Here is a 60,948-nt window from a genome sequence, read left to right as displayed (position 1 = left end):
TATATATATATATATATATATATATATATATATATATATATATATATATAGATGTTCTAGATGTTTTGTGCATATATATATATATATATGCACAAAACATATATATATATATATATATATACATATATATATTTAAACCTGAGACTCCATGTTTTTATGACTGCATCATTCAGTTAAATGGACATTTCATCAGAATTCAGCCTGACATATTTGGTATGTTTGGAAACTTTGGGATCTCCACGAGAATTCAACATCAAGTTCTGTAAGTTTAGGCAAAGTCTGGCTGCACAGCAGGGGTTTTTACTGACTGACTCATTGGTGGGTCACTGAGGTTGAAGACTTTAACCCTCTTAAGTAATTTTTCAGTCTGGCACTCAGACAAGACAGCTCACAAAGAATTTCTGTGTACAGTGGAGTTTTTACTCTGCACATGACAATACAGTCCCCTCAAATACAAATATTCTAGATGTTTTGTGCATCATTTTATACACAATTCAGAAAACCTTGCAAACTTGACAAGAATTTGAAAGTTCTGAACAGTGCTTGGCTGCGCAACATTTTTTTTTTATCAATAAACCCACTGCTGGGTTCGACAGGGTCAAAAAGGTTAACAGACAGAAAATATTGGAATGCTGCAGAAGAACCCAGGTGCAGGAACCCACCTCACTGTGTTTGTTCTCTGAGGACCTACTGTTTGGCTGGCTGAGTGGAAGGAACTGTAGGGTCAATCCCTGCCTCCGGCTTACCACAGGATCCATCTGACAGATTTAGCTAGTTTGCAGCTCTCTCCATACCTCAGAGATTAAAAGGTAAAAGGCTGAACCTCCGCAGATGACAGGTTGTCACTATGTGTTTGTAATGTATGTATGAGTGTGCGTGGCATGCATGTACGTGGGCGGTGAGTTGGAGAGTTGCAGAGTTCAGATCAGGGGAAAACCAGTAAACACATAAACAACCATCATTGCTTTCAATAACAACAAAAGGGCTCAGCAAACCAGAAGTACAAGTGTCCAGAGAGGGGGGCTTTGTTTACTGGCAGGTCTGGCTACTGTTCTGGAGGTTTGGCCAATGGTTTGCAAAGAGGTGAAGATTATATGTCATGAAATTTAATTTACACCTATTTTGAAAGGAGATGTTTTTCACACTGAAGTTTGTTCCACAGCCAGTGTCTATATTCACACCACGCCTGTTCAATCCGGTTCACACATATCCTGCAAAAACCACAAAGTTTTGTATCATAACCTCTAAAAGTGACAGCACACTTTTTCAAAACCAACCATGAATTTCTGTTTTTGTCAAATAGCAACAACATTGCAACCACACTATTTAAAGTGCACTAATCAATATTTTTGTATGAACAATGAATCACATGTCATATTTAAGTTGAAAGAAGTTGCTCATAGTTGCCAACTCTGCAGTTTCCCTCTACAGAGCTTTTTAGCTTTAATCAGCTGAATTTAGTGAACATTGGACTTGATTAATCAGGTGGACAAAAATACATGTGCAGATGAATGCAAATGTTTCTCTGTGTCTGCTTTATGTGTAAATAGCAGAATGTTTGCTAACACGTTCACTTTAACAACTTTATAAAGTTATAATATGTCAGATCTTGTGTTTACAGCCTGTTCTGCTGCCCACTAGTGGCCAAAAATCAATTAATGCAGCTTTAAGTTTTAGTTCAGATTTTTTGTGAGTTAAGTTATGTTAAATTCTGTTATGGTGATTTATTTTTGTGAAATTTAGGTTTCACTGATTACATAATTATCCTGGTACGTAGTACATAGTGACACGCAGAGGTTTTTAATCTCGTACAAAAAAAGACAAATTTCCTATGAGATCTGGTTCTGTCAAAATTGGATGATTCCCTGAGGAGAAAAGCCAAAGTTCCATTTCCGATAATTTTATTTTTTTCATTGCGGAAAAACCCGCAAAACAATATTTAGACAAGAGCGTTATGTGACAGTAAAACTCACCATGGAAACGAACAGGTTAAAACATTTTTTTGTCAACAGCTTCTCCACATCAGCACAGGATATCCTTAAAGACTCAGTTGACAGAGGCAGAAATCTCAGTGACAGAAGCCTCACACCTGGACAAATCAAAGCAAAACTATTAGCAGGGCTTGATACCACTAGAGCTAAATAAGAAAATATGTTTCTTTGTAATCTGTGTGATCTGACCTTTAAACTTTTACCATTAAATTAAGGTTCTATAAATTTAGAAAGCACATTTCTCCACATTGTATTACACACACTATCTGCTCTTCATTTAAGATATATGATGTTTGCACATGTCTGAACCATCTAAGTAATATTTCATGTTCTAGATGTCTTGTGCATAATTTTATATACATTTACCCCAAAATTCAACCTGATATATTGTTTCTTTGGAAATTGAGACTAGAATCTTAAATCTTCTGTTGGTTTGAGTAGAGATGAAGCCATCAGTGTATAAAGAGTTTGTATAAAAAGCAAAAATAAATGACTAAATGCAATACATAAAGGCCTACTTGTCTAGCAGTCTAATCCTAGTCACAGCAGCACCTCCAGCGTTGTGAGTGCAGTCAGTAAATTTAGACCTATGTCTGACTCTCCTTCTTAGTCCAGTAAACAGAGGCTTACAGTCTGCCAGATCTGGAGGCTGTTTACATGGGAAGTGGACCTGGATCTAACTAAGCCGCTTGTCCTGAAGTCTAAACAGGTGAAATCCTTTAAGACGGCCCAATCATTGGGTGACAGTTCCCTGTCTGTCATCGCTTAGGCTCTGGCTGGAGATGAGCGGAGTAAACAAACAGGAGTGAATGGGGTGTGAGAGATGAGTCATCAGTTCTGGGCTGGCTGTGCTTCTGTGCGGCTCTGCGTGCCTCAGTCTGCTCAACATCCGCTCCCCTGAAGGCCCTCGTCACCGCAGGCATACTTCAGCAATTACCTTCTCGCCCACACGCTGTCAGTCACATGGGTGGTAATAACAGGCTGTCGCACTGTACCACTCAAAACTCACTCGCCAGCACTCTCCAGCTCAGAACCCCCCCCCCCCCCCCCGAGACACACACACACACACACACACACATACACATACACAGTGTCTGCTGTGCACATACTGAATCTGATTATGGGAGCAACATGCAGCAATATTAGGTTTTTATTTCATTTAACAAACTTAAGTCGGGCTGTGTCTTCCTCTACTGACAATGTAGTTTTTTTTCTATTCTGTTATACTGTTTTTTTCCTTCCTTTGTAATAAATCATTATTTGAAAATGAAATATTTAAAGGACGAGTGTGTAAGATTAAGGGGGATTTATTGGCAGAAATAGAATATAATATTCATAAGTATGTTTTAATTAGTTTATAGTCACCTAAAAAATAAGAATCGTTGTGTTTTCGTTACCTTAGAATGAGCCCTTTATATCTACATAGGGAGCAGGCTCTCTTCCACGAGCCCGCCATGTTGCACCGCCATGTTTCTACAGTAGCCTAGAATGGACAAAGCAAACACTGGCTCTAGAGAGGACCTTTCACATTTTTGTGAGTTACGCAGCCACCATAGATTCTCCTACACACCTGGAAGAGGAACTGGAGGGGCATTCAGTTGGTTGCAATCTGCAACCTCACCACTAGATGACACTAAATCCTACACACTGGTCCTTTAAAGCTGCAATCATCAAAACATGTATATAAACAAAGGATCAAAGGACTTTGTGTAATGTGCTGCTTGTAGTGATGAATTTGCCAAGAATTGTCACCAACTCTGCAGTTCCCTCAGCTTTATGGAGCGTTTTTGCACATCGTATTTGTTTTTCAGGTGAGCAAACCCAGGCTAGCAGCTCTTTTCAGTGAGACTCTCATAAATCCACTGTACTTCACTTTAGCAGTAAACAGCAGACAGACAAAGTTAGAGACTAGCTGGTGAACACAGTGGAGCATTTAGCAGTTAAAGAGTCAGAGATTTTTCTCAGGAGATGGTGGAGACCAAACCAGTGCTAAAAGAAAGTGAATATTGGACCATGCCAGTGTTGTGTTTTTAGCCATTTCTGCTGCTCCGAAGTGGCAAAAATCAATTCACTGAGCTTTAAAGCAGTGAGTTTGACTCTGTATCACTCTGTAATGATACAGTAGCATTAAATAAGTAACCTGACTGCTTGAAGTGACTTCCAGAATCCTCAGACTCTTCTGTCCATCTGGATCAAAAAATAAATCTGCACTATAAAAATCTGTTTCCCAAGTTGTGATTCTTCCCGAACCAAGATGGTAGCCAGAAATGACATATCTCCTTGCTATGTACAACATGAGCCACCATTTAAAAAGCTATTATCAGTAATATTTTGTCTTTATTAATCTTTTTCTCTCATGGAACAGACAGAATATTTTTCATTTCATTTCATCAAGATGGGAAAAAGAGAATTCTGGGAATACTTTCAACATTGAATGATGTGTCAAAGGAGTGTTAAGTGATGTTAAAGGACCTTCTGGGTTTTTTAGACATCAGGTCAGAAAAGTGGCTGCTTAGCTCTGTGACTGAATGTAATGATGTAATGATACATGAATACATCAGAGGCACAAACTGGCTATTTTCACACTGCAAGTGAATCAGCTCACATCTGACATGTTTCCCATATAAGTGACAAAGTTTTTCTTAACTGAATGACAATGAGAACAGAAAACCCATCACACCAACTGGCATTTTCAGTTCTGACTGAGCTACTTTCATATGCTGTTCAATCTGATATAGCGTGTGACTGATTTGTGGGATTGAAACTTTGGTTTGAACAGTCATCAAAATTCACTTTTTGAACTTTTACTTGACTCTAACCAAAGTCAACATTTGTCAACATTATGTTTATTTGTATCCTGTACATTAGCATTATCGTGGGTGGCAGGTTTTTCATGTGTTGAATTGTCAACTCACAATGCCTACACACAAAAAATATCTAAATAAAATCTGATGCATAATGACATTGAATTTGCAGTGTGAATGTGGCCTGTTTTTATCAGCCTCCACTCTAATTTGCAAACTGAATGTACAACTTACACCTCCAAACTTGCAGACCTCAAACCAAAGCTGCCCTCTTGACATTTGACTGTTTATTTGTGCTTTTCCTAGACCTTTGCTTGTGGAAAACTGTGCGGGTTGATACAGGCTTTGTGTTTACATGGTAAAGAAACTGAATTGTTTTCCACAGACATTTTTATCTGCTGCTACAAAGATGCTGTGGTAGAACTTTAAACCCTTCAAGAATGTCTTCAGTTCAGGCGTCAGTGGAGAATGTTGGTAATATCACAGCATCAGTACTGCTTCAGAGGCTGTCCCTCCCTGAATAAAAACACAGTGACAAACACCTCACATATTGCTTGTAAAATGTCAAATTTTGTCAACCAATTGTGTTCAGCAGACAAAAATGTGGTGACATGAGGAGTAAGCTGATGCTGCACGACAGACATTTTCTTTTCTTTTATATGCCCTGCTCTCATCACTTCCCACTCATTCAGTCCCGAACCTGAGGGCATCTGGGAAGAGTATGTTCATCTTACCGTAACACACAGATGCCTCACCTCTTACTCATGCAGTGCTTTCCAGCATGAAGCAGCAGCATGCTGTCTGCTGCGGTCAGCTGTTCAATATTCAACACGTCACATGCAGGTGTTCCATTGACCGGCGGTCATAAATACAATATTACAACTCATCTGGAGCAGCACACTCTTATTTACTTTGTCATTATCATTATTCTGGATGCTTTTTTGCCCTTTAAGCTTGCACATGCTTTCATACAGAAACTGGAAAATGCTCAGCCTCAATAGGAATAATGTGCTCCCTCGAGCTAACGTTTGTATAATGGAAGTGTATGAGCAGAGTGTTCAGTTTTATGCTTACTTGGACTTGAATTGTTCTTGAATTTGTTTTTTTTATAGGTGTGTATTACGCTGGTCAGTGTACTTCAACTTTGGTTGCAATGTGTGTGAAGCAATACTGTGGATTATATTTTAAACAAGTACTGTACAGTGCTTTATTTTACTTAATGACCTCTTTTATGTACGTGTATGTATTTATGCATGTATGTGCATACTGTATGTATGATGCTGTAGTAATTTTTCTTCCTGTAGTTGCAAAGTAGTTGTTGTGCTGGTGAGAGCTAACGAGGATCAAAATAAATAAACAATAAATGAACTGACACTTCAACTCCTTTCATCATTCATTTCAATGCCTGTACTTCCACCGCCCATTCATGTACTTTCAGTACATTCACCTCATCCGCTTTCAGTGCTTATATTTCCACTGGCCCTTCAACTCCTTTCAGCACTTTCACTTCAACTGACACTTCAATTTCCAACAGTGATTAAAGAACAACTTAAGATTGTTCCAGCTGTTTTAGTTCTCATCCACCTTGTTGCAGTGATGTACAAGTGTACTCTAGGGTGTGCCAGTACACTGTGACATCACTGTTGGGCGTGGTGACAGGTGCAACAGACTTGGAACTTTCAACAAGAGAGATCAGTGAAACACTGTTTTTAAGCCTTTCAGTGCTTCTGTTTCAACTCAGTTTCTTTCAAGTGCTTCAACTTCAGCTTTCTCTCCCATACAAATCTATTAAAAAGCTCCACAGAATCAACATTTTAAGACATTTAATTTTCCCCAGCCATTTGTAGTTCTGACATACACTCAGGGGAGCTGGTTTTGAGTCTGTGTCTTGGTAAATGGGTGGGTGGGTGTGTGACCCCTTGTCACCCTCCACAGTGTGTGGAGTGGAAAGTGTACTTGTGTCTTCCAGCAGGTTGCACAGAGAGCTTTGACCTTTTCTCACTCTGCCAATATAAATGCCAAGAGCCTCAACCTCTCTTCTATGACTCATAAAATCAAACAAACATAACCACACTGCTGATCTGTCAAGTTGATAAAAATGAAAAAAAAAAAAAGAAAAATACATTTGTAAAAGTGTTTGCTCCCAATTTTCCATCAAAAAAGGAGCAGCTTCTCACACTCTCCCTCCTCTCACCCTCATTAGTGCCCCTCTAAATAGACCCGTGGTGAAATTATGAATGGAGAATGACGGAGTTGAGTGCTGTTCCAAATAACAAATTAATTCATGATCCCAATTAGCATACTTACGCTGTTACCGTATCTAAAATGCAATGTGTAATTACATAATGCATGAAGTGGAGTCAACAAAGACTTTGGCGGTAGAGCGTGAGGCTTGTTCCTCCTCTAACATCTTTTGACTCTGCAGAGGAGACCTTATCGAGTCCTTAAATAATCGCCTGCAGCCACTTTGAAGACCGACCAGGGATTCATGCAGATTAATGGAGTCCTAACTGGCACACGGTGCAATTTATAGACCAACATGCAAGATTATGACCCAAATTCTGTCCATTATTAAAAACTGCAACATCTCTCTCTGCCACAGCTAGCCTATTTATGTCATCCAGTTTCCATGGCTACCATGCCATAGATAAAATCTAAAGCACACACAGGTTTTCAAGTGCAACATCAACTTTCCTTCACAAAGAGGGAAGAGGGATGACAATACTGCCTTATATTCATTGATACAATTGAAGAAAGGCAGATGAGGATGTTATTGTGTATTATCTTATCATAAGCATGAAGATTAGAACAAGAAAAACTGTGTTCATATTTTTCTAGAGATCAAACACACTAAAGCAGGTACTGGTGCTGATGCACTAAGGCTGAGTATCAAACCTCAACCACATATCAGAAACTGTCCATCTGAATCCTGTCCTTGAATATTTCATCATATTCATAATATTGTTCACCTGTTCTTTAATCAGATAGTTCCTGATTTCATTACATATTTTTTTCCCAGATTTAAAGATTAAAGTTCTTGTATAGCTTGTTGTGTTTAGGCAACATTTGACATTTGAGAAATAGCTTCTGAAACCAGTTTCCATGCGAAACCTCAGGTATTGTATCAGCACTCGTTTTGGAAAATTCAAATGATTATCCAGCCCTCTACACATAAGCATATAAGAAGCAAGTCCTGCACAGTCCTAGCAAACACACTTGCACTAAGGCTGGGTATTGAACATCAAATTACTTTTGGTGCTGATCAAAATGTGTCTGTAGCACTGAGCATCGAAAACTGTCCAGTACCAGAAACTGACCATGAATGCTTTGTCATATTTGTAACTTTTATTTATATTATATTATATTTATATTCAGGCGAAGTTCTGGTACAGAATGTGTTAAGACTTTAGCTTCTGAAATTGGCTTCCGTAGAACAGGAATCATACCTTTATTAGAATCAAAAAAATTGAAGGATTACGCAGTGTTACTCTGCACACAGACATTTAAGAAGTCCTGAGCAATCCTTGCAAACACATTAAACCAGGTTTTGGAGGTGCTGCACAAAGGTTGGGTATCAAACCTCAATACTTTTTTGCTGACAAAACGGCTCCATAAAACCAAGTATCGAAAACTGTCAAGTGTCGAAAACGGACCTAGAATGCTTTGTCAGATCTGTAACCTTGTTTAAGTATTCTTTGAACAGATACATCCAGATTTAATTAACATTTATATTAGATTGAATTCTATTTAGACAGCAGCTTCATGATGTCACTGTTTAAAACTTTTAAGTTGAGGACTTTGGCTCTTGAAACTGTACTGTACTGTACTGGCAGTGGTTTCAAGAAATTCAAAGGATTATACACGCATATTGAAGGAAGCAAGTCCTAAGTAGTCTTGGAAATATGTCATTGGGGTGTTCTTGTGAAAATAAAAGCTTACATACACAATCAAACCTCCACACACAAGCCACATGGACACTATCCTTCCTCTCTAGAAGACACACACACACACACACACACACACACATACATACACATACACACACACAGACCATCGCCCCTGATTTCCTACCAGCTTACAGAGGGCCAAACACTACATGTCCTTCTGAGAACAAAAGAGCACAGGACAAAGCTGGCAACAATACGCTGTCTTCCTTATTTCCACCAGTTCAGTGAGGCCAGGCAGGAGCATGCACACACACACACACGCACACACACACACACACAATACCTGGCTGGAGAAGGAAGATGACATCATTTCTCCACAATGAAATGACTCACTGTTCTCCATTTAGCTGTCAACTTCAAACACAGACAGTAAAAAAAAACTAAACAAAAACAAACAAAAAAACCCCAAAAGCCTCTGTCAGCAGAATGCGAAGATAATTTCAACCTGGAACGTAAATCAGAAACCAGGGCTCCTCAGTGTGAACACTCCAACGGGTCATATTCAGGGTCCTCACTATCAAAGGCCAGACGCGGCTTATGTAACTGAATCTATGTCTATATTAGATAAATCAGCTCCATTCAAAAGATGTTCACACAATCAATAAAGTAGGTCTGGCTGAGCCTTGTATAGCATGACCTAATAAGGACCCACTTTGATCCCGGCCATTAATACACTGGAAGATGTATGGTTCTTTGTCTGTGAAAAACAGCTTCACGGCTCTGTGTCAAAGATGATGACTGGATGTTTAGCACCACCTGCTGGCTGAGTGAACACACTGTTTGTACTGTACTGTGCTACCTGTCTGAGTAAAGCTCTGTCTCTTCCGAGAGGTAGAGCACGGAGCATTATCAAATGACTGTTTACAACAGGAAAGAGAAAGTATTGAAGACCTTTGGTCAAGACCTTTTTTGGAGAACTGAATTCAATGCTTTTAAAGACTTCAAGTCCTTTGAGTCCTGTTGACGTACAAAAGAAAAGCAGCAAATCTTCACATTTGAAAAGCTGGAACCAATTAAAGCAGTTTTGCTTGATACATGACTTGAATGATTAATTGATTATAAAAATTATTAGAAGTAATTTGTCAGTCAACTAACTGGTTGATCGATTGATCTAATTGCTTCAGCGCTGTTCCACACCAGACTGGGAACGACGTTTCTTTATGAACCTGGTTTTGTATACAGGGACATTTACATGTTGAAACAGGGAGGGGAGTCTAGCTTCAAACAAGGAAAAACAGACCCTCTTATAGTTGACTTGAAATGACTGGAACCATGACCCCCAAAACTTGTGGCTAACGCTACAAACACGTTAAGTTTGAGGAATTCATGGTGAAGTCTTGAAATACAGCATAAGTGAACCATACACTGACATTCTACCACGCTGCTGCCTTATAGACATTTTTCTCAGCAAACATTTTGACATGTCACAGTAAGATAAACACAGGTGTACTCAATAACATCCATAACAACTGCATTATTACTAGTAGTATTTACATTAGCCAGTTCCAGCACCCTGCTAGTGTGCACTGATGGTTCACTGATGACTTTCTGGGACACTTAATGGAACTGACCACCACCATTAATGTTATGAATTCCACATGTGCTTTTCCTGACAAGTCAAAATATCCAAACTCAAGAAAGTGAAACAGGCGTCTGTCATGACAGATAATATAAAACAGTCATGTCTCTCTAGGGGACAGAAAGAAAACAATCTGGAGAACTTTTAGAGTCAAAAATAAGCCCTTTTCTATCATTTTGTCCCCAGACTACATGTGTATACCTTTGTATTGTTGTTCCCCAGCAACACCCCAACCTGAACAACTGGGCTATCTCCATGACAACTGAACAAACTATCTGCTGAGGAGGACAGCAGAGATATGCTTGAAAGCTTGAGCTTAAGGTCGATTTACTCCCTAGAAAAGTGAGTAAGAGGATGCTGAAAGTGTTTTAAAGAGTTTGACAACATAAACTTTACTCAAGGCCCACTTTCTAGCTTTTTCTGGAGCTTTCAACTCAATTTGATGGTCCTTATCTGCAAATGGAGCTGGCTCAATTGTCATCATGTGACATACTGGAATTTAAGCCACATAATAGCGGGTGATCACATGCTGTATGGGAGGGAGACAGTACCCTTTCAAAAATGATCTCTGCTGTTAGGTGTGAGTGTCCTCTGAGTCTGAACTGTTTTGGTGATGTAGAGTGCCCCACAGCTGTTACATGTGGTGTCATGATGATGTCATACGCCATTCCAGTCTTCCTCTCAGGGGAGGTCCGGTCTTTAGGACTGAGTAACTCAGTTACAACAGAGTCATCTCCATGACAACTGACAAATCCATGACCGAACTCCAACACCCCTCCTGCACCACCCTGTCAGGGTTCATTTCACAATAATGACCCGCTCGCTGTACATTATCCCTTACATAAAGACCATGAGATGTGGTTGAAAGCTCTGCCACAAGCCTTTAAGTAGACCTTGACTTAAGACCGTTTGGTTAATATTACTTTTTCCCAGGGACTTTGTTGTAAAGGAGCTCTGCAGTTAGCAAGAATCACAATAAACCCCACAAAAATAACAATTAAAAAAATAAATGTGTGTTCCCTCATCAACCTAACAGGTTAATGATGAGCCTACAGCAAACAGGGCCACACCTTTAATGTGTGACTTAATGTATTTTATGCCGCAGTCACAATCCGTACTGGCAGATCTATCGGGGCTCAAGGGAAAAATTAAATTTAATTGGCTTTTTATCAGACACTATTGAAAAGAACCCTCAAAGTGGTGAAGAAATGCTATAATGCCATTCCTGAAGAACATACAGCATGTACTGACAATGATTGTTATATTTCTAGACAATGCTGATTTAATTGCTTGAAAATGGATCTTAGTTGCTTCACAAATATTCATAATATCTGCTAGTTTATATAAATCTTACATTTTCATTTCCTGACCCAGTGTCTTCAGCAGAGAAACTGTACTGAACTGTAATGGGAACTGTCATAAATTACATGGCTTTACAGAAAGTGTTTGGTTAGGCAGAAATAAAAAAATAAAGTCCATGTAGTCCATGTATCCAACACAAACATTTACGCACGAACAACTTCATCTTTCACCATTCAGTTTATTCATAATGCCTTGCTCACTGTCTTCTACTGTACCTCATTTCCCAATAGCTTAGGAAACACTCAAACAGTGTGGTGAGTTTGGTAAATGAATTCTTAGTGAACAAAAACTCAGGAGGGGAACCGCTGAACATTCAACTCCTGTACAGTAACACATTTAAAAGTTTGACTCATCATGTCTTCCACTTTTAAAAACAGAATTGCTTAAATGAGATAAAATTTGTACATGACCAGACAAAACAAAGTGATTGTGCAAAAATACTTGAGGGATATGAGATCAAGAAAAAAAAAAAAAAAAAAAAAAAAACACACATCACATCCAATCCTTCTTTTTGTCATTGTTTTGGATGTAAAGCTTGAGGGAAACATTTACATGATCAGCTTACCGACATACATCCTTCTCACTCCCAACTGGAAAGAAGAATTCAAATTCATTCAATGTCTGTTACAATAAAAATATCTTTTTTTTTTTTGTTGTTTTTTTTAAGCCTTTATCCCCGCTAAATGTCACATAAAACAAGTCAAGCACTTAAAATGCAGGCAACTTCTAAGGCAACATGTGAACTAAAAACAAACTACATACTGTATAGAGAGGTATAGGCTCCTCTATTTCATCTGCACGGGCATTCCCATACCAGAGAAAATATGTCCTAATGCAAAATGACACAAACAGCTATCATACAAAGTGAACTACTGAATAGAAAAGACAAAAACATCTACACGCAAAACAATACTGAAGTCAAAATAAAAAGTTTCTTATAGGGAATCCTCTGCTCCCGTTATTTGCTCTGGAAACTAGTTGTGTGTGTGTTTTTTTTAAGAGCATGAGGAGCAGATCATTAACGCTGCATCCGGGTTTACACAAACCCCCGAGCGATTCCTTTCACTGTGATGGAGGATCAAGGGTATATCCCTCTCTCAACTGAATACATCAAACACCTTGAGGAAGTAAACAGGTGCGGTCTCATGCTCGTGTTTAGAAAAAGGGGGAGGTTAGAGATAAATACATGAATTTATGGGTGTGTGTGTGTTTTGCATAACAGGGATTCCACACGCGCTGTAGTTCCAAACATCCTCTCAAAATTCTGCATATGATTCACACTTTTTGCTCAAGAGCCGTCATGTTTTTGTTTTGTTTTTTTTTTTCACATTCTGGAGGCCGGTGTGGCCGCTGAGAGGGTGAAGCGGTCCAACCGGAGGACGCTGAGGAGTGGACATGCACTGACCAGGCAGCCCAGAGGCCCTGAGAGCAACATGTAGAAACACACGACCCACCCTCACCGGCCTGCCATCGCACTCCGCCCACACACACCGCTGAAGTCTGCAGAAGGAAAGGTCCGTCCTGAAGCACGGCAGCAGGGTCTGGGGGTAGGGGGCAGTGATTGTTTGGTCTGCGGTCACAGAATACTCTGTGAAGATGTGCAAATATATCTACAGAGGACGTCATGGGGTCTACAATGCAACATGCAGGACACAGTAGAATGCAGGTCTCTTTACAAAGCTGGACTGTGTGTGTGTGTGTGTGTGTGTGTGTGTGTGTGTGTGTATTGGGGTGGGGAGGGGGAGATGGAGCAGAGCTTGAGAGTGGGTAGTGTTATAGTGCAGGTGTGAGGTGGGGGAGAGGAGGGGATGGTAGCAGTTCATGTGTCTGTGATGGGGAGTCTCATCACGACGTGCCCTGTCTCTTCTGTTGCTGGACCCGGATCAGCTCCAGCTGTTTTTTGCACTTCTGGTAGTACGTGGACAGACTCTTGTTCTCCTCCAGGAGCTTTTTGTGCTCCTGCACCAGACGGGACGTATTCTGCTGGTCCTTCTCGTCTTGGTCCAGTTCAGCGATGAGCTCCTTCCTGCGCAGATGGGACATGGAGTGAGATTAACTCTTTGAACTCTGATGTTGCTGTTTTCATTTTTTAATAATTTAGCAGCCAGTATGGACGGGAGGAACACTTACACCGTGTCTACACTGAAAGTGCCTCAGCCGCATTTTTCAGTCGGGCAGAATGTTTTTAAGTTGTCACTACTCTCTGGTGGACAAACTCTACTAAACTTATAGTTAATACTGTATAAAATGAGGGTGTGGTGGGATACATCTGAGTCCTGTTTTTTAACCCACAAGTTAAATAGTGTTACATAAATATTACATTTTAGATGTACAGATAATCAGCTGGATTACTTTTGATACTGACGAAACATGATTATCAGGCATTCCCTGAAATTATGATTTATTCTTGAATCTATTCACAAATGTCCTCAGCTCGAATGCGACAGATAAACTGGCGACAGGTGCAGCTAGACTTACTTTCTCTGGATCAGCAGGGCGATCTCTGTTTGCACTTTCAGGTATTCTTGGGCCATTTTGCAGTGCTGCTCAAACACGGCCATGGACTCTTTGGAGTTTGGACAAGGAGCGAGGGGCTGGAAATAAACATGCACGTAGCTGTTAATTGACTTTAAATGATCTGCCCATGCATCACACAGTATAACCTGAGCAGACAAATATCTCATTGACGCTGCATGTGTAAAAGGCATCCTGTTTTCAGGAATAATCCTGTCATTATTAAGTTGATACTGTAAAGTTCCAATGTCCGTCCATTCATCTGTGTGAGGGAAGAGCAACACCACCAAAACAGAGTTAAAGCTGATTCAATGCAGCTGATATCTGACTATATTTAAATTAAACATACAGTGCTTTGTGTGCTGGCAGCTGATTGGATGATGTACCTGTAGCTGGTGATCCAGGGTCAGATAAGCCATGGGAATGGAGTTGTCTGAGCCGTTGGTGTCTGAGAACAGAGAAAGCAGGAGCTGTTTGGTTTTTTTCATGACTGCACAGGAACACTATCAGTTATGTCCTCAGGTTTCAACATGAATTACCACAGGTCTTTCTTCAGAAAAGACCCCTGACCCCCTCCTTAGCAACGTAAATCATCTACAGTGCAGCCTGACAGATTTACAACATCTGGCAACAATGACACTGATGTTTTTATAGCCACTGTGTTTAAACGGTGACTGATAGCAGTGGCCCATTTCAATCAATCATTCCAGCAGTAAAACACAACCTTCACTTATTTATCTTAACCACGACAACTACAGGCCGCAGCAACAATACCTTTACTATCATATATGTTGTTAACTGTTCTAAACAAAGTATATGCTGGTAAGGTTCTTTAATGCCTAACCTGTTTGGTGTGGTTCAAACACACACGCTTTTAGTTTGCTTCATTCAGTCTGCTGTAAGCTCAATCAAATTCCGCGGCAAACTAATCAACTGAACCAGACGGCTGGTGTCAGTCTGCTTCCATCCTGACTTGTGTGGTTTGTTTGTGGTGGACAAAGTACAGGACTTTATGACAGTATATCTGTGATTTCAGCAGGAATTTAAATGTGAAAGAATATTAGCTTTTGATTTACTGACTGTGAACTGTCAAGAAATCTAAGTTTTTATAAGCCATCTATATAATTCTCCACGGTGTTTTCCCTACAGTCATTCTACAGCGGCGCACCACCGCTGCAAAATTTCACATGATCATGAATATCAATAGGCTGCTAATGATTTTCACTTGCATACTGTGCAAGCACGACAACACCCTACGTTATCATAAAATTGTTCTGAGTCACCCTCCCTCTCCTCATTCTTCAAAAGGACATCTGTAGCGTAGCTCTGTTAAGGAATAGGCCAGTGTTTAATGTGTTTGTGTAGCAAGTGTGTGGTTGAGCAAGTGGAGAGAGTGAGCCGCAGAAAAGTGACGGTGAAGCAAGGGGAGCAGAGCAAAAGGTTAGCAGCTTCTCAAGACCAAGAAAGGTCTTCTCTGTTATTTCCCCAACTGCTGGAAAAGTGAAGGGAGTTAGCCCAGAAGTCAGCAACAATAGGTTAGCCTAATCTGACCAGGCTCACTTAAGGTGGACTGAGCTTTAAGGTGGACCAGCTATTCTCATTTTAGTGTCAATCTCAGCCACTCTTAAACAGAGAATGGAGAAATGTCTGGCTTCAGTTTTTCTCTGAGGGTCCATGTTGCATTGATGATGCAAGATGACATCACCAAAACTATTCAATGAAAAAGTTACCATATGACTTCATGTTTACTGCTCTTGGTGTGTTTGAAACAAGTCAGTAAGAACACGAAATGGACTGAACTAGAAAGCAACATGTTCTTCCTTGTGTGGACCAGCTAACTCAACTCCACCCATCCTACATTTCCTGCTGCTCATCTGGGTTGTGTTGTGTTGGCATCAGACTGAGTAAGGAAACCCAGACATCCTTCACCCTGGCAACGCCCTCCAGCTCCTCCTAGGGGATCCCAATGGGTTTCCCAGGCCAGAAAAGATATGTAGTCCCTCCAGCATGTTATGGGTCTGCCCCGGGGTCTCCTACCAGTTGGACATGCCTGAACACCTCCAGAGAGAGGCGTCCAGGAGGCATCCTAACCAGATGCCCAAACCACCTCAGTTGGCTCCTTTTGATGCCGAGGAGAACAAGTCTGACTTACTGCCGAGAATGTGAACACAACTCTAACTGCAATTATATAAGGACCGAATGGCTTGCAGCAACAGCCTGGTATCCCCATACTCCCGCAGCACTGCCCACAAGGTCCTCCGAGGGACACGGTTGTAAGCCTTTTCCAAATCCGCAAAGCACATGATGTGTGAACTCCCATAACCCCTCAAGTATCCTTGCAAGGGTGAAGAGCTGGTCCACTGTTCCACTGCCAGGATGGAATCCACATTGTTCCTCCTGAATCCAAGGATCGACAATCAGCTGGAGCCTCCTCTCCAGAACCCTGGCATAAGCTTTCCCTGGGAGGCTGAGTAGCGTGATCCCCGATAGTTGGAGCACACCTTCTAGTCCCCTTTTTTGAAAATGGGACCACCACCCTGGTCTGCCAGTCCACAGGCAGTCCCCAATCCATGCGACACTTTAGAGGCGTGCCAGCCATGACAGCAACACAATGTCTAGCACCTTCATCATCTCAGGGTGAATCTCATCTACACCCAGCAACTTGCCACTGAGGAGCTTTCTGTCTACGTCAGAGACCTCTGCCAGGGATATGAACTAAGTAAACTACAGGAGTGAAAGTGCTCAAATTAATAGAATAGATTTAATGGTGTAAAAAACAAAAAACAAACAAAAAAAAACCCCCAACTACTTCTACAGCTAAGTACACTGAAACACTTATATGCTTAGCATCCTCTTAGAAAAGTTTATCAACTCTAAGTGATGTCATAACACTGTTGTTAACACAGCAGTACTATGGCTAAATGTAGTCAGTGTAATTCAGTGCTTTTGCTATACGAACTAGGTGAAAATCTAAAGATGTTAGAGATGTTACAAACCCTGCAAAGTTATATGAAATCTTCTGTTAATATTACCACCACTTCAGTGGAAATATCATGAGTACCTGAGGGGTCATCAGGGAAGTAGCTTCTACTGCTTGTCTTATCAGGTGGCATCATCCTCACACTAGGACTGGAGGACCGGCTGCTGTTCCTGCTCCCCTGCAAGAACAAACAAACACCGTCAATCACGTGGGAAGCCAATCACATGGGTGCTGTGTGATTTTGTCAGCTTGCAATTGTTGATGAAGAGTTGGGGCAAATGACATAATTCTAGTGGAGAAAGTGAGGACTTTTGAATTCATGTGTGAAGCCTACAGGTTTGAGGGAGAGCTGTAGAGCGAAGCTTAAGGCCAAAATGTGGCAAACCACCCCTTCATTATCCATTACAATCTTGGAAAATACAGCTTGTTGGATATTGTCCCTTACATGCTTTACAATGAATTTCAGTTGGCCAAATTTAATACAATGAAAATAAAAAATATGAGGAAAGCAAAATATCCAGTTAAATTAATGAGAAACCAAACCATGAACAACAATATTATTATTTTGTATGCAGTGGTATAACAACACATTATCAACATGCAATGTTTCAGTGTCTCCCTAGATCCTGGTATGTGAATCAAAATGCTGTAACAAAGCAAACTAACAGAAACTAAAAGCTCAACAATCAATCAACTGTCACACTGCTGAGAATCTGGAGAGCAGGTTGATCCCACCGCCAGCACAGCACAAACTATTTTCTTTAGCAAAAGTATTTTTGTACAAAGTCTTTATGCTGAACTCTACATGAACTTTTGACTGCAGAGAGCTGTGGGTTTCCTACTAAACAAATGAAGACAAATGTTTGGGAAAGCAGGAGAAATGCTCTGAGCCAAGAAGCTTATTTGAAGCTGTGCGTGTTTGAGGAGAGGGCGGTTTCCTCACTTATGTCTTCATCTTCCTGGAGCTGACACATCAAACACATGTCATATTCCATGACATTTTCTCCCCAAGGATTTTTCTCTTGACAAGGACTATATCTAATCCTTTTGAAAGACGACATCAATAAAAACATCCATCATGCTTTGCATGAAAAAAGGAATGATGAAAGTGGCAAACAAAAACATAAAGTAGATTAGGAGAGCAGAAATAAACCCGTCTGGTAGAGCTCAACTTTTTATTTACAATTTTGAAAACACAAAGTGACGTCTAATTGATTATCTGAAGGCAATGTAGGCTACAGTAAGTATTGTATGTTAACAACAGGTAGCTTCAGATCAAGGCTATTTATTAGCTTCCATGTTAACTGGAATCAAAGTCCAACTGACATCACCAGTCAAATACTTCTGCAGTCAAAAATAATTGCCAAAGTCATTTTCTAATTTATTTCCTTTTTTAAATAATTGAAAGGAAGAAAAATGTCTTTGGAAATACATCAGAAACACTCCTTAGCCTTTAAGGCTCTGAGTGGGCAGCTGTCTTTTATTGATTACAGCAAGAAATACATGTTTCAATGTTCATTTGGGCTCCTGACTGTTGTTTTAACACAGACTTGAAAAATTGTGAACCGGTCCTTTAAGTCTATTTTCTTACAACTACACTGACTGTGTATTGAGCTGAAAGAGATGATACAACACTGTTGAGTACACAACAGTACCTTAAGATCTGAAAAATTGTGACCATATCCTTTAATTAGCTGTGTAGCCTGCAACATTATGCTAGCGGCGCACTTCTCCCACAGTGAATGTTTGGTAGCTTGTTCAGCAAGCCAAGGTGCGACACAAGACGTGGTCATGCTTGCAGATGATATGGAGACATTAGCTAGTAAGCTAATGTGTGCTGTGAATCAAAGTGTGAGGCTCTTTTTGTGTTGTGCCATCATTATTTTCTGGCTGTTAAACTGGATTTATACTTGGCACAAGGGGATACCAGCAGTCCCATTGTGATATCTACAGTGTAGATTTTGATTTTAAGTTCAGCGTTGCTCGTTACTAATAAACATAACATAAATATATATATATATATATATATATATATATATATATATATATATATATATATATATATATATATATATATATATATATATGTATGTATGTACATATATAAAACATAAAAAAGAGCACAAGACATATAATTTATAGAGCAGCTGTGCTGTAATTGGAGAAAAACAAAAACAAAAAAGCCCCACACAATGAAATTTCAATTATACTTCAAGATGTAACAGCAGTTCCTGTCCTAACACATGAAGCCGCATAGATCCTCTGCCATTCATATCTGGTTTATGACTGTGACTTACCTGGCTGGACTCTGTGCCAATGCCCGGCAGATCCTGCACAGACCGACGTCTCTGAGGCTCACATGTGGCTGTGGACAGGATGGAGGGACAAGGACAGACAGAAGAAAGAATAAGCCAAAAGAGTTTGTGGGTAGTAATGGTGGGGGATTGGAGCCCGTGTTTACTTGTGGCTAAAGGGACATCCAGACCCAAAGAGCCACACAGGGACAGCTGCACTGATTCAACCCTCTACGTCCTGGCCTGTCAACATGTGCTGTGGCACGGCTGTAACGTGACCGCAGCGCTGCAAGAACCGGGCCCCACTAACAGTGCACAACAAACATAGACACACATCACTGCAGACCAAACCTATCCACATCAACAGCTGAGCCAGCTTATGTGACGGGTTTGCACTGACTTGGTTTGGGTTAGGAGCGGGTGGGGATGCTGGGAAATGTTTAGGGGTCTATGACAAGGACCATGGGAACTGGCAGGTACTGTCCTTCCTAGTCATCACTCATTCATCTGCTGCCCAGGTACACACCAGGTTCAAACTATTGCTGCTTGGGATATAACCAGGTCTATCTGCTTCAAAAAGAACTTGAAATACAAGGCATGACAGCTGTTGTGAATACAGCCTTGCAGTCCTTATTTCATCTAGTTTTTACTTTTTACCATTTAGCTCACACACTAACACAAAAGCATATGAATGAGTGTATCTGTAAGGAATAATTCTATGAATACGTGGGAAGTAAATCTATACATCATCCAAGCAGAATCAATAGTTTCCTGTATTTTGAAATGATTACATTTCAAATGTCATGTGTGCATTTTCTAGACCCGTATGTCACAGGATTTGAAGATTTTGAATTGTCTTCAATATGAAGCACACTGATTGTGGCTTGTTAGTATGACTGTTGACAACACTATAAGCTCACAATAGAGACACAACACACAAACACACACTCCAAAGAGAACACATCTTCACTTTCTCTATCTGTTACAATACACTGAGTGGAATACTCTACTCCAACCATGAACTGAACTGAATTTGAATGTTTTTTACTAAATGCTTTTACTATGGGATACATGCACTTTTAATAAAGTTACAAATTAATTAAAGTGTTTGGAGCCACAATTCTGGACTGGCAGCCACCATTTTTCAACCATTTTGACGATTGCAGGGATGTAACGGTACATGATTTCATTGTGAACCATTTACCAGAGGATGTTTTGTTTGGTATGCAGCGTTCTTCAGTTTGGTGCACTGAATTAACCTGTTGAATTGCCTTAGGTACATTCTACTTTAGTCTATGGTTTTTAAGTGCAAAATCAACCAAGAAAGGTTTGGCAGTGGGACAGTATTTGTCTGCTTAACTATCCAAGTCTGATGATCTCACAGATGTGACAGTATACACTCACTATACTGATATACAGTGAGTGCTGTCAGTATGATGAACGCAGACGAAACACCAGAGCAGGAGTCTTCAGTGTCATTTACATCTATAAATTGGGAGCTTTATGGTTTCCCAATAAGTCAAAGTAACAATGGAGCAGAGTAGGAAGTAGTGGAACAGACTAAAACTGTGTGCTGGCATTGTTGAACCAAACTTGGATATGTATCTGGTTTGTTATGTACAAGCATCGACTGTATATAAATATGGATGTCATGACACTCCCCAAAAGTGAAGCCAAAACATCTCCATCAGACCCTGGTGGCTGGCTGCAGTATAGGTCATAAGTCCCGCCCCCTCCATGTTAGTGGATGGGACAAGAGCCAAACTAAAAAAGTACACATCAAATAAATTTTTCCCAAAGATGGTTTCTGTCATTTTAGGTAGTTCTTATCACACTGATGTATGTTCAAGTGCTCATTTCTCTGAAAAGTTTGTTTTTAAAGGGGTCTGACATCATGATTGACAGCTGTGACAGCCGCTCTCAAACCTCCGTCAGATGGCAGGATGGCTGAGGGGGCGTGTCCTGTGGGCCATTATCCCGTCTCCCAACTCTACACCACAGACTCTGGCTCCAAATGACGTCACACAAGCAAGATGGCTGCTCCCAGAGAGGAGATATTTTGGCTTCACTTTTGCATAGCGGTAGAAGTGGAGACATGTTGTCCATATTTATATACAGTCAATGTGTACAAGCTGCAGTCATCCAGGAATTATCCACTGTTCCAGCAGCTCTCACCACCTATGATTGGACATGCAGGACTACAGAGAGCTATGCAACTGTAACCTGATAGACTAAATTGCTATTTTGTTTCAGTTAAATATTTGAATTGCTGCAAAAAGTTGAAGATTTTGTCAGTCATTCATGGAATTGTAAGAAAAATCCAAAACAGAGTGAGTTCTGACTGAGAATGAACATAACTGTTGAACTGAATGAGAAAGAATTAAACTGCTGGTTCTAAAGATCGTTTTAAGTTAATGATAGACATGTTGCACTTGTCTAAATGGACAATTTCATTTCATATTCGAGGAAATGCAAATATAAAGACAAACACTCCAAAGAGAATGCAATATATTTGAGTCTTTAGTAATAATGATGGCGCATTAGTGACATATTGACCCTTGGCTTTTTTTTGCCAATATTTAAGTGCTGTAATTTTTAATTTAAGGTTCATGGCAGATGAGCCACTATTAATGTTTACATTTTTCAAAATAGAAGTCAGAAAATGTTGTCTTCGGTGTTTTTTTTGTTGTCCCTGCTGTACTAAAACCATATTGTGCCAGAAATACGAACCAGGGATTTTTTATACTGTTACACCCCTACTCGATGGCCACCAGGGATTTGTGTGCTTGGGGAAACTACTGATGTGCAGGTGTGCACATGCATTGACAAGTGCCCTACCTTTAATAACATGCAGCAGATGACTCCCTTAGTCACTGGATTAAATTAGCCACTCATTCAATGTGTCTCACAAGGCTCCAAAATAGAAGCCTTTTCTGACATCCAGAGCTGTCCCCATTCCTTTCATCCGTATCTCTGCTTGTAATAATAGCTCTGACCCTCAATGTGAGAGAAATTAATCAAAATGACTTTTTCAAAGTTAATGGATGTAAAGAGAGCAAGAGGGGGGGAAAAATTAGCCATGCTTTCTCGATGTCCTCTATGCATGAAAGGCAAGGACGAGCTGAAATGCAGAGCACTGATGCACTGATTTACTCCTGCTACCCATGATCTGCTGCAGCCAAGCCAGAGAGATGACAGAGAGGACAGGGCCATGAGTTAGGAATCTTAGCTCATCTGTGTCGACTGATTGGGTTTCCACAAGTCAGCAAAAAAATGTCTTGTCATTGACACCGCTGATGGAAAGTCTTCATCAATCTCTGAGGAAGATTGATTAGTTAGAACTATTTTTTTGGGTGTAAAACCTGACTGCAGATGAGACAGTGCTGACTCATGTTCTGTTTCTGTCAAGTAAACAAATCACAAAAGACAAAGAGACATGAGGCAACTCTGATGTGTGTGACTCCAGGACCAGCTCAATTACATCTTTTAGATCTTTCTACTACAGAGACTGCCCCTTTGAGAGAATTTAGCATGAATGAACATCATGTGAATTGGTATCGTATGGAGTAACACACAGGAGAAGGCCATGTCAGAGCAGAGCAACCCACAGCCTCAGCCAAGCCAGCTCTACCCGGTCACCAGGAAGCCCAGTGGTCCAGTGGTCCAGTGATACCTGTGACGACGATCTTGGGAACATCCAGAATGGTGCCGAATGATGCTGTTTTACGGTGGCCTCGTTTATACTGGGGGCGTGCTGCGAAAACACATATACACACACATACAGCTGCGTACACAACAAGCATGCAGACTACAGACTCGGGGCCCACTGCTGGACTGGAAATGTAGGCCACACACATGCAGAGCATACAATGTGCTACGTGCAAGGGCAGCATGCACCCCGTCCATTCCAGACACTGTGGAGTGGTACCATGTTGACTGCTGGCAGCCACTGCATGACATTTCTCAGCACAAACAACAGCAGGCATTCAGCAGAATGCTGTCTGGATAAAAAAGTTCAACAAGGCAATCTAACAGAGGGTGCTGATGCTTGAATTACAGGAACTCTACTCATTAAAGTTACATTCAAGTATAAAAACTTAAAAGTGCAACAACAAAAACACCTGACATACAGTCTGTGCTCAAATCAAATTCAAACATAATAATATTTCTATTCAAATCTAAACTACATGTGGGAGCTCCTCAGGGTTCAATGTTGACATGGCAGCGCTGGTGAGTATGCTGCTCTCTGTCAGAGCCTCTGAAGGAGGGGAGATGGTTGACAGCCTCGGTGTTCCACATGGTTATGCTTGTATGAAGAATCAATCCGCCTCAAAGTGATGAAAGCACATGAAAAAGATCCTGACTCTGGTGGCAGGAGAGCAGCTCCTCGTGGACTCAGAAAGGCCTCATTCCAAAAACACTCACCTCGATGACTGACAATAACACTGCATGCCTTTCTTGTGTGCAATTGTTTTCTCAAAACATAAATAAATAAATTAAATTAAAATGAAAAATATGAAAATTCAGTAAATCATAAAATCATGCCAATGTGCTTCGATCCTCTTCCTGCTTTCCATGATTTGCTTTGTGCTGTACAATGTTTGACATTACCTGTAGGTGCAAATGGCATCTTGGGCTCCAGCTCTGACAGGTCAGCGCTCATTCTTTTGCTGTCTGAAGATGCCAGGCACTGTGTTCGTGCAGGCAGACTCTCAACGCTGCCCCCTCTGGACAGAGGCAGAGTCCTTAACGGGTCTCCCTGAAAGAACACACACACACACACACACACACACACACACACACACACACACACACAAAAAGACTTTCACTACTTTCTCCTGTAACTTCATCTACATCTATTATTTCAGACAATGTTTGAATGGTTTTCATCAAAATATTTAAAGTGGGTTTACCTTTGGCTTGAAGTGAGGTGCAAACTGAGGCGTAATCTTGATAGTGTCGTTGCTCCCTTGAGAATCACTGTGCTCCATGTTTGCATCACTTTTGTTGCTTGTGCTGGTGCCAGTGTAGTCCACATATGAACCTGTTATTCCCCAGGACACAGAACAGAAGACAAGTTTTGAAGTTGTTATACTTTGTCAACTGTGGTGCAGTATCTTAACATTATGTCTGTGGCATGTTTGCCTTTATTTGACACCACACCATAAAAAAGTAAACTTTAGAAGGATAAATGCCGTGGAAATTTGGATTGGTAAGTGTAGACAGCAGTATAAGTTCAATGGTGCCAGTCCTTCACCTTTACTAAACAACAAGCACATATTGTAAATAGAGGTCAACCGATGAATTGGTCCGGCTGATTAACTGGCACCGATAGGACGCTTTATAAACTACAGGCAGGACTGTCGGCAGGACTTGACTACAATAGTGGCTGTGCAGCCTGGTCACAAGGGGACAACATCACTGTTCAGGGTAATCAGGGTTTCCCCTATCATCATAACACTTTAGTGCAGCGCTTTAGTGTTTTTTCACAGTGCCAAATGAAAACAATAAAACTATGCTGAGAGTTTTTGCTGTCATTATAGTCACGCTGCTTCTCTGTCCTCTCCTCTGTGTTTCACCGAGGGCAGGGCACAGCTCCTCACACACATACACACACACACACACACACACAGAGCGAACAGCAGAGGAGAAAGGCCACGGTGGACACAGTGACCTTAAGATAACTTGCAGATTACTTGAGTTGATGAAAACTTAGTTTGTTTAGTTAAGTGCAATAAAAGCTTCGCCAGTAAAAAAGACAATAAGTACTTTATCGAACCACCTGGTTCAACAAGCATAAACATGTAGAAAAATCAATATTTCCACCTGCTCTGTCCACAGTCTCTCAGGATGTTTCACACAACCGCAATGTTCTTGTTAAACCAATAGCCAATTGTTACAAACAAGTTAAAATATCATAAATAGACGTTAAAATAGACATCAGCAGCAGAGGGAGGAGGACAGAGGACGGGAAGAATGACTGATAACGCCTGATGTCTGTGTTCTTCCATTTTCTCCAAACGTCACTCAGTATTTTGAGTACCTGTACTTGTTGCAGAATTGCTCTGTCCCTCATCTGAATACTGGTATGGATATTGCAGGGGTTCATCAAATCCTGGGAAGTACTGGAAACAGAGATCAGAAGGAAGGATTAAGTAAGGCTGCATTTAACAAATATAGCTTCATTATGCATTTGACTCTCAAAGAAACACAAAGTGGGGTTCATTCCATATGATAACTAACAATAACTTCAGTTACACTGACATGTCCTGGACAAGAATGCATCAGAAATAAAGTTCAAACACTGGCAGGTAGCTTGACAGAGCAGTCATGAGAGCAATCTTCTCAACCATCTATAGAAGTTGTCTATTGTGTATAATAATCCAAGGTCATTCAGTCATTAGTTTATTTGTGTGTGTGTTGTGTATTTTATCAGTTCCATATTAAGAACTAAGTGAAACATGGCAACCACACACTATTTATCCGAGCCCTTATATTTCTGACAAATGAGGTCTTGTTACAGTTTGGACAAATAATACTCCATGTAGTGTTGATGATGGAGGATGACAGTTGTGCAAACTGTCCGATGAGTAACCTGTCAGTCCAAGTGCCTTTATGTTTATTCCTCTGGGCTCATTTGTTGTAAGTCAATGTGAACACAAAACAAAGCAGAACTGAAGGCAACAGTTCATCTTTCTTTGAAGATGAACAAAGCGTGCTCGGTTGATTTGCAGTCTGCCATGCCTCGGTCTACGTTGTAAAGCGAAGCCATGTGGAGCCAGGCTGACATCTGTAACATGTGTATGTAATGATGCAACTCGTGTACAACAAACATTCCTACAGAGCTGCTCCAGCGACTGTCACGTTACATTGTGCTCTCTATGAGTTAACTATTTCGCAAGGTTTATTGATTCATTCGCTCCGGTTTAATAAAAGCTTTGTAGAGATGGTGAGCGTGTGTGTGTGAGGACAGATTACCCTCATTAGATGAGTCATGATCTTCACTATCTCCTCCATGGAAGGCCGCTGAGAGGGGTCTTTAGACCAGCAGCGAGTCATCAGGCTCTCAATGGGCTTGGGTAAATTTTTGATTAAAGGTGGCCTTGTACCTGAACATAACAAAAAAGAAATAAAGTGATTGTTCACACACAGTCAACGCAACAAATAACTTTTTGGCATCACACCAGACAAGCTATGAGATATTGCAAATTTATGCTAAAATCCCACTTCGCCTGCTGCTCTAGCCGGTAATGACTCAGGCAGGCAGATTCAGGGTTGAAAAACATTAAACTTGTCTCCAGGTATTATTAACGGCACACATTTGTATTCTCCTCCATCTGCCTCTGCATTAGAATAAACTGCAGGGAGTGCTGCACAGGTGAACATGTCTTTTAGCTGCTCTCTTCTTTAAATTTCAGTCTCCCAGCAGACCTGGATGTGCAGGCACGTCTACGGACTCACAGTGGCTGACAGCTGGACACGTTGCATCCCTGAACCCCCCCCCCCCCCGTGACTCACCATTGTGCACAGCCCACATAATGCGGAAAGCTGGTCCTCCAATTTCATCAAAGGGCTTCCTGCGCGTGATCACCTCCCAGAGAATGATCCCCCAGCTGAACACATCACACTTCTCGCTGTAATTGCTGCCTGCGAGTACAGAGGAACGCACAGCAACACTTAGGTCCTTTTCAAACACAGAAAAAAAGGCTTCGTTTGACATCGCTGGCTGACTGATAAAAGTAAGTCCCTGTGGCGCATTTGAGATGAGAGCGAGGATGTGCCTGGGAAAGCACAGGAGCTTTTATCTCATCTGTGCTTTCAGAGGGGAGGAGGATGAAAATAAGGGAGCAATTTTACCAAGGAAAAGCTCCTGTGTTGCTTAATTACTGGACCTATTATTGTAGAATGAAAGTGCACATCACAAAGCTATTTCAAAGTTGCTGCGCTGAGGTGTTCTGACCATATTTCACACTGATGCTAATTAGTTGTAAAGAGTTCATCGAGAGGGCAAAAGTGAGTTGTTGCACATGAGTCTTGTAACTTGCCTCCAAAAACAAGATAATGACTACGGCTTAATTCATCTTTCCTCTTGACCCCCCCCTCGCCAAGAACATGTCTGATCATGTAGAAATACATTAGGTTGCTGGCTAAATTCTACACCGTAGTCTCCCGCGGGAAATAAAGCCACTACTTCTCACTATGCTTGGGAGACAGTGTCATCAATAAAGCAGGGAAGTAAGGCAGCTGACGATGAATCAAGAATTAATGCCTCAATGCTTGGAGCGCTAAGCTGAAATTAAGGTGAGAGGTGACAAAGCAAAGTTGGGTGCAAGAAAGAGCAGATACAAACGGGTGAGAAGTTTCACTGCTTTGTGATGATTGTGTGAGAGTGTAAAGAAATAAAACAGTGTCTGGATACATATCACAGCTTTTTAGTTAAAAACAACTGACAGGGCAGGTTATCTAAAGCGTTTCAAATAGTTGGAATGCCACTCATACTTGCCTTCGAATACCTCCGGGGCCATCCATGCTGCACTTCCTTTGTTGTTGGTCATGTGGGTCTGAATGTCACATGCTGTTCCAAAGTCACATATCTTGAGCACGGTGCCGCCTGCCACTAGAAGTAGACTGAAACAAAGAAAGCAAACCCCATTAGAAGCCAAACACTTTCAACATGAAAGGATGAATAAAAAAGTAGAAGCTTTCTAAATTGTTTGTGGAATAAAAGACAGTATTGTTAACAGTTACAGGTACACAGTGGTTCCACATGTGGACATGAACTGTCAACAGTTCAGCCAAAAAGTTAATCAATGATTTTTAGAGGCAAAAAAAAACCCATGAAAATATTGATCATGTCACAAAAAAGGAAAGCTTTCAAAAATACTACTACTACTAACAGAGATGTGTACGAAATTTAAGTGACATTTCAGAAACAAAAGTTGCTAATATATCTGTGCATATGTGCTTTAAATGGAACAATATATCAAGAGAAACTCTGGGAAGGAACACTAAATAAAGTATATAAATACATTCATGTCCGATAACCCAGAGTTGACAATTTGTCACAATGCATGACCTACTTATTCCTAGAAACTCCACAACAGTTCTCTAGGAAACACACCAGCTGATCATTCCCAGAGAGTCCTGCCAGGAGCTTTCTTTCCACCACAGTCTGGCAAACAACCTCTGGGGTCTAAACGTCCATCAGTAATACTGTGTAACTGGGTGAAGCAATTAAATACCATACAGGAGGGCCAATTTCAGTAATAGAGCCATGATTTTACAATACTATGTTTATAAGTTTGGAATACTATGAGGAAGGATTTTTACAACTGTAGAAAGTTATCAGAGTAATAACTATTTCTTCCTCCATCATAGCAGTGTTGAATTACTACACTCAGGTTCAAAAGTAATGTACTTGAAATGCATGCTTTTATGTACTTTGTTCAAAAAGTTGTCAACTTTTTTTGCCAGATAACCCTGTGTTGAATCATTTATTGAATGCAAATGTTTTTTCCTGCAGTGAAAACGCTGGTCTGAAACCAGCTTAAAAACTCATTTGACAATATGAAGCACAGAAAAATGAAAAATGAGTCTCACTCTAGAAAAACTGGTTTGTGGAGCAGGATGGAAACTGCTCTTTTGAGACTTTAAAAGCATGTTTGTCTGATGAGTTTTGTGTCTGATCTACTGAACCTCTTTACATCATCTACTGTCCCCAGTTGTTCATGGTTTTGCATGTTCTTTTAGCATGCTACTGAGAAATGTATTAATACAATAGTAGCAGCAGAAGTATTATTTTGAATTGCTAAAGTAATCATTTATTAAAGTGATAGTTTGAATGAAGAAAGAAGACAGTACTGTGATATTACCTAAACCCCTAAAACACAGGAAAAGACACTTGGGATTTACATGTAAACATGCTTTTAACATCAGAAGACACACAATTTTAACATGTTAAGAAGCAATAACTTGCTATTCATGATAACACACTTTTTGCAATACTCTGCTGGACTTAGAGCAACCTCTACACTTCAGATAGCCTGACCAGTTTAAGTGTATGTGTTTTTTGGACAAGAACTGAATTAAACAAACATAAAAAAGGAAGCCACAAGGCACTTTGGCTCAGTGAAACAGGAGACAAGAGAGTGTGAGGTGAGGAGGAGCATACTTGGGTGGCTTGAGGTCCCTGTGAATGAGAGCCTTTGGTTTCATGCCATGGAGATAGGCCACGCCCTGGGAACACTGTAAACACCAGCTCATGGCATGGGAAGCAGTGTAATAGGGGAGGGGTTCAGCACCATGCAGCACTGTGGACAAGAGAGCACAGTCACAACCACGACCACAGACAATAACCCTCCAGAAGGAACCGAGCAGGCAGCTGGGCCCTGCGGTGTTTTAACACATCGTCATACACACACACACACAAACACACACATACATACATACACACATACATACACGGGTCTGACTGCCTACTTGCTATAGCTCCTTAACAAGTTAATTCCAGGAGGGAAAGGTGACAGTACACCTTTCAAAAACAGTATTCACGACTAAACTGAATAACATTAAAGTTCTGGTACCATACTGTAACTCTCATGAGCAACTTTGATAAAGATTCAGTGACTAGAGAGGAGAGGTGGGAAGTCTGAAGCACAGCAGGAAGTCCCTTATTATGGGATTCACATCCCATTAAAACTAAAAGTTGCCAATCATAACAACATGAGAACAGGAGCTGTTTGAATCAGATTTATTATAACACAAGGCTTATTTGAAGTGTGAAACACTCAGGTATATATTAAATACCTGCATTGTTTCTTTTACAGTTAAACGGCCTCTAATTGCATGTGTGAAAGACAACATTTAAAAGGAGAACTGCAATCAATAACACATCAGTTCACAGTTTAGCTCATCATTTCTATCTGTTATGATAACAATGTACTGTAAGTAAACCATTCTTTCTGATGTGGAGACTAGCCGATCTAACAGTCTGTATTTCAAGACCGTTTTATTTGGTTGACATCTTACTGTTACTTGTTTTATGACTTTATTGTCCATCTTATGTATTTATTTTTAAGAATTTTAGTCTTTAGCATATCTGATTCTACATGATTTGAAATGGTGCAACGGCTGCTGTCATTTTACATTATCCTTCTCATCACTTCTGTTTGACACTTGATTGTTCATATTTCATGTATCTGAACATTCATTTGTAGTCTATACTTTTTATTGTAACTTGTGTGTTTTATATTCTACATGCTGCTGTTGTCTTGGACAGGACGCTTCTGTAAAAGAGATTCTTAATCTCAGTGAGCCACTTCTCCTGGTTAAATGACTAAAAGTAATTGCTGAGATCTGGCAACACAGCAATATAGCTAAAACAAAGCGTGACAGCTCAAAAAAACACAAGCAGTCAGATGATCAGACAAGTTGTAAACAAGACAATAGTTTATCCAGATTATCTAAACCACTTTATTTGAAGGTAAAATTGAAAGTCAACACTCCCAAAATGTCAATATTCATCCCTCATTTCACATACTAAATACAACAGGACAAATTTGAAGTTGTAACTGTGATGGATGGACTACAGACAGTCTGGCTAATCATTTTAATGTTCGCCTTTATTTTCTCTTCCAAAAAGGTTTGGCTAGCTTTGGAATTTGTTTGCATCCTGTCTGACTGTCTGCTTGGGTTTCTTGCCCCATCTTGCTGCATTCCCAGATGTCAGCGATTGACTTGGTGAGTTCAATCTCATCATTGCAGATAAAAATGATGATGAAAACTACAAAATAAGATCCAAGTTGCAAAAAACAAACAAACAAAACAAAAAAACCAAAATGATCCTTTAACTGAAAACACAAGTGCCGACTATATTTTTTAAAAACTGTAAGTTATAAAGATGCTAAATTTTTGGCAAGTGTTCAACTTCATCTTACTATTGCATGACAGAGTAAATTACCAGATTATTAAGTGCACCTGTACAACCTGCTGCAAGCCTCCATTATAGCCCTGCAATAAATCTGACTGTTATGAAGGTTACCATCATCAGTTTTTGATGTCCAAGAGATATTCTCTCAACTATCTAGCATGTTTGAGACTATACCTCTTATATGCAACTGGTCAAAGGGAGTCTTCTCCCCACAAGTCACTGTTTCTACTACTTATAGACCATAAGTTGCGAGGTGATGCTATACTAGCCTACAAAGTGCAGGTTTCTGACACATATCCTTAATAAGACATTACAGAACTGCTGCATGATGTTGTTTCTAACACATCAGTATTTATCAGGTCCATTTGGATATCAGATGCAGGGAAAAACAAGGCTGCACTGCATGTCACTGTGCAAAGTCTTACAGCTAAAATACACCAGGCACGGACACGGCGCGTCACGCACGTCTACCTGCTACACCAACTCTGACTCTGTCGCTGCATGCATATTGAGTTTTGCAAAGTGATAACGCAGTTGGTTATGCAGGATTTGGAAGCGTAGACTATATATTTACGGGTACTGAATTAATAAACTACATCGTTTTAACTGCATGATCATGGATACACACTGACTTGATTAATTTATTTTAATGTGCAATGTTGCATCTCTATGTAGTTTTTACCTGTTGGATCGCTGCGTAGCCACGAATAAAGAGAGAAAAAAAAAACCAGCCGCGCGATGCCTGTGCGGATACGCGCAGCTACCGGGGTCAGTGTAACAGCTGTGGCCATAATGCGACAGACGTGTCACGCCGCGTCGGTGCCAAGTGTGTTTTGGCTGTTAGGGTTATAAAGGAACTACACAAATGACAGAACATGCAAACAGTGGGAGGGTGGGTCAACTGAACAGGGCTGCTTCTCATGTCTGTCCAAGGCTGTGTCCATTTCACAACTAGCAAAGTGGAACAAATGCTCTTTCTGGTCATCATAGAATTGTTCTCTAGTTCAACATGTAGACTTACCGTTGTACAATGACCCTCCTTCAGCATATTCCATCACAAGGCAGACCTGAGTGGGAAAGAAAATCATTAGAAACTCACAGACTGAACCAGGCAGACAGTATAAACCTACTAGTGCGGGCTATACTGAGCTCATCAATGGGGCTTTGTGCTTAGTATAGAGAATTGTTGTGGTGATAACACAGTGATAACACTGCAATTAACTTACTGGATTATTGCAAGAGCCATACAATTTCACAATGTTGGGGTGATTCACACGTGAAAGCTGCCGGAGCTGAAAACAATGAGGAAATATTACTCATAATTCCATCTCCATTCATGCTGTTCAACACCTTAGGTATACAACCATTTATGACCTCGTCTGTCATTGCAGGTACTGATAATTAAGCATTGAAAAGAGGTGAAATAAGTGAATTTGTAATATAAAGTCTTGTCTGAACACGTCAACAAAAAATGCTGTCGCAATGAGATAAACTAACACTCCATTTATGGCAATAACAACAATACCTCAACAATAAAGGCTTTCCTTTCTGATTCACTCTCAATGGTCTTGATTGCAACATCTTTGCCTTTCCACTTGGCTTTGCAAACCACCCCAAAAGCTCCTCTCCCCACCACCTGAAAATGGGACAGTTGAGAAGAGGTGTAAGCTTCTGAACCTGTTTTGAACTGTGGTATACAGCATTCATTAAGACTTGTCAGTGCCAGCTGATATAAGCTGACTACAAAAATAAACACACCTACCTCCTCAACTTCAATATCCTCATAGTTTATTTCTTCAAATGGATATCCAGGAGGTGTTTCAAGCATTTCGGCGGATGGTAACGTCAGAGACATTACTGGCCCAAGTCAGCTAGTAACTTACTGAAGGCAAAACATGCAAATTGCAGACAAAAAAGAAATCTGTTAAATACAGCTTCACGACAGCTATCATAATGGCACAACTGTATAACTAACGTGTCATTAACCAGTGGTATGGCTAAGCAACATGAGAAATATGTTGGCTCCTTAAAAAATAGCAGCACAAGCTGTCAAACACAGCAGAATGACATAACGTTAGCCTCCTGTCGGCTACTATGATGCATTGGCTAACCGCGTAGCTTGACTAGCAGAGCTAACTGTAGCTGCCCAAAAACTGTCACAGAAAGTCAAGAGTGCTAAAAGACAGCTTGAGGCATACGACAAGCAAGGCTACAAACCTACAGTAACATCACCATATCACAGCCGCAAGTAAAAACAAGCTACTCGTGGCCTACGGTATATTAGCTGGCCTGGATGCTAATGCTAGCTACCGGGACTTAATAGCTTCAACAACTCAACCCTTCGCAGTTGACTTGTCACCAGCGCCGGCTCTCTGGACATGGGGATATCTTCTGTTATTCATGTGCGAAAAAATCGAATAATAACGTCCATTATTAAAACTAGTCTTTCTCTATCCACCTGACAGACCAAACATAACTTTTTCACAACTCGTCTAGCAGGCTTGCTAGGAGAGTATTTTTATTCTTCGCAGGAGCAGCTCCATCAGGAAGTGTGTGCGCACTGCAATTCTGTCCGCTACACACTGAACAGGAGCTTTTCCAACCTTTTCCACAAAGGAAAGGCTCCATTTGTTTTCCTTTAGTTTGATTTAACTATGTTAGAGCTGAACCGAGAAGTCGATTAATCGCGAGGTCGATCGACAGAAAAATAATCTGCATGTATTTGGATAAATAATTAATCAATTCAGTCATTTTGCAGCAAAAAATGTGAAGAAATGCCACATCATTAACAGAATATCGATGGTTGGTATGTAGACATCACCAGGCTTGGGCTGTGGGAAGTTGCAATGGGCAGTTTTTCCCTCTTATTTTGTGACATTGCATAAACCAAATGATTGATCAATTGATTGAAAAATAATTGTCAGATTAATCTATACTGAAAGTAATCATTAGTATCCCTTGCAACTGTATTTTATAAATGTCAACTCAACTTTTCTTTTCTTATTCGGTTTTACAAGAGTCACACATACCAGGGGACCCATCTTGGAGGGCAGAACAAGCAACTCTCCTTCTAATATTAATTATTAATTAGGAATTAATTACTCATTAGGCAATTCTCCTCTTTTCTTTCCCTTTTTTTCTTGTCTTTTAATGTTTTGAATTTTGCTGAGTGTACGTACAGTAGTTTGCTGAAATGACAAATATACAGTACACTGGACTTGTTGAGCTAAAGTTTCTTAACTCAAGGTCAACTTGCTAGCTTTTTCCCGGAGCTTTCAACCACAATCTCAACAAATGAAGTTTGCTTAGAAGCTGAGCAAAGTCCATCCATGGATGTATTACAAGGTCTTATTATACATCACAAATCCATCTCTGGAAAACCATGACATGCAGGTGAAAACTGAAAAAAGCTTGTAAGTGGTTCTTGGGTTATGAACATTTTTGTCAAACAAACTTTTTTGAGTGCCTTGAAAAGTGCTCTATAAATATAATGTATTGTTATTGTAATAATTTGGTTTGATTACAGTGTGGCTGTCTCATAAGGAATTGTTGCATGTGCTATGTTGTGTTAAATACAACTTGTTGGGTCGGATCATCTTTGCCAGTGTTTCTCCATGGACTTCTGAGTTCAATGGAAGTTCTTTGAGGTATCAATTTAGCCTAGCAAGTGAGACCCTCCCTGATCAGGCAAGAAATACTTATGTAATGTCAAAATTACATTTGTGAGGAGGGATGTTATATAAACACAGCACTTGATGAATGCTAATTACATGCTCCACTCACAGGGAGTAATAAACCAAGTTCCCAATGGATGCTTTCCAAACCACAAGGCAAGCACAACTCATACTAATGAGCATGAACTAATTTGTTGTGATATTGAACAGAGGGTTGTTAATAGCAGGCGCCATCCCTCTCCCCTGAAATAATTATTGTAATCGCTCATTTCAAAGGTGATTAAAATGCTCTAACCTAGCAGTTTTTGCTGGGACTACCTGCGCTGGCATATGGTTTGGGACCTGAGGTCAACAGGAAGTTGCATGTTTATTTATTCTCTCAGCTGCTTGAATCTTTTCAAGAGTCAGACCTGGTGACATACTCTCCTTCTAGATAGGTGACTTTCACTATTTGCAAAGGAAGTATGCTTGTGTGGCATCACCATTGCAGCAATGTGACGGAAGTGATGAAGTTGTGTAATATCCTGCAATACCAAAGTGACATTTAGTGGCTGGAAATTGAATTTAATGTGATCTTTGAGAGGACAAAATACAGCTGTCATTAGGGCTTTATGATTGCATTCAGGAGCTCCTGACACTGAACGCACAAGAATGATACTTGTAGGCCTATTTTCAAGCTGCCTCACTATGGAAACAAAATAGTGTCTACAGTATTGTAGCTGTGTATCACCGTATCTGGACGTGTCAAAATATTTTGTATGAATACATACAAATATGTGAATGTGTAAAAACATTTTGGTCAAATTAATTCAATTGTTTGAATGCGTAAAAAACATCTGAACAATTTAATTTTTGAATCCGTATGGAGATCTGTAGCTGTGCATGACATTTTGTGAACAAGTGAAAAAGATTTGCACCAATAATTTCCAATGTGTGAGTGCATGAGGAAGATTTGCACAAAGGTTTGCAGTTACACATCTATCTGTTTGTGGAAAAAGAACTCAACTGTATGTGTGAATCCCAAGCCTACAGCTATGAATCAAATCTACGAGTACAAATCCAACCTATGAGTACAAATATTTTTGTCCCACATTTGACACTTCATCTTGAATAGTCAATGGGGATGCTCAGAAAACAGTGGCGGCTGGTGACTAAAAAAATTGGGGAGGATCATACTATATCACCGTCCCCCACCTGATGAAATTGGAGGGGTGGGGGGCAATTTTATATGCCAATAAAACAATTTGCTTTAAAAAACAAAAACCCCTGAGTGGTAAAAAGGCTGCTTATTTAAAGACATTTATACATATTATTTCTAAACAAAGAAGTGCTCATTTTAGCCGTGGAGTGGTTCAGAATGTGTCATTTTACCAACAAAGTGAAATTCAGATTTATAGTATTGTTTTATTGAGACAACAAATTTATGTTCTCATCAAATATAAACAACATATCACATGATTTACACGTGTTTCCTATGTATTTTCTTAATAAACAGAAATATATAAAGTACCACAAAGCTTATAATGTGATACAGGTTCAGATCAGTGCTGAATACAAGAAAGACCGAACACTAAAAACATTCACAGATCTAAAAGTGTAGGTTCACAAAAAGTATTACTGCATGTATCAAATACATGACTTACACACTCTTATCTATGTGCACGACATACAAAATATAGTCTACAAAGCTGACATGTTAACACTTGTTATTCTAGCTACTTTAAGCTTATTACTCAATATATGACTCAGCTTAAAAAAAAACTGAAGAAATTGTCACAACATGCAGCCAGACCTCCTGCACACTGATTCACTAACCACACAACATCAACAGGTGACTGAACAACCACTCAGTTAAAAACTGGATCAATTCCAAATGAATGAGTGAGTCCAGACAGCTCACTGTAACTTCAACAAGCAAACTACCTACAACACATTATATGATCTCTGCTGCATTCTTGTTAAGGAGATAAATTCACACAACAGCCACACAGAGAGACAGTTAACCATCAGAGATGAAATTAGCGACCAAAGAGACAGAGAGAGAGAATCTGTATCTGACTCACGTTATCTGACATCTTCTTTCTATCATGGAGATGAAGTATTCATGTCATAATGTCCATTTGTGACTGTTGGTCATCTTCTTTGTTAGTTAACAGAACTTTGTGGCTGCTCGTTAACCAGTCTGATATCATTAGCAACAATGACAAACAAACTAACTCTCCTGGTTGTTTCTCCGGTTGCTTCTCTCTCCAGCCTCCTTGGTGGTGTCCTGCCGCTGCTTCGCTACACAGTCCAGATCCATTCTCCCATTAGCTTAACAACAGTCCTTAACAGTCCTTCCATGGATGTATAAAGAGTCCTTCAGGCTGCCACAAGAAGCTAACTGTTGCATTGGCCAACGCAAGGAGCTATTTACTGCTCTTATCCACTGCTGCTACTCTGCCTTACAGTGGAGAGAATTGAAGATGAAATCTGGAAACTATCATTGGACCAACTCGATGTCAATATTGCATTCTGGTTGTTGATTGGTTAGGGAGGACATCCTCCCTTGGAGCGTCATTTTACGTTTCTTGGCCAATCATAGATTAGCATGAAAAAAAATGAAGTACATTAAATTGATGTAAGAGATCCCGCCCCATGATGCTAGCAAAAAATACATGGACAGTGTGTGCAGTTCACTGAACAAAAGACATGCATGAAATGTACCTTCATTCATGTAGTCTAATGTGATGGTTTGGTACCCTAATTTGATGATTTATTGTCAACATAAAGAATCACAAGGACAGCAATACAGCCGGCAATATGGAGTAGAAAGGCAGTGAAAGCAATATAACGAAGGATATCCAGGCATAATGCTAAATACCAGTGTAACTGAACCGTCTTTTTTCCCCTCTTCTTTAGGGCCTTACAGATTCAGATGTTGACCGGGAGGGTGCAGTGATGACCCTTGACAATTCAGACAGTGAAGTTCTAGTCCCCGAATTTGAGTCACCATTCTCTTGCTTCGGTCTGTGGTCAACTCCCTTTCACCTTCAGGTTCACATGGCCACGATCTGTGCTTCCAGATGCTGGAATATCAGCAGATAATATAAATTGTTTTCTACACAATACATGGAAAGAGAACATGTTCTGTAATACCACTCATGATATCATTTGTGCCCAAATTTCCCAAATGTCAAGTATATAATGTACTATGTTTACATGCACAGATAATAAGAAACACAGATGACATAAATATAATAATAATCCAGGTACTGTAAATATTTTGGTTATTCTGGTTAAGCTCTTTACATGTACATTCAATACCTTGAGTTTCGCTGTTTTCTGCAAACAAATTAGCAGAATCTTCCTTTTGACCTGTGGTATCCTGCCCACAGATAGAATGATACAACTGCAAAAATGTATAAAAAGGTGCAACCAGCAGCTACCCTCTCCCTCTTTGACTGAGCAATATTAGCTTACTTTTAATAAGTTTGAAAGAAATTATTATTCATCTCTCCAGAAATGAGGATTTACATCGCTCAGTCTTTTTGACATGTGGGTTTCAAGTACTGTAATTCTTAAGTAATTCCCAGGGGAACAATCATTCACATTTGGCCTCATGTGACAACTCCAATGACTGTCATTTACACTTGGCCTTAGGTGACTCTCACGACTCTAACGACTGTCATTACAACAGTTAGGAGCACTAATGAACCAAGTGGTATCAATGAACTTGTTAATGTCACCACAGAGGTTAAATACCTGGGACTCCCCACCAACTAGAACTGAAGAAGCCCCTTGGATAAGAGGCAAAACGTCTTCAAGTATCCACAACCAAGTCCAGTTGCCCTCGATTCAGCCCTCCTTGAACTTAATGCAGGAGTTCCCAAATCTTTCAGGCATATGACGCCATATTGAATTCATAAACTTCCAGTAAACCCAGTTTTTAAAAAATGCACAGAAACTGTATTCATATTTTAAGTGCATGAACTTTTTTGCTTCCTTGCAATCAAACTGCATGTTTACTGGTTTATAGTGCCTTGGTATGCATGCAGGTAGTGTGAATATTTGTGCTTTCAATAAATCATTTATGTAGGAAACTGTCAAGTCAATTTTATTTATAAAGCGCCAATCACAACAGAAGTTATCTCAGGGCTCTTTTCCCATAGAGTAGGTCTAGACCATACTCTTTCATTTACAGAGACCCAACATTCCCTCATGAGCAGCACATGGTGACAGTGGCAAGGAAAAAACTATGTGCTTGTAAAGGCTAACCCATGTTAGCTTACCCATCTCCGTGCAGTTACCCTCATTGCCCACAGTATAATGGTTTAATGTACGATTGACAATTTTTGCACAAAACCTGAATGCACATCTGCTATGTACATTTTACTTTTTTCACACAGTGTATAGAACTTCATTCATGTCCCTGTATATAAGTACATAATGACTGTACCCTGTATATACATACTGTTACGTTCCTTACCTGTATAGGCAGATACCTGACCAGGGGTTCATGTTTATTTTTACATTTATTTTATCATTATGTTTTATATTATTCATTTTTATTTGTTTTTTTTTACCTCATCAATGTTAAGCTGTTCTTTTACCCCTAAACACATTGTGCTGTAACAAGGTAATGTCCCCACAGGGACATAACAGTCTGACATTAAACAAGAAATTGCATCAACACTCAAGAATGTCTTTAAGTTCATTTTACATATACCCTAAATTTTCCCTCTGCCTTTAACCCAGCCTAACTTTTTGGGTAGTCAATTTCTGTTGTCTTCCGGCTTTTATCGTGTTTGGTTAGCATGGTTACTGTCAGGAGGTGGATTTATACTTTACTCCCAAAAAATAAAATGTACTCTACAACCAAAACAATCATGGAAGCGGTCAATTTAAACCCCCATGGAGACAATACGCCTTTCAAGTTTAAGTAGATTAACTATTTACTTTTATCTGTTTATCACAAATGGTGTAACACGTAACTGCTGCATATTGCTACCGTTGACACTAATAATATGCAATGTGATTTTCTTCCATGACATGGTGCAGGACAAAAACATAACTTCCCTACTGCACAGTGGGAGCTGATTTTTCACCTACTGGGCAACCTACTGAACAGTGGGTTCTAAAAGTATAGAGCTTGGATGGTAGGGTTAGTAGCTTTTGTCTGATCATAGGAAGCTTCAGCAGAGAAACATGGTAGACAAAAACAATTTGCAACAGCAGACATAATGGTTTTAGAACTGCTTTTTTGCATCTCAAACATGGAAAACACGACCATAGTCTAGACAGTCTTTGATAGTACCTCCAACGAAGTACTCTGACATCACCAAATGGGATAGGCAGTGTGTGCAACTGCCCATTGTGAAAATATCAACCACTATGGCAGCAAAATGGCCATGTGTTTAATGACTCTTTAAAAAAACACTTAAACTTTCATAAACTTAGATGAACTTTGATAAACTTTGAAACTTGCAGTCACTCCTGTCCATGGTTCTGTCTGTCTGACTGAATTAAATACATCCAAATCACATTTCATTGATGCTGATGGAAATTTGGAGGGCATCTTCAAACCACTGGTATGTGGAGAAATGACGAGGCAGCTGGACAAACTGGAAGCACGTTTGGGATCGACAACCACCTCCCAGCCCGTCCAAAACTTCATCAGGTTTTTTCAATTTTGATGCTTGAAAAAGTACATTTAAAAAGTACACAAATAAGAGTTAATTTAAAGGAATAGTTCTGATTTGGAACACTAGCCCTACTATTTGCCAATGATGATGTTGATTGGTAGAGTCCTTTCTCAGCAAAATCCATGCTGTTTCTCACACTAGTTAGCCAAACCAATGCAAAGTCAATGGGGTGGAGCTCCTGTCTGTACAAGCTGACTGAGGCTCATGGAAATCTACTTTGTGTGCACTGTGGAGTAAATTTCAGTGAGCCAGTGAGATGTATCTGTTAACTAGAGTTAGCTCCTTGAGACCCACCATTGACCCATTTTTGTCATTTTTGGCAGAGGGAGACAGGAGATATTTAGAGAGAGATAAAAGGTCAACAGTAGATGTCACATAGAAGTGGTATACATCATCTGAAAGCTGGGAAGCTGAAGATTACTTTGAGATGCAGCTTAGCAGTTGTTTCTCAATTTTTCCTAGTCATAAAACTGTCAAACGCGTTCTGTTTAGGTGCATAATCAAATTTTGTATGTTTAGAGTGTCTAAGGACTTAAAACATTATGAATGAAGCATATAATGGCCATTCTCAACCTCAGTTATGTGTAAGATTGCTTCAGCAATGTTTTGACTCAATACCAAAGATTTGGTGCAAAACCGAACCATTTTTGACCACTCCAAAAATAAATAAATAAAAATAAATGAGGTCAAAAATCCCTCCAAAATACCACAGTAAGACAAGATCAAAGACACCAACATTCAAAGATGAGTTGCATTTGTCTGCTTTGTGAAAAGTAATGTGGCCTACTGCTTCCAGGTAGCACAGAGCCCAATTACAAAAGTACTGCGTTGCGGGAGTGTCACAAATTGCACTGAATGGGGTTCATCTCCTGCCAACCTTTTACTGACTAATATACTTTTGTACAGTAAAACTGAAGTGTTATCTCTCTCCCCCTCACTCTATATGTGTCTCTATCTCTCCCACCCCTTCTCTCCCTCTCTGTGTGTGTCTCTCTCCCCTCTCTGTCACTCTTGTGTTCTCCCACCTGTAAAAGTGTGTGTGTATGTGTCTCTGTAGCCTCTCTCTCCCCCTCTCCCTCTGTATGTGTCTCACTTCATCTCTCCCCCATCTCTCTCCCTGTGTGTGTGTGTGTGTGTGTGTGTGTGTGTGTGTGTGTGCGTCCTTTGTTTGTCTCTCCCTCCTGGGGGAAAGAGAATATAAAGCTGCAATTATGGAGTTTGTGCTGATCAGGCTCTGTATGTAGCCTACTATATTATTCTATTTCTATGGTTATGGACTTTACCACAGTTGTTTTGGGCTTTACTACATCAATGGACTTTGGGCTGATGGGCTGTCTGTAGCCCAGGCTACTACAGGGACAATAGAGGCATTTGAATTGCCAGGGGAAATCCTTCATGACAATAATAATACACTGCTTGCAATTTTGCTATATATATCAATAGGTAGGATTGCCATGGTAATACTAATAAATTTCAGTACATGATCATGCTTTTTCATAGTTGTAAATTGCCTATTTAATAGTAGCCTGATGTTGGTTTAGTGAATGGGGTGTTTTTGTAATGTGGCTCTTTCAACAAATATTTTTTGTCATGTGGCCCCTGACTTGGCCAAGTCTGAGTACCACTGGTGCATTTTAAATAGCCTGCTTTATAACCCCTCCCCCCAATGCTCTGGCCCCCAACATACAATAGATTTGTCGATGTGGCCCACCTGCGATGAATGGCATTTGGTAAAAGGTGGGGAAAAAATAAATCAGGGTATTTTTGCATATACCACATGCAGGATGCAGAGATCTGTCCAAAGGTGACCACATATCTGTCTGAATGAACTTCATTATTCAGCATCTCATCTCGATGGGATATTCCTCATCATCATTCTCAGCAGTTTCGCTGTCTGGCCATATGATATGCTGCATGATGACCTAATAATCAAATAGACTGTGAGCTCTAGCAGTGGACGGGGTAAATCCAGACCTGCCAACAATGGATTAATTTTTTGAGTACCACTTTGGTGACCTAGATGTGTCAGATGTGAATCACTGCTGTTTTCACAATGAATTATTGTATATTGCATACATAAACATTTTAGTACATCATTTGCATATATGCAGCAGTCAAACTAAGAAACAAAGTGAGGGATGCACTGATATGAAAGTTCTTGATACCAGTAACAGATTGTTTACAAAAAAATATCTGCAGATTTGAATAGTAATAATATAATTTCAGGATGAAGGCTTATACCTATGACACATGTCACTATTCCTCATACATCCTAAGGCCCCCCACCTCCCCACTCTTTCGCAACACCTGAATTCCTCCACTCATCTGTTTCTACTCTCTAGAAAACCCCACCCACCCTCCCCCCTTCCAAGATCATAGGTCCCTCATCCCAGCCAAATCAATTCAGGGCTATCCATTTTTTTCTGCTTCCCTCTGAGAGGAGCAGTCCAGTGCTCGTGTAGCGCAGTGCTGGACTGCACTTGGCTTCCTCAAACACACGCTCTCACAGCTGCAGGCCACTGTAGCGCTGGCTAGAGGCTAGCTGCCTTGTGGCTCTGTGTTTGCTCTCCCCTAACACACCTCTCTCCTTTCTGTCACATCTGAAGGCCACTCTAGTGCTAGGTAGAGGCTAACTGCCTCGCAGCATGTGTAGCATTCTCCCCCAGTCCTTCTTTCCCCATGTTCTCACATCTGCGGGCCACCCTAGTACTGGCTGAGGGCCAGCTGCCTAGCAGTATGTGTTTGCGCCTGTTACAAAAGCCACATTGCTAAGAGCACCCTCTATAGGAGCTGCACATGCTCCCCCCGGCCAATGGCTGGGTGAGCGCACTACAAGTGCATTTATGTCGAACTGCCAGTTTGGCATGTCTCTTCTCTGCTCTCTTCAATTAATATTGTAAACTTACGATGTGTCTTGCAATGTCACTTGCATAAGCCTGAGCTAGTGAAACCAGTACTGTAAGTTGGTCATTTATGGCTATGTTTGTCCATTTGTCTTTCACTTGCCTAAACATAGCTTACCAAGGAACACAATTTCACTTAGGCTACACACTAGCCTATAACTACTGCTGCATTTATATTGTTTACACATCCATAATTGAAAATATGATTTTGAGCTCATTTGAAAAGATGATGACAGTGTAGTTGTAAAACCCTAACCATAGCCTAAGAAGACTATTTTGTGGTTATGGTGAAATAAATATTTTAGGGCTGGGTAATAAAACTGTTCTCATTCAAGGTATTACTTAATGATATGATGACCGGATAACAATACAAGCTGAATATGAACATGGTTGTTGAAACTGTCCGTAATCCATAATATCCCAGACACTTTCATTTCGGAGATAGAATAAGTTAACATTTGTTTAATTTGCAGTGTGGTTCTACCCAGGACTGCTGAAACAACATTTCAAAGAGCTAAATCAATTTCATTCTCCATAACTAGACAAATAAATGCACTTGATAGAGTGCAGATCTCCACCAGGTGGCTTGCCAGGGCCATGTAGGCATAGCTTATGTGGCCAACCTATACTAGTGTGATGTTGGGAGAAAAGGCCAGAGAAAAAAAAGGATGTAGGCTTTACTGGTCAGTAGGGATGGGTACAGAGACCCGGTGCCAATTGCCAATTTGTCACCAGTTCCTGATTGCTCAAAACCTTGCTCTGCTCAGAATTTGAAAAGAATCCTACCTGTGCCATTCCAGCCTCTTGGCGAAGATCGCATAGGTGGGATAGATTTGATCACATGCTCCAGCCTGCTCCCTTGAGGTTTGAGGGTGCCCTGTAGCAAACTTGACCTGCATCATTTATGGATTGGACCAACAGTTTGTGATGTGAGGAATCAATATCCGTTTCGATGGGCATTCCCAGAGGGGCAAGGAGCTATTCCAAAACCTCAATAGTTCCAAAATTGTCCCATTAGACCGAAAGCCCATAGTCTGATGGCCCATTATCTCAAAAACAAACGCCCATTGCTCTGAAGGCCCGTTGCTCCGAAAATACACACTCTGGAGTTGGAGTTCAATGACTGCCGGTCTGGCCTTACTACTTTCCATACTCTGTTAACATATTGCTCAATTTAACAGATATTGTAAATCATAATGTATGACTTTGTATGACTCCTAAAGAAAAGACAGAAAAGTATAGTAAGATGTGTAACGTTACTGTTTGACATTTCGAAACATCGCCAGTCAGCACATCCACGTTTTATAACATGTGATTTCATTAAATCAAGAGTGCTTTGTGAAACATAACGCCAAATTTATCAGAAGGACTGGGTGAATTGTGAAAAGTCTGTCTGATAAATTAATTTACATTTTAATGATGATGCTAACGATGAGGCAGCAACACAAACATGCCGGTTTTTACTGTAGTTTGGCCTACAGTCACCTGTGTGCTAACAATTGATTGGAAAAAGTATTTTATTTCTTTTGTGACATTAATAGTGTCATGTTGTCAAATAACTTTATTAAAGTAAAAGTCCTTCATTCAAAACGTATGTAGAATACCTCTTTAAAATTGTTATGAATTATAACACAAAAAGCAGGTAGGGTTCTTGTTACCATGATTGTGAGGGACAAAGTCAATTTTGTAACAGCATTTGAAAAACTGGAAAACCCCTCTACTAGCTTTCTTAGTAGAAAAGCAGCTAACGGGTACAGTAGATGCGGTCTCCCAAGTCAGTTCATGCCCCCAGCAACAGCACCGGGTTTTGAAGAAATTTGACATAGTGACCAAATCGTATAATTACATCGTTAGGTTGGGCACATAAAGACTTTTTCCCATAGACTTACATTGTGAAAGAGACATCCATAAATCAGCGAATACATTTTTTTGAGCATCATAATCCCCGCAAAATGAATCATTTGAATTTGATCCATTCAGTCTGATCACATTTTGAAAGCCTAGAAGAGCTGCATGATTGAATCATTTTATCCCCATTCAAGTTAACTAGAGGGCTGAATCAGAAATTAGTGGTCTTGGCCGCCGGAAGTCTCTACTGAGCATGCCCCATGGACGCACTGGGCCAATAGAGTATGCAAAGTATGTTAACATATGGATGTTTCTTTACAGCAGGAAGTGTTTTTTTTGGCTTCATGCACCACTGAGCAGCTTTCATAGGAGTGAAACGGCCCAGCCTCCAACTCTGTATCCGGTTCTCTTAATACATCCATGAGTCAGTCCCATAAGAGCACTGCATGGGCCCACAAACTGCATACTGGCACAAAACTGGACTCATTGTAAATTCAAAGCATTGTCAGACCTGTGGCTGAGCAGCATGAGCTTTCACAATGAGCTAACTGGTTAAACTAACTAGCTAGAAAGCTTTGTGCCAGTCCACAACAATTGTAAAAATGTTTTGGGCGGGAGGTTAATTTTTTGCCATTATAGTATGGATATTTACATACTTTTAGGGTGGATTATTAGCTTGACAATTTTGTTTTAACTTTTTATAGATTGTGACACTGTATCTAGAAAGGGATATATTAGCCGTCAAAGTCTATCGATTTCAAATTCAAAACGCTGTGCTCCATTTCTTTACTAGATCTCTTTGTTGTAAGGACCATGAGCTAGCTTAACAGTTTTGTGCCGGTAGATGCATTATTTATTCGGTTTTGGAATATCCAAACTAGCTAGCATCTTTATCACCAAGTTGAGCTTCAGGAAATCAAGAGACAATGGCAGAAAATTTCAGCAAGAAGGACCAAAAAAGGCACTCATTCAGTCCAATAAGAATTGCTTAACTGGTGCATTTTTTTTTAAAAAGGAGGTAAAAATGGCTGTGCAAAGATGCGCAAATTATAAGGTGAGACCAACATGAAAGTTTTCAAATTTACTTATTAGTTTACACTAATCTGCTACTACAGCTTTATTATTATGATATTAAAATGCATATTTGCTTTTAAGATTAGCATATTGCCACCATGGAAGTAAGCTAACATTAGCTTGCAAAGGTGAGTTAACAGTTAGCATAGCTGCTATGCGGAAACTGATTAGCACTGCTATCTTTCTGTCTCAAATTGAAACAATCTGAAAGTAAGATCTAGATGTTGAATTTTTATAGTGTGCCTAGCTGAAATAGCTAAAACTTAGCTAGCTAGCAAACGTGCAAGCTAGCAAGCCACAAATACAACCAAATTTTGAATGTGTACTGTAAATATAAATAATATTTGACTCAAAAAAGTAATTTGATTTATTTTCATATTTCAAGGGCACTAGCAAAATATCTAGCTTTTGCTAACAAAGCATAAACTTTCCTCCGTTATTGATGTTGGTTGAACTTATCACTTAAATTGAAAGCACTTTTGAAGGGGATCTTTTAATAGCCAGTGTGAACAGGAGGAATGATTACAGTGAGGAAAACCTCTTCCACTGTTCATATGGACACCTGACACCTGTTGTTTTAAGACACTCTTGAAAAATTTTGAACCTATCCTTTAATACTAATAAATGTTGAATTTATTAACATTTTCCATCATCTTAAGATGAGACCATCTTAAGATGATGGAAAGTCTTGGTTGTCTGTCCTCCAGTGTTGGAGGAAGTACTCAGATCCTTTACCCAAATAAAAGTACCGATACAGCAATATAAAAAAATACTTCATTACAGGTAAAAGTCCTGCTTGAAAAATCCTTTATTATTATTATTATTATTATTATTATTATTATTATTATTATTATTATTATTATTATCCTTATTTTTAATGCTGATGCATCATTGTGTTAGCAGCATGTTACTGTTGTAGCTGCTGGAGGTGGAGCTAGTTTGAACTACTTTATATACAATTAGCTAGTTTAGTCCAGTGGTTCCCTAGAGATCAGTCACCAGATAAATCTGAGGGATCGTGAGATGATTAATGGGAGAAGAAAGAAGAAAAGAAAAAGTTATGTTACACAAATCTGTTTTCAGTTTTTGAACTTCTTCTCTAATCCTTGATTTTTGGACATTTATTGAACATTTATTGAAATGAAACCATGTGAGAGGTTTAGAGGGAAAAATCACTATTTGGTGGAGCTGTTAACAACTCATAGACATCTGAAATGTGACCCCAACTACACACTGCTTTTTGTAAGATGTCAAAAGCCAAAAAATGTTGGCAACCACTGGTTTCATCTTTAACAATGTGTTGTATTTTAAAAGCTTGTTATATTATCCGTTGTGTCAAATCTTCATCTGGAGGGTAACTAAAGCTGTCAAATAAATATAGTGGAGTAGAAAGTATAACATTTCCCTCTAAAATGTAGGGGAGTGGAAGAATAAAGTAGCATCAAATGGAAATACTCAAGTAAAGTACAAGTGCCTCAAAATTGTACTTAAGTACAGTACTTGAGTAAATGTACTTAGTGACTGCTGCTGCCCTCTGAAATCTAGGTGGTTACTATTGATGAGGCACTGACTCTTGACCAGTGTATGAAGTGTATGACTTGTTCTTATTTTTTTCCACTTGAGGAATATTAGTCAAATCTAAGGCCCATTGAGCCTTGTGCGATTGGAGATGAACATCAACGCTTTTATTTCATCCTATCTAGACTATTTCCACCTGCTGTGGCAAGACATCTCTGGATTGCTTGCAAGTAGCCCAAAATACTGCTGCAAAGCTTCTGACAAGGTCCTCTAAAAGTTCTCTTATGACACTGATCTCTATATCCTTTCACTGATTTCACATCAAATTTAGAATTCACACACAGAGAAGACACATTCTTACATTAAAGACCAACTGCTGTCACCGATAAGTCTCTCTTAACCCTAACCCTAGCGTCTCATGCACAGTAGTAGTCACCATGCTATGTGCTCTCATGGCCACAGGGTGTTGCTGTTGCACTTCCTACAGCTGTCTTCCCTCTTAGATGAGCCTGATAGTGATCAGTCACAGTTCCCTCCTTTTTTCCAGTTATATAAAGCCAGTATATTTCATCCGTTTGTGTACCACTATACACAGAAATTTCTCACGATTAGAATGCATTCATTTATATTCTTATGTCAGCCTCAGCACTCTCCTACAAGGGAAATAATGTGTTTCCTCTGCTAAGTTGTATGATTGATTATGGTTCACTCGTGCAGCTGATGAACATTTGTCTTGTGTTTATGGCTTTTAAGTGCCACAAGCGCTCCAGGTTGGCATTATGGATATCCCTGTCCCCGATAAGACTTACATTGTTTAATTAGAGTGGAAGGAAAAAAAGACCACTGTTTGCAAATATTCACCTGAATCATTTTCTATAAGTGGAGCAACTCCCGTCGCTGCATAGCCCCCAACCTCACCCCCTCCCCAACAAGTAAGCACTGTAGACACTGGGGACCGCTGCAAAGTAATTTTGCAAATTATTTTAACTTTATCTAAATGCTCCATTCACTTACGCTGAATTTTATTTGACAGACGAAATACATCACCTGAAAAATAATCCCATAGGCTAATTAGTATTAGTCTGAGCAACTGTTTCTGCAGTGTGCACACGGCTGAATACCCAATGGAGTCACAGTGTGAATCAAAGAGCTACACCTGAAAGAGTGGCTTAAATCCTATAGAAGGCTCTGTAAAGACTGTAGCAAAGGGACTATTACAGCCAAGGCATGTTCAAAGATAGGTAGAAATGAATGCATTATTTGCCTTCTCTCTGTTCTGACTTGAGGAGCTGATTTGAATCAGATTGCCACCCCCCATCCTCCCACCCTACAGCCCAGCACAGCTGGTGGTGGCTGTACCACTGTACAGGATGTGGGGGGTGGAGAGTGGGGGGCACCAGCTGAGAGTGACCTTTCTGCATTGCTCTGCCAAGGCTCGGATTCATCAGACTTGATAAGTGGCCCTGAGAGAGGGGAGCACCAGGGCCTTCCCCTCCCATCATAACCCTCCGCCCACCCACCCAGACACTTGTGTGATGAGCCCTCTGTTGTTTCTTGTGTGGGATCATTTATCCACTCAAGCTCATCTGAGGGGGAGTGGCTGACCTTTTCATTTTTAACACTAATGCTACCTTTTGGGTGATTTTTAGAGCATGGGTTGGTGTGGGGGACAAGACAGCTGCCTGGTGGATTATCGTCTGACAAGTTGGGTGTTTCATATTTTTACCTCATATTTAATGAGGTGAAAATATTGCCCTGCACTTTCATGACTTTCTATATGGAATTTACTTTTATTGGAAAAAGTTAAATGTCTTGAGGCAAACTATGCTCATTTTTTATGTCACGGGTGTTGGAGTAATATTTCATGTTTTTTTTCTAAATGCTGCACTGCACTGAGGCTTTTTTAAACAGAATGAAGCTGAATGAATGCCCCTCAGAGATTGTGGAGTTGTTGTTCTGATTTTTTAATGGGTGAATTATCTATAGCACTTAGAGGTTTAGTTTAGTCGACATTATAAGAATGGAGACATTATATCACACACATCTTAAGTTTGACACAATAGTCCAAGACTGATTTCAGTTGAGAGTGATTCCAGATGACTAGGTAACATCGTACTATCAACAAACCAATTATAAATTATCATTAATAAAATCACTTGAAGTCATCAACAAACATAATTTTTAGTAAAAAATAAATAACCTACAAATTGTAAGGGGTGGTAAGCTTACACACATCTCATAAGCAAATCTTTGACCTTTTAAAAATTTTAGTGGTTACTGATTTTTTTTATGGGGAAAAGTAACTCATTTCAATTTGTGGCACCAGAGAACTTAAAGGAGTAAGTACTCATGTTGGTATTAAACTTCAGCAAGCACAAGTTAATTCAACAAAAGTGGCCTTTGAGATACTCCGGGGCTATGTTGTTATAAATGTTAGGTGCCACACTGAGTTGTACTTTTATAGCTCTAGCCTTGAGAGGTAACCACCCTCTAGGGCTTTTACTCTTTCAAAAAATGAAGTTCAAATGAATGAGAAATAATATGTAATTTACTCAGAATAATTTGAAAGCAACCACTTATCCTAAACCTGTAGAACTGATGTGGTCTGGTTTATTCACTGTGCCTCTGCTACCTCACTGAGTGACAAGTTACTAGGGCATGTCAGATTTGTTGTCATGGTAACATTATTGCAAGATACTTGCAATTTACAAAGTCAGCAAACAACCTTCCCTTTACCACAGCTTTCCCATATGTCAAATCTAAAATGTGTCCACACTTTATAGATGGTTTGATGTCATGATTATTCGCTCAGCACAGCCAATTAGTTGACTCATCAGGGCAATGGGATATGCAATAGACCCTGACAGCCAACCACCAAAGCTGTTTAAGTCGCTGTTTATGATTTACCAATGAAGGAAGAAGTGCATCCTTTATACAGCCCTGACCCTTAACTGTGTGTTTTGCATAACCCTACCTCTACCTTAAAGGAACTCTGTCTGTTTCCAAGTGTTGGGGAGTACTATTGCATATGTGAAAAAGTTGCAATAAAGCCTTTTGTGTCTCCAGAGGGAGCTGTGTGAAATTTGAAAAATTTCCTCCAGTGATGTCACTTGAGTCGGTGTTGGTTTGGGCTGAAGACTACAATTTTAAAGTTTCAATACCTGACATTCAGCCACTAGATATCTTAGTTGCACCAGCATCTCAAACCAACACAAATATGTGTGCCTTTTAATCAATAAATATGGAAAAAAAAAGAGAGCAGTTCCTGAACTGACAGCTCATGAAACTCAGATCAAACTGTTAAACTAGGCAGTGCTGATCAAATATAGATCAAGATTCTGTTACTGCATTACCTATTTCTCGTCTCAAATGCTTTCAGAAACATATTTTATTGTACTGTTTAGCTTTAATTTAAGAAAGTTTGTGACTTGGCTGCCATCTTGGAAATGGATGCAGAGGACATGGAGGGACTCACATGCACTAACATGCACGCAAGGCCGGACTGGCTACCAAAACAAAGGACAGAGAAGCTTGGATAACAACACACACAGAGGGAGTGTGACTTCATTCACTGCTCAGGTCACCATTACTTCACTATATCTTTACGTAGCAAATAGGGGTTTGTTGATATCTAGTGTGGCTGAATGTCGTTTATTACAACTTTAAAGAAATGAAACAAATCTGAGGGTGTGGAGTTAGAAAGAAGTGAGGTTACCAGACCTCTGTAGCCTACTCCTCATCTCTGCTGTAGGCTAGCATAACTGAATCTTCAATCAAACTGTCAGTGTACTAGTTGCTTTGTGTAAAAAAGATGATGTCTCTGGTTCTGTGGCATTGATTTTGAACCTTTCTGTTAAACTGTCCAGTGTGAGTCGGACAATGTTATAGGAGTGCAACACTAAATCACTGGGGTACTTTTTTAATCACAGTTTATAACCTGTCCCATCTTTCTCTAACTTAACCACACTGTAGTTGCCATGCACAGATAATATAGAAAGTGTAAATATTAAAAATGTTGGCACTGGACCATAGGCAGACATCAAAGCTACTATAAGTCTTCAAATCTTACTAATGGAGCAATAATTTCCAAGATGACCACCAGCACACTTATTAGAGGGCCCGAATTTAACGATTAAGACTATAATGACTTGTAGAAAAAAATGATTGACTTGGTATTTTTAGAGAGATGTTGATGTTTTTTGAATGGGAATATATTGGAGCCGGGGATTTTTTGGAGCCATCATCTAGCTGCTGTTGGTGGTTTTGCAGAATCATTCAATATTGATGAGTTTATCTGATAATAGGGTTGGCTCAAACCCAACACAACCCTGCCTAACTTATTCTAGGAGATCTGTAATTTATCTTTTAAGGAGTTTGTCCCCCAGACCTTCAAACCATAAATAATTTAGTTGCCAAAAAACTAAAAACTATGGGCCAAAAAACCTTAAGCACTCCTTATTAATTATATAGTCCTAAACTCCTAACTAACAAACATTCAAGAGATCTAACAAAGAGTTTCGACCAACAAGCATAATACTGGTCGAGCTTAGCTTGAATGTCTTACATTCAGCTTTAAATGTCTGAAGCTGAGAGTTAAAAAAATGTGACCACATTGAGCTTAACCAGTATCAGCCAGTTCTTCATTGACAGGCTTTGTTTGTTTTTCTTTCTTATATATTTTGCATTTAGCTCAGTGCACTAGTATATGTTTTCCAGGGGAATCAATCATATTTAAACAAATTGCAAAACTGTTGGATAGTATCAAGAGTTGTAGATTAGTTCTCCAAAGAGCTCCCATGGGATCCATCTCGGTAAACACCACATTTCATCCGGAGCCACCAGCCTGACAAGCCTGTCTGCGGATTTGTTTTGGCTTTGGAGTATATGATTATGGAAACAAATCACTGGTACACAGTGGTTCAAAGCTGAAGCTGTTTTACACTCATTTAAAAGCATGGTGTTTTTATTGGAAACATAAGAGGTTATCACAGGGCTCATATAGCTAGTGACATCATCTCAAAGTATGTCTGGTAGCAAAGTCTTGAAATGAAGTTACGACTGCTCCCACAGAGTTCCTGATAAAGACTCATTTATCAAACCTATTTTACCTGGCTGTGTCCTCGACACTGTATCCTAAAGGGCATGTTGAAAGATAAGACTTTTTTTCTTGTTTTTTTGTGGTTTGCAGACTTTACACATACAGCTGCTTTCTGCATCAGAGACAAGTTAATTCAATCAGTTATTCCTGGCATCTTCTCCTTTGGTACTCTGACCACTCACCCAGTCAAGAGTCTGCAGCTGTGATAAAGACAGAGGCCCTTGCTAAGCAAGCGACCAGTGCTGCAGCACATCAGTATTGTGCATCAAAACGCCTGGAGGAGTGGGATAAGGTAATGTCCGTACCCTTGAGCAGACGGACAGTATCAAGGCAAGAACACAGAGGAGCAGAGTGTGGCAGTCTCCAGAGGGGGGTCAGACAGGGATCAAGGGCGTTCTTGTTATTTGTGATTATTCCTCTGAGTATCTTCAGGACTCTTTTGGAGGTGATAAGAAACAGCAAGAAAAAGTGGAGAGAGTTTTAGAGCCACTGCCTCTCAACTCAAAAACCCCATAACAAATCGTTACAGTGCAAGGAACTAATTTCTTTTCAGTGCCATCGGGTCAGGTGAACAACCTTTCAGGGATTTAGGGGATTATGGCCACCCCTTAGCATCATCTCTCTGCCTGACCAGAGACTTCCACTCAGACGTCTGTGCACTGCTCCACACAGCAGTACGGAACACCAGGGAGTGTTCATGTGACCAGCATGCAGGAGACACCCCATCATGCAGGAGTGACACTGATACCTGACACCGAGTTGTGAAATGAGAGGAGTTATTTTGGGTGTCCAGGGTTCCTGAAGTAACAGTGCTGTTCATTTTCTGCACAGACAATGTTAGGGGACCAGCAGTCGGAGCACTTCCAAGACTTGGATGGTCATGAAACTATCCTGGTGGAATCAGTACGTCACTACAAAAGATGAACAACTGTGTCTGGTTCTTTGATAAGAAGTCAGGACCAAGACTGTGTACATGAAACTGTAAGGAGAGAAATGAACTATGACTTCCATGGTGCAAAAATGAATCACCAAGCTTAAAATTCTGTTGCGTGCCCCAAACAGGCAGAGGCATACATTTACGCTTTGCAGAAATGTGATAAAACATTCTGCAGTTACATTCAATTCACTTTTGGATTCTAGGTCCATATTGGATGAATTCTGCAAAGTGTTGTTTCTTGTTCACAATCGCAAGAACAAAGCATTTTGAATTTGATAAAGCTCTGATTTGCACATCTGACTTGTCTGTAGCAAAGGTGGCTGAGGCTTATTGGTGTCATAGTATTTAGAGCCAGCTGCCATACCAGACTGAGGGAAAAAAAAAACACAATTTCCTGGAAATTAAGTTGAAATAATACAACCTGATGGACACAACATAGCCCACAGTATTGTTAAATGATTCAGGAGACTCTTCTGTTTCATGTTGACAACCATTCAGGATATTATTATAAGCTTTGAAATAGGAATTTACAGTGTGGAAAAACACCACTGAAACCTGCAGCTCCTCCATCTTCAGAACTCTGTTGGCAACTACATTCTTGAAAAAACATGCTCTCCATTATCATTTATAAATCAATAGTTAATAGAACATTTATTGAATTGATATACATAAAGAGTGCAAAGGAAACTGACCTGATGGAAATCTGGACTGCTGTCAAACTGTTGTTGAATATGGTGCTATAGATAAGTGCCTGTATACTTGCTGCTCAATTTGAGGTCGGTGCATTTAATGACAGTCAGTGTACGATGGGGTAGCTTGCAACTAGTGGGATGAACATCTGTCTGTCTGAGATATCTGCAGTTCACCCAGTACAACGGAGGCTAATTGAATCGTATCTGAAGTGCTCAAAACACACACACACACACAAATCACATGTGATAGTGTCTTGGTTAACTCTTGTTAACAGTTTTTACTGAAGCTACTTTCACTAAAGAAATAGTCCCACTGACACCGCTCTCAGTGTTTATGCGCTGGAGGCTTCAAGTTTCCACATCACACTTGTGTAAGTTGAATATTGGACCAGGATTGGATCCAAACTCGTTGTGATGTTGCGAATCATGCTTGGAGGCCTGCTCCTAAAAGTCTGATTTTCAATGAGCTCAGAGAAACTTTCTCCTTTTAACAGACAGTGAGAACAGCCTTCGAGTGTCAAACTCTGCACATACATCATTCTGCACAGTGAAGCTCAAACATCAAACTGCAGGAACAAGAAAAAAAGAACTAATTTTTGAGTGGAGGGGGATTTTTTCAAGTTTCAATTTAACCACTGAAACATCATCCTCTAACAATGTTGTCATTAAACATTAAACATTTGTGATTAAAATCATTTCAGATTTGTTGATTCTCTTATGTTTTTAGTTTTTCAAGAGAGTCTCATTTCCTAAAGAGAAACAGACTCAGAATGCAGATGATTCTATAAATATACATTGTTTTAATGGCTATATAAGGCAAGAACACTCCATTTATATATTAACACAATACAGTTTATGTGATTCAGTTCTCTCGACTTCCTAAATAACAATTACAGTCTAATTTGCTGACATGAATTCAAATGAAATGTGGGGTTACACTGCACAGACGTCAGAGTGACTGAGGGTCTGGAGTGTTTCCAGAGCTCTGTGTCCCAGCATTTATCTCCACATGGCTCCTTTGCAGCTGAGGAGACTCCTGGCAGCTGCTTATTTTGCCCCTTACCTGGCATGGCTGATGAACCATGACAGCTGATGTCTGAACAACCAGTCAAAGAAACTGCCTGTAATGAGGAGTCTGCTGCTTGAGAGACAGATGCCATCATATCTCAGATAAAGTTATTCCCCCTCTCTGTCGGGGCCATACCAGCTCTGACAGGCTCAATGTGCTGGTGGCTCACACGTGACACGGTGGCTTATTCTGAGATCTGTTTGTTTTCTTAACACGGGGAGGAAGTAAATATCTTGGCCTTATCTACAGGTGTGAAAATCTGGCCTCCAATCTCACTTTGGCTAGCTGCCTGTAGATGAAGAGAGCGATACTCAAAGCCAGATTGCTGATTTAGCAGCCCGTCTTCACAAGAAAAATGACAGTATAGGTCTAAAATTCAGACCTATAGTTACGTTAACGCCATCTAACAGCCTTAGTAAATATGAGCTGTGAGGGTCAGTGATGCAGTTCAGATGTCGTCAATAGAAGGTGACTTGATATTATTATTTTGCCTTATAAGAAGGAGGCAGGTTTGGTGGTTTCCAACTATGAGTTGGGGCATTTTTAAAAAAAAAAAACATAATGTCATGGTGTTTACTGTTGCCATGACAATGAAGGTTATGTAACTTTAAGGAAGTATAAACCACATTTCAAGTGATCATTTTAACATAAACCATGATCTTTCCCTAACCCTAACCAAGTGGTTTGTGCCTAAACCCAATCAGACCTTAATCACAGCGTTGCCACACCATAAAACATTCTTTTTTAACACTGATTTGTAATGGTTTTGGAAAGCCAGAGTGCATTACTATGGTTACAAGATGGGGTAAACATAACTATAGGTTGTTTATGCCAGCCTAAATTTTAGCCCTATACTGTTGTTTTTTTTATAAGGATGTGTTGGATTTAGATCTGTGTTGGCTGGAGTTTTACTTGGCGCTCTAATTGAAATGCTGCATTTCCCACAGGTTTAAAGGTGCTTCAGCTTTTAATTAATACATCATTAATATATCTGTCTGTATAAAACTCACTAATAAGCACATTTATTATGGTTGGAAATGCTCTCCATTCTCATGCCAAGTTTCAAGCACTGAAATGTAAGCATATGTCCCAGTAGTATCACACGTACTGTTGTTAGTGTGTGTTCCAAGTTTTGCAAAGGCAAGACATGCAGAAAGTTACAGTTTAAAGAAGCAAGTTTTAGCCTCCAGACATGTTTTAAGACATATGAAAATACTCTACTTGGAACAGTAATGTGTGTCTGATATGGGGGTTTTTCACAAAGAAAAGTATAATTACCACTTTAAAATCCTTGAAATGTTATCTACTCTTTCTCCCTCACTGAAAATTCCAGAATGTATAAATATGCAAATATTTATCGTTTCAAAAGTTTATCTGTTGGATACAAGATGTCTCCTACCTCACTGTAAAGTCCATTCTCAGTGTATGTGCTCTGGAGGCTTCAATTTTCCACATTACATTGCACACTTGTGTAAGTTGAATATTGGAGCAGAATTTATTTCCAAACTAGTTGTGATGTCACAAATCATGCTCGTAGGCCCGCCTCTAAAAATCAGATTTTCAACGAGCAGAGAGAAATTTTCCTCTTTCAGCAGATGAATGTGAGAACAGCCTTCCAGTGTCAAACTCTGCACATACATCATTCTGCACAGTGAAGCTCAAACATCCAACTACAGGAACAAGAAGAAAAACATATTTTTGAGTGGAGGGGATCTTTGAAGGGACACTTCTGTTATTAAGTAATGTACTGCTATTTTGTTGGTTGCTGGATTCCATTGCTGTTGGGAGGCATGTCCGAAACAGAGACGAAAACATATGTAAATATGCTACATACAAGTATAAAAGAGACGGCCACATGAACGTCTCAGAGCAACCCCGTGAACGTTCACCTACCTGCAGCCTGGAGAACCAATATTCCAGCTGTGCCACTCTGATTACATTACTTTACAAAACCCTCTTTATGAAACCCTGTAATACCAGTCACAGGATAATCACTTTGCTGTCCAAACAGTTTTGCAAAGAAAAATGTTCAATTTTGTGTATATGGACCGTTAAGAAATGCTAAAGCATGAATATGTAATCTAATCAACCCAGTTAAGTCATTTGGAGGTCATAATATCATGACATTTTCTTGTAAAATTCTGACTTCATTCTTGCAATCTCTTTTCAAACAGTGGCCCTATTACTCCACCATAGAACAGAAAATACATCACACTGTTACTTGTCTACAAAGCACTGAATGGCCTTTTGTTGAGCCACCCAGACCTCTCAGATCATCTAGCACTGGTCTTCTTGTTGTACCAAGGATTAATTCAGAATTTGGTGAAGCTTTAGCATTTATATTTCTATAGCTTCCTGAGGACTTGAGATGTACTCAATAGCCTTGAAACTGTCTTTTGTTATCTTGTCTTTCAATAACTGTATTGTTGTGAGAGGCTCTTTTTTCCCTCCATCTTTCTTCCCTCTTCATTTTTAGATACAGCTCATTTAGTTTTCCCTGTGTATGAAATGTTTGATATAAATAAGGTCTAGAAAACGACATTCTGTCACACACTGATGTCTTTAACCTTTACTGCACTGCTGCCCCTTGTGACAATAGCAGATTAATATATATACTTAAACTGCATGTTTTAAAACCATAATTTCTTTCACCGTCAGAGGTCAAAGGTAATGCCCATACATTCCATGTCATGTCAAAGTGTTGTGTGTGTGTGTGTGTGTGAATGTGATGGGAGTCACCTCCTCTTGTGTGGTAGTGAACTGAAACGTCGGGTCAGGTCCACTTAGAGGCAAATTTATAGTGACATTTGAAATTAATAAAGGAAATTGAGATTCATTTACACATGCCGGCCTCAGCAGGCACATCAGCAAAACTGTCAAGCAGAGGTCACATATATTCATGCTTCCTATGGATGAGGCCCTAAGCCAAGTAGAAAATTGCTTATTTTCCTGCTCCAACAGGATGCAGTATTCTCTGCGGCCAGCAGCAGATATCTATTCCCATGAAAAAGCAATAGATCAGCGCTTCTAACAGAGCTTGTCAGGGCCTGCTTCTGTGGAGTTTAGTGAAAGAGCTGATCTGCAACAGCCAAACATGGAAACATCACTGTGCTAGTGCAGAGGACATCAGTCAAACACTGCTTTGCTATGCAAGCAGAAAAAAGTTGTTTTTCACTAAAATCTACTGTTAGGGTGTAATTAATTTAATTTAATTTAATTTAATTCAGCTGATCAGATTTTTTCAAAGAAAAAATGTCTTTTACATTTTAAAAATAAACACGTTCCATCCTCCAATAGCTTAGAAGAAGAGTATTTGTAAATGTTTGTAGTTTTACTGACTATTTTACAAATTTGACCTATACTATCACTATTTTACTAGTTCACTGTCCCCATATGTCATTTATTGTTTATATAATGCACTGCAGCTTTTCACCTTGTTGTTCATTTTCACTATTATTTCACACTTGGGCCAGAACATAATATACTTACCATTAAAAAAAAGATCCATTAATTATTTGTGGTTATACAAATTGCCACATTTGTTTCTAGTATCATGGTGGTGGACTGAAATTTTACAGATAAACGTCATTATATACCACACACAGCTCACTTATCTTTAAGTTACTCTACTTTTTAAGTCTCATCAGCAGCATCTTTGGACATACTGCCATAGAGGACAGAAACTTTATCTAAATGTTACAATCATACACCTGTACTTTGCATCAGCAAAATACTGTGTGTTCTTGGGAAACATAATGCTACCTGGATGATTTCCTTCAATTATGTGCCTGACAGAACATTTATATGTATGTATGCATTAGGGGTGTGCCCGAATACAAATACATTATTCGGCAAAGCACAAATAGTGGGTTTTATACGAATATTTGTTTCATACAAATATTTAAAAAAATATTTGTTGGGGGTGTTCCCCAGAGATAAAGCAGAGCTACTGACACTAGCAAAGTGCTTACAAGTGACTCTCTATAACCTGTTGTTCCCCTTCTCCTTTCCACAAAGTTAGGTTGTAAAAAAAAGGCAATAAATGAAAAGTGCAAAGCAATAATTGCCTTTGAAGTTTCTCCCTACACATTACACGGTGTGCTGTCTCTGTGTTATGGGTGTATAAATAGGTAGAGGTCTGTCTGCATGAGGTGACAAGTAAAGTTTTAGCTCAGTAATCAGCGCAGTCGTCTATAATCTGGGAGACTCCAGTTCAAGACCCGATGTGGGGACCTCCTTTGTAAGGCAGTTTATTCATGAACACTTTAATTTTAAAAAATCAAAAGTGTCATAAAAACAAAAACAGGATTTTTAAGCCTCTTTCTACTTTTATTCTAATACAAATACAGATTTGCTGGTCCATTAACTTATACTGGCAACGATTCTTTTGTCCTGATTCTTTGCAGAGTTTCATTCTGCTTTAAGTAGCCTATAGCCTGATACTTTGGGAGGATAATGATGAAATTTTTCTTGATACCTACATATCCTGTTAATGTGTTATACACTCTTGTGGCCTGAAAGATGCATAGCACCCAACACTCAAAAACTTGAAATACTCAAAAAGTTCAATATACAGTATTTAGAACTACATGTCTGGGTATAATTGTACTAATTGTATCACAACATGGTGCTCAGAAAAATAGATTATTGAACAATTACAACAGCATGACATGTGGGTAGACTCCATTTGCTGAAAAGCATTGTGTACCGTGATCGAGAGCTCCAGAACAGCTACTACTGGACCTTGTGGTGAGTCAAGAATGAACTTTCAGTCTTTCTTATGGTTAGAGAAATTTCGTCATCATGCTTAGTTTAAAAAAAAAAAAGAACAGCTGACCAATAACAACACAGTGGAACTTTGAGGAAGAAGGCCACATGCTTCAGTAGTCTTCACACACACTTGTTATTTCTCTACTGTCTTTTATTCATTCAGTTTATTCCACATTCAGAACTCACCTGTGCCACCACACAGCCAGTGTCAGGGTCTACAATACATCCAATTATTTTGGAAATTAATAATTAAATGACTGAGTAGTTCACTAGTATGAGAC

At 39.8% G+C, this 60,948-nt stretch overlaps 1 protein-coding gene across 3 annotated transcripts; it reads right to left on the bottom strand.

The window, feature by feature from the left end:
* Positions 1–11,841: 11,841 nt before the first annotated feature.
* Positions 11,842–33,986, bottom strand: map3k7 (mitogen-activated protein kinase kinase kinase 7). Of its 3 annotated transcripts, none has more exons than XM_042390418.1 (18): positions 33,711–33,986; positions 33,163–33,282; positions 32,926–33,036; positions 32,627–32,692; positions 32,422–32,467; positions 29,643–29,781; positions 27,975–28,099; positions 26,990–27,118; positions 26,450–26,580; positions 25,515–25,596; positions 24,385–24,515; positions 24,083–24,230; positions 23,145–23,225; positions 19,475–19,542; positions 17,259–17,355; positions 14,584–14,645; positions 14,162–14,277; positions 11,842–13,709 (listed from the first exon to the last, which is right to left on the bottom strand). In XM_042390418.1, the coding sequence occupies exons 2-18, from the start codon at positions 33,253–33,255 to the stop codon at positions 13,529–13,531; spliced, it is 1,806 nt and encodes a 601-aa protein (XP_042246352.1). In that variant the 5' UTR covers positions 33,256–33,282; positions 33,711–33,986; the 3' UTR covers positions 11,842–13,528. The 3 variants fall into 3 exon arrangements, with proteins under 3 accessions (XP_042246352.1, XP_042246351.1, XP_042246353.1); XM_042390417.1 differs by having other exon boundaries at positions 33,739–33,986; XM_042390419.1 differs by lacking the exon at positions 23,145–23,225 and having other exon boundaries at positions 33,739–33,985.
* Positions 33,987–60,948: the final 26,962 nt, after the last annotated feature.

Source organism: Thunnus maccoyii, chromosome 17, assembly GCF_910596095.1.
Source record: "Thunnus maccoyii chromosome 17, fThuMac1.1, whole genome shotgun sequence".
Lineage (NCBI taxonomy): Eukaryota > Metazoa > Chordata > Actinopteri > Scombriformes > Scombridae > Thunnus > Thunnus maccoyii.
Note: the sequence above shows the minus strand (reverse complement) of the source record. Positions and strands in the feature narration are given on the sequence as shown.

Excerpts from the sequence above, each read along its gene's own strand:
- map3k7 (XM_042390418.1), bottom strand. The coding sequence starts at position 33,255 with ATGTCTCTGACGTTACCATCCGCCGAAATGCTTGAAACACCTCCTGGA. Across the intron at positions 26,581-26,989 it reads TATGTGGGCTGTGCACAATG|GTACAAGGCCACCTTTAATC; the intron begins GTGAGTCACGGG and ends TGTTATGTTCAG. Across the intron at positions 24,516-25,514 it reads CAATTCTGCAACAAGTACAG|GTTCATATGTGGACTACACT; the intron begins GTACTCAAAATA and ends GGGGAATAACAG.